The sequence below is a fragment of the Rissa tridactyla genome, chromosome 7 (assembly GCF_028500815.1).
Source record: "Rissa tridactyla isolate bRisTri1 chromosome 7, bRisTri1.patW.cur.20221130, whole genome shotgun sequence".
Classification (NCBI taxonomy): Eukaryota; Metazoa; Chordata; class Aves; order Charadriiformes; family Laridae; genus Rissa; species Rissa tridactyla.
This window is the reverse complement of record NC_071472.1, coordinates 39,442,309-39,503,256: the sequence shown is the minus strand read 5'-3', so window position 1 is coordinate 39,503,256 and position 60,948 is coordinate 39,442,309. Positions and strand designations below refer to the sequence as shown.

Sequence of the window (60,948 nt, the reverse complement as noted above, 5' to 3'; positions counted from 1 at the left end):
TAAAATGACACTTCAGGATTTTGTCTACACTTTTAAGTAGCTTTTTGAGGTCATATGTTTCGCTTCCCAGTCAGGATCCCACTTAAGACAGATCTTCCAGGCATGTTAATGTACACCAGGACAGAAGAGGTAGTGTCTGCATCCTCATTCAGGATACGGGACAAAGATACACAACGAGGCTGGAGAAGAGGACAAGTCATTCTCCATCAACTTCACTCTCACTTTGCTGGGGCTCTAGTTTTCTTCCAGAATATTCTTTCCATGCCTACCAGATGTAGACAAGTCTAAAGGATTGAAAACAAATGAATGAGAACAAATCAGCGGCTGTCTCTCAGCCAAAACCTCTCTACAGGAGGGAAACGGTATGGAACACAGACACGTGCCAAACCAAATGCCTCTGAAGAGAAATGTAATATATTTTTTTTTGTCTCTAGCATGCCATGCTCCAGCCATCCTCCCATGTACCCTCTTGCCCAGTTGCTTAGGATGTGAGTGATCCTGAACTTATGCCTCCAAACTGCTGCCTTCCTCAGAAATAGGAAAGACAGCAGGAGTAGGCATCATGTCTTTACAACTTTGCACAGCTGAAACTGAGACTCTGCGTCAGGTAAGGGCCTCTGCTCTGCGTGTGGGACACCATTCCGGAGTGTATGAGGCAGACAAGTCACTGCTAGAAGTGCTCACATGTGCATTGGCATAAATGGTGGTGAAATAGTTACTATGCTACTCCTGCTCAAGTCAGTATGGACAGGAGCTGCCTGTCCCAAGGGGTCCAAGTACCACAGACTGCTTTGATGAGAGTCTCACATATATAGTGCAATTTAAGCTTTTAGCTATTTTTTTGCACTTGTTTCAAGTATGAGATCATCTTTCTTAAATAGAGTCATCCCCAAATAGCACAATGCACTTCAGAAAAGGCTTATTAAAACTTTATACAATAGCATTATTATTTCCCTTTCCCTATTTCAAATACCTCCTGATGTAATCTATGGTCATGCTTTCCCTTCTCATCACCACGCTACATTCATGATTCACAGTCCTCCTGTGACCAACCAGTGCATGCATTTTCAACTTCTCAGTTATTTTCAACTAATGAGTATACAGTCTGCAGCAGAGCTTTGTATTATTAGTTAGATGTTAGCTGACAATATTTTGATTTTTGCCCCATTACTCTTACTCTTCAAACTCATCTGGTTATTGCAGTTTGAAATGCGATGCAATTAACGAACTAATTAGGGTTTGACTTTCCGCTTCAGTTAAAATACTGATATAAGCAATCAACTCTCAGTTTTTGGTGCATTTTACAATCAAGTTCAACCCTCTAACATATGCGTTCTTCAGAGTGCAAGGCTGGTTTCTCAGCTATCTGGAATGCCTGGTTATCATTTCTCTGACAGAAGCTAGCTCTTTTGCATTGATAAGTACAGGCAGTACCAAAACCAAAATGAATAGTGGAAGGAAACAAACACAGCAGAGAGATGATGTATTGTCATATGAGCTTTCCGAATGTGTACAAGCTGCTTTCTGTAATAATTAGTGTCTATGTTGCACATTTCTTAGTTTATGCCACTAGAACAGGTTCTGCTGAATTTCTTGACAGACAAAACAGAAGAAACATAAACTTAAAAATTACTTAAAGCTCTACCGCATTTGCATTGGTAGGTAGCTTATTCAAAATCCGAAGACCCAGCAGTACCATAAATGCATTCAACCAATGAAGTGGAGGCAGCATCCAGCTCCTGCCATATCTTTAGAGAAGTTTTCTACCCTCAGCAAAGCACGCAAGAGGAAGTGTTCATCTGAGAACTGAGATCCCAATTTTAATCTCTAATCTGATTATTATCTTCTATCTTGTAATGGGAAGTATGAAAAACTTGACAGCAGCATGTAAATGCCTGCATCACAAAAAATAGTGTCTACAAATATCCAGGCTAGATCTAGTGCTCATGATACGGACACACTAATTAGATAATAATACACTAATTCCGCATATAAACATCTGCAGAATATTTGGATGTCAAAGAGATAATAGAACAGATTTTACGTCCCGTAGTGACCTCTGGTGTTTAAAGTAGTTATAGCAACGATAAACATTCCTAGCAGAAAATGAATCAATTACTTTGGAATCGGCTACCTTTCCATGTCCACACATATTGCAGACTCTTCTTCAGGGGTTAAGAAGCAACACGTAGTTGTATTACTAAGTTTAATGCAAGTGTCTTACAGATCTGTCAGAGCTGTCTTGCAAACGCTTACAGAGCATGCCCCATTGTCATGGTATGGGGCAGAAGCTGGTTACAAAACACATCCTACAGCCTTGCTACTCTAATGGCAGGCTTCTGGGTCTGGACTGCAAGCAGATTTTGCTCCGGTCTTGCCAATTTCCTGACGCATGAGGCTCTCCGCTTTCTTGTGGGATACCCTACTATTCTTGGTCTTTCACAGGGACACCTGTAGCAAGCCAATGCAGCTTGAAAAAAACAGCCGTGAAATACTATGCAACTGCTAGTTTAACCCACAGATCTAAAGCTCTCCGTTGCTGTCTTCTGATCAGTTGCATCAAAATTATTGAGTAGACCTTAACAAAAATGAATGAATCAACTTCTACATCATTACTGTTTTAAGTTAACTGCTATGAACCACAGCCCACTTTCAGAGAGGCTACTGAATACACTCCTACCATGCAGAATGTTGCAAAACCTCCTACTTGTATTTAAAATTTAATTTTTGTTGCAGAAACTGATTGCTGAGAATTATGTTTTGTCCTGGAACCTTGTGTTTGGCACCTTTGCTACCTTGATGTCTGATTCAGCCCAAATCTCTGTTCGGTTCCTCCCCCTGTCCTAAGCATCCTCCTTGATTTTTATGTCTTGGTTTAGACCCTTGCTTTTCCAGTGTGCAGGGTATTCTGCCTTTTTCAGATGAACTTGATTCTATGTCTAATTCCTGTGAGAATATTGCCTCTGGCATTCCTAGAAATAACTGATGCTCCTGCAGTTCCTAACACTGTTCTCCGCTTCTTGAATTGATGTGGCATAGCAGACCTCTTTACATGGAATTAAGTTGCCTTTGTTCTGTACTGCATTCTAGGGAACTATCAGAAGGATCTTTTCAGAGTCATCATATCCTGCCAGCATAGGTTTGAGGAACATTATAACATCAGAGGGGAAGTGCTGTAGTAATACATCCTTATTCTAAGAACCGGCTTGGAGGACTGTTAAAAACTGAAATGTATTTCTTGCAGAGTTTAAGTACTACCATTTCACTTCACAGGCACAAATTTCACATACTTATGTACTAGCTGTGTAACATTCCAAATAATAGAGAACACATGAAAACGTGAGTTCTAGTGACTGAGGAATAACAGAAAACCAGCCTCACCTCACCTCCCTTTTCTTCGTATTTTGCCTCTTTGGTAAACACAAGAAGTGATTTTGTTTAGCGTTTGGTCACTAGCCCAGTGACTTGGGCGGGTGGGGAAGGAGCATTTAATTCTAATATTTTCCATTTAACTGCTTATAATACTTTCCCATGCTTCCCATGAAGCAAGTCCCAACTACGGCCGGCCTGGCATTGCTGCATGATTTGTTTTCCAAAACAGCAGCACTTATTTAAAAAATGGGCATTTTCTATTGAAAGACTGCTTTAACTACATCTGCTGCATTCTCTACCGGCAGACCAAAACCCCAGAAATAATAACTTAACAAGTGCTTAAAACTCCGAAGTTTTAGGCGAACCCAAACCTTTCTCACAGGCTTGGAAGTACTAAAAGAAAAAGCATCGGCACATCTCCGACCGACGCCACCGCAGACCCGACCGCCCTTAGCTCTCCGGGACCAGCCGAACGCCTCGCAGGGAGCTCGTTTCCCACAGCGAGGGAAAAGGAAGGCCGCGGTGCCCAGTCCCGGAAACGGCCCGAGCCCACCGCGAAACCGGGCGGGGGAGGCCGGGGCCCACGCAGCCCCTCCGCCCGCCGCGACCTCACCGCCCCTCACAGCGCAGGGGAGCCCTTTCCGCGCGCCCTTGCGACTGCGCGCCGAGGCCCCGCCCTCGCGGGGCCAGCAGCCAATGAGGGCCGCCGGCGCTCAGCCAATGGCGGGCGGGCTGGTGCAGCGGCTGGAGGAGGGTGAGGGGACCGGCTCGGGTGGTGGCTGGCGGTGGTCGGTGCCCGGGCCATGCACTCCCTCGCCCAGGAGATCCGCAGCTTCTCTAGGGCCAACCTGCGGAAGCAGCGCACCCGCGTGACGACGCTGACCGGACGGAGAATTATCGAGACGTGGCGCGGCGCCTGCCTGCAGGTGGTGGAGGACGAGGAGGTGGCTCCTGGCGGCGGCGGCGGCTACGTACCGGACCTCAGCGCCGACCTCCAGGTCGGCGTGGTGAAGCCCTGGTTGCTGCTGGGTGAGTGGGACCGGGGGCAGCGGCGAGAGGCCCCGGGGCGGTGGCGGCGCGCCTTGTCCTGCCTCGCCGGGACAGGGGTCCGGGGGGGGCCGCCGCTCGAAAGGCTGCGGTTCGTCCCGCGAAGCGAACCGGGGCGGGGGAGATGGAACACGACGGGTCCAGGAGCTTCCCGGAGCGGCGGTGCCGCCTTCCGGGAGCGGGAGTTTAGCGTGTCAACCGGCTGGCTTTGTCTGCAGGGTCGCAGGACGCGGCGCACGACCTGGAGACCATGAGGAAGCACAAGGTACCGTTAGGCGGAGATCAGCACGCGTCGCTCATCCACGGCGCTCGCTAGTGGATTTCTTTCTTTTTTTTTTTTCTAAGTTGAAAAATGCTGAAGTATTCTCAAGTAACTTTAAGAAAAATGGTATTGCGTTTTGCATGTTTAAGAGGCTGCTGCGTTTCCGGATGGATGGATGGATGCCTGTGAGCTTCGCGAGAAGCCGAAATGGTTTGCTGCCAGACTAATAATGATTGTTTAGAGCTCTTTAATGGTCAGATTCCCGCATTGCCACGCGCGTTTCAGTCTCAGGCACTAAGCAGCGTCAGGCCACCTTGCCTCATAGGGGTTGGTGAGACAGGAAAAACAAAGCAGCAGCTCCAAGTCTGTCCCGAACTTTGTTCTTTTTTACTCTTCTCTGTTAGAGTAATGGGGTGATAAGGCCTTCGGACAGTGGTGCTCTTGCAGGACAGGGAGTGCACCAGTCTGACACCTGGTGCCACCTAAATGTCACTTCACTGTAAGTTAAAATAACCTATAGCCTGGGCAGAGCAAAGGTGGCAGGAGGCCAGCGGTGGCCTCGCCTGACAAAGCGCAGGTGTAGTTCACTCTGATATCCTGCTCCAGTCTGTGGTAACTCAGTGGGAGGAACATTAAGCTGGTGGGTTAGGGCAGGCTTGAAATTTGGGGGACTGTTGGGTGGTCTGTGCTCTCATTCCTATTGCTTTCTCTTTTATTTTCCATCTGTGCGCTGATGACTCCCTTTTCTGTTGAAAATCCTTACTTTAGGCTGTGTTTGGTTGAGCACAGATCTTTTCATTTCCTCTCAAAGGAAGAAAGCTGAAATTTATCACAATGTATTTTAATATGCAGTAAAATTTTGCTCAGAGAAAAGCACACCATAGACAGCATATGTATGTAAACCTGAATGATGCAGTTGTGTAAGTTACAATCTGTGGATGCTTAAAGAATAATCCACCTTTGCTATTGCTGATTTTGCTTGCTGTCTTCAGAAAATGCCTTTTTCTCCCCCCCCCCCTTTTTTTCTTTAAATTAGGTTACTCATGTTCTAAATGTGGCATATGGAGTACAAAATGCCTTCCTCGATGACTTTACATACAAGACTATTTCTATTCTGGACCTCCCAGAAACTGATATTACCTCCTATTTCCCAGAATGTTTTGAGTTTATTGAGACAGCCAAGTTCCAGGTAGAGTATATCAATAATTAATGCTACTAGTTATCCTGTCTAGATTATTTATTACCCTATTTAAAATCTGAAGTAGCTGCTTTTGTCAAAAGAAAACATGATACCAAATAAATAGTTTTGCCGTTGACTTTTTTAATTTTCAGTAGAAAATCCAGGCAATTTCTAAGTGTTCCTAGAGACATGGCACTACTGTTAATCCCTATTCCCTCCAGTATTGTTTTTTCAGAATGACTGTCTTGCATGTTTTAGAGAAATGCTTCTTTAATGCATTTGGAACAGTTGTTGACTTTACCCGTCATAATCCCATCGTAAGTCCAAGTCGCTATATCTAACAGAGGGAAACTTTTTTACTTTCTATTATTTATCCATCCGGGATGTTGGTTTGGATTAGCAGAAAGGCTAACAGGGCTTTTACAGATCTGTGTGGTTTGTCATCAGTTGTCCATCATCCTTGTGCTTTTCCTTCATCACCCGTTGAAGACGCTGAGCTGTGAATCCACATACTGTTATGTACCAGGGCTGTCAGAGAATGTGTTAGTCTTGGAGTCAACCAGTGATTTTTAACTGCTAACCAAATCCCGAAAAAGACATGACATAGGAAATAGGGTGAAGGGACTCCTTTTGGGGTTGCTTGGCAGACCCATCTGTAGCCAAGACCATCCCTGACTCCTATTAGTTAAATTCAGGCTTACTGTGTAATTTAGGACCACCATTGCTTTGGTATCAAAACTATGACTTGAAGACCAAACCTTATTGCATGTTATTCCACCATATCTACCATATTCATTATTTATGTAGATTGGGATAAAAGAAGATAATTTTGCCACAGCTATCTGTGTGTCACACAGTGTTCTTTCCTTCTCTCATCTATCATTTACAAGCTATGTGATATGTGTTGTCACTTAATGACCTTTTCAAGGTTTCTAGTTACGGTTTCCACTTCATTTCCAAATGGGACTTGCCATACATAACTGCATAGCGTTGCTTCCAGCCTCTGGGGTTTATGTTCCAGTTACTATTTTGTGAGCTAAGGAGTTTTCCTGGAAAGTTTTATAGCAATATTAATAATTTTTCTAATGAGAGAGTTGGGTAAAAGAGCAGGTAATTGATGGAATAGACGTTCTCTGGGATCATGAAGCATGTGAGTACATGAACACAGATCTCTGGGTGGTTTGAATCACTGTATTTGCTTTGTCAAAGTAGTGTTAAAAGAGCCTATGATAAATTGTATCATGAAGTGCTCTGCTGTATAAGTAGTCACAAAGAGATACCACAGTTTCATCTCCTAACATGGGGGAGGGAGAGATGTTCGCTGGTGAGAGAGCATGATACATGAGAAATTTTTACTAGAACATGGTTAACTTGGTGAAGGAGTACGACAGCACTTAAATTTGAGAATGCAAGCAAAGCCTGCACTGTTCAGTATGTCACTGCCGGTGGGTACTTGTAACAGGATTCAATTTTCTAAAACTGTAGCTGCTCAAGTCTGTAGACACCATGATACAAATTCTGATACTGATCAGAGCTCACGTTTTCTTCTAGGCTCCATGTTAGCAGGCAGGTTTTCCATGACATGTTAGGTGACCCGTGTCAAATCATAGTGCTATGAATGAGGGATATTTTTTAATCTTTCTGTTTAATATCTAGTCGTAAAACCTCTAAAATCTTGTCTTTCCAGGCTCTGGGAGGAAATCTTAGTTTGTTCATTAACATCTTTCCTTACTGTTCCCTCTGTCCCTCCTAAAGAGTAAGCCCTGGCACCACTGCAAAGTAAAGTGGGTCTCTAAAGAACTACACTAGCCCATGGCTCTTCACCAAAAGCTTTAGGCTTTTTCATTTCTTTCCATAGTGAGATTTGTCTCCACTATGTATAACCGCTGTGGAAGGTGGTTTTGTTTCTCCCTGTATAAAAAAAAAAACAACTGAAAAAACCAAACAACTTGGTCTTGAATCTTAAGAGGTTCTTGCAAGACCATGGACCGTTTCTGGGTAGGCAAAGGTTAGGCTATGAGGATCATAGCAGGGATTTCTTAGTAATAAAAGATTAATTTCATACCTGCAATCTGTTTGGGTTTTTTTGTTTGTTTGGTTTTTTTTTAGTTTTAGTCGGTATTCGTATCTAATGCAAATTTAGTTAAGAATTGCATGGAAAATTCATCTTTGTATAAAGAAAAAACAGCGTTTAGCAAGGAAAGATAAATGTTCCCAGTACTAAATTGGGTTTAATTTTATTGCCCGTGTTCATTCATGTTCAGTGATTTTTCAGGTTTGTTCCATGGACATCACTGTATAATTTTTGGCAGTGTACAACAGAACAGTCATTAAAAAAAAACCACAAAAAAACCTTAAAAGAAATGTGAAGACGGAAAATAAAGCATGAACTTTACAACGAAAAAAAAGAAAGGTTCATTTTCAATGCTTATTTTTTACCCTCAGTGCCACCACTAGATAGCGATCTCAATTATGACACTTTATGTCTGGAAAAAAAACCAACCCATTCAATCAGTAAAAACTATTCTCGATCTACAATGGATAGTCTGCTTTGCGCTCTACTGTAGTCTGTGTGATTGAAATGTGCCCGTGGGAACGTGAGAAACGGAATGAAGATTACAGTTTCCAGCAGACGGTGAAAAGGGGATGTGATTTCCATGGCGCAAAAAAAAAAAAAAGCGGTATTGTGATTTGTAGTGCTGGGATGCAGGAGCTCAGGTTCTGTTCTTAGCTCTGCCATAATCTTGTGTTACCTTGAGCAAGTTGTTCATCTGGTGTCAGCTTGGCATTTCTTAAACAAGGATAATAACACTCAATTTCATACTTTTTTTTGGTCTTATTATTTAAACTGGAAGATTTTTGGAGCAGGATCCATTTTCTGCTCTGAATGTTTAATAATAATTGCAACTCCCAGGTCGGTAACATAAGTCATAACCTTCCTGCACAGGAACCCCAGTGGCTACAAGGCCTATTTTTCCTGTGTGTAAAATGCTCGTTGAGTAATTTGTGCTTGCTAAGGGCAGACGGAGCAGGCTGTTTGTATCTAGAATATATCTCTTTAGCCTCAAATATCTGAGCACGTTGTGTCATGTTTCAGTATCTTTATTCAGAATATGGAGACACTAGGGATTTGGGTTGGGTTTTTTTTGGTGAAAATTGCATTTGACCAACAGTTTGGACCAAGCTTTTTCCAGGTCATAGTTGGGCGTACAAACACAAAGCCTGGGCACTGCAAATGTTGCCTAAGCCACACTAGCCTGTCTAGTTGTCTTTTAAGTAAGATAAAAAAATTCTTTTTAAATATAATTCAGGATGAGCCTGAATTTAACCCCCAGGAGACTTATTTGTGAATTTATGGGAGGTTCAGTAGCGTGGGATTTTGCACCTTTGTCCCCCAGTTAAGGGACCTTAGTTGGTACCAGCTGTACCAACCGCTACAATTGTACCTACGGTGTGATGGGGAGGTAGAGATTTGTTGCAAATCACATGATATCTTTTCTGGTTTTCCTGTTCCTGTGCATTATCCTCCTTACCCAGAATCTTCACTGAAGAACTCCAGAGTAGGCAAGAAGCATGCGACTGAAGCTACAAGATGTTGTAAAATCTGCTTCTGTGCCTAGCTGTTTGCTGCCTTGCTATGTTTTTAACCTGGTAACAAGACACAGTCTGTATTGCAAATAAAATTTATTTTTCAATTGTCACCCAATTAGATCTGATACATCAGTATCCCAGATGTCTGTGACTGTGGTTTTTACATGAGGGGGAGCTGCTGCAAGGTCTTGGGGAAGGGGATGGAGGAACATGGGTTTTTTTAGTTCTAAGGTATGAATTACGTTTGAAGTATTTGATAGTAATAACGTGGCTTTGGTTAGAAAAATAATTTGGGGCTTTTATATATATATATCTCTGTGTTTGGAATTACTTATATGTGCAAATATTTACTTTGAGGTCAGCAAGGAGCTTTTAATCCTAATAGATTTTATGTATAGTTTATAATACTTATTGCAAACTACTTAATGAATATGCCAATTAATGTTTCATTTGTTTCTTGAAGGATGGTGTGGTACTGGTCCACTGTAATGCAGGAGTCTCTCGTGCAGCGGCAGTAGTCATTGGTTTTCTAATGAATTCAGAAAGACTGAGTTTTGCTAGAGCCTTTTCCATAGTGAAAAATGCAAGGCCTGCAGCTTGTCCAAATCCTGGCTTCATGGAGCAGCTTCACAAGTACCAAGAACAGAACATAAAGGCAAATGGAAGCATAAATGACCACGACTGATCAAAAGGGAGAAGTGAAACAATCTGTTTTGGCTATACAGTAACAGGTGTTGGAAGTACTTTAATCTCTCCTTTTGCAGTCCCCTTTCACATGTGTATTTTAAAGTTTTTTCTCTATGGGTTTTTTTTTTTTCCTGTGTCCCTCTTTCGACCCCCCCCCCTTTTATTTTTTTCAGCATATAGCGTATACAAAGGCCAGATGGTATTCCACAGAGTTCAGAGATGATTTTGCACAAGAACAAGCTCTTCCTAGAGCACTAATAAAAAGGATAAAGTTCAATTTTCCTTGATATATTAGAAAAAACACCAGAATGATGGCTTTTTATTGAACCATCAGAAAATGTAGGCAATAAAGGGAATAAAATAACCAAGGTAAGTTTCCACATTCACTTTAATACTAAACCAAATCTGTGCATTCTACTTAGTTATAAAATCTAGACAATAAAATGTTCATATAATAAACTACCTTCATATTGGTTTTTAAATTTATATTGCAACTAAAGAGGATTTTATTGAATTTTGTGGGCTAGCCAGCCATTAAATCTTTTTGGAAATTAAAACAGATGGTCTTTTGAGGATGCTCAGGATGCGTAGGATGCTTTAATGCTTCATGTTTTTCTACTGTTTCTCACCAAGTAATGATTTGAAGTGCATTAACATTTTCAAAGTGCTGGAACCAGGCTATTGGGGGGTTTTTTTGTAGATCATTTCGGTGGAAATACAAAAAATGTTTATAACAACCTCTCTCTGCCTCGCTGCTATTGCCTTTACTTTGCATTCGGTCCTCATTTGCTGTCCCCTCACTCCTTTCCACCTCCTGGGTAAAGAACAGACATCATGGGGTGGGTAACTTTGACCTTCCTGAGAGATCTCGGGCTGGAATTCACTGTCTTAAGATGGCCTGTTTAAAAAAAGAACAATCTGTAAAAGATTTTAATAGTATTTTTTTGTGGCCCTCATGCCGGTTCTAAATGGTTTGATGTATTAATACGCAATAAAATAAGAACACTACGCTTGGATAAATTTTGTGCTAATGAATTTTGGGCGTTGCGTTTCCGTTTCGCATGTGGGTGGGTGCCTCTGGTGTGCTGCCGGTCTTGGCAGCGGCTCCCCGGCGCCGTCCTGAGGAGATGGCTCCGCCACCTCAGCGGCCCGGGCGAGGCCCGGGCGAGGCCTGGGGGCGACACCGGGCCCCTCCCTGTAACACCGCCCGGCCGCGGCGCGAGGGCGGGGCGGAAGTGACGGCAGGAGGAAGTTCCGTCCCGTTTGAAAGCGCCCGGCGCAGCTGCTGCTGCCTTCTTCCCCGCCGCCCGGGACGAGATGGCCGCCTTCGCCGCGGAGCCACCGCCCGCAGGTGAGGGGGGCCGCGGGGCCGCCGCCTTAGCCCGCCCCCTTCGCTCCGCCTCTGCCGTTCGGGGCAGCTCCCGCCGGCCGTTGGGCGCACGCGGGGCGGTTGGGCGGCGCGAGGCGCCTCAGAGGTGGCGGTTGCCCGGCCGAGGCCGCCCGGTCTTCCCCCCGGCGCTGCCCGCGCTCCGCGATCTCGCTGAGGGAGTCCGGGTCCGCGGCTGGCCCCCTGCTCTGGGCGTGGTGGGGGGAACGTGCTGGTGGAATCCGGGCGCCGCCAGGCTGAAGTGGGATGATGCGAGACGGTCCTAGGATCAGCGGCTTCCTCTGGGGTAAAGCGAAAGGGGGCGTGGGGTTGAACTGAGCAGCCGGGCCGCCGTGCTATGAGTTCCGTCCCTGAAGCGCTTCGAAACCCAGGGGCGGCTCCGGGATGCGGCGGGGGCGGCTCAGGGATGCGGCGGGGGCGGCAGGGCCGCAGGGAAGCCGCGGTGTGGCCGGCATGAGCCCGCCGTGCTCTCCCGGAGCTCGTTCCCCGGGCAGGGCCGTGTAACCGGCCGGCAAGGGAGGAGAACCCGGCCTTGGCGCGATTGCGTTTGTATCAGAAACACCTTTGGACCAACCCAAACCCCATAATTACCCTCAAAACCAGAAATCCAGCCGTAACCAAGGCCGTGTATTTTAACAATGAAGTGTCGGTGTGGCAGTTCTTGTAGTTGTGAAAAAATGCAGGATGGTGATAGACCTTACTCACTGGAAAAATTGCTAGAACCATCTCAGTCACTTACTGTATACTGTTTTATGCTTCTTTAATAGAATGATCATTTAAGCTATGGAAAAGTCTCGACCACTTATCTGCCGTGTTTTTAAACTGTTTTTTTCATTAACACAGGAGCTGAGCCAATGACGCTTGGTTCCCCAACATCTCCAAAACCAGGGGCTAGTGCTCAGTTTCTTCCTGGATTCTTGATGGGCGATTTACCTGCACCAGTGACCCCACAACCACGTACTTTAAGCGGCCCTTCGGTTGGTGTGATGGAAATGAGGTCTCCACTACTTGCAGGTAAGAATTTGTCTGACTCTTACAAGCCGCTGAGGGAAATACTTATGAAATTGACAATAATCGTGTGAATTTCACCTGATTGATAGTTTTTTAAAAGGGTTTATTACAGCCTCAGGGTATGAACTCCAGAAAAGAGGGAACCAGTAAGATACTAACGCAGGCCTCCCAAAAGGGGTGGTTAAGTATGTCACTGGAACTGGAAACCTTGCTGGGAGGAGAGTGCTTTGTAGAATACACTGTAACAGTTCTTGGCTGTCTTTGGGCGTTTTTTGTTTCTTCTGCTTGTTTGGTTGTTTTTTTTTCGCCTTGGGGTAACCACACAGAATGTTCAGAGGTATGCCAAGGTCTTTCAGTCAGTTTAATTCTTGATACTTGCGTAAGGAAGCAGGTTCTGACACCTGTGCGATATTCTTACATAGAACATTCCAACCTGAAGAGTTTGGTAGGCCAGATGGTTTTGCAAACCCCCAGTGAAAGAATCAACAGTCTTTCCTGGCCAAATTTCCCGTTGAACTTTTGAGAACAAGTAGCAGCAGAGTAAAATTCCAAGACTTCTCAGGCTCTTCATTTGTTCCTTTTGATTGCAGGAGGATCTCCCCCACAACCGGTAGTCCCTACACATAAAGATAAAAGTGGTGCTCCACCAGTTAGAAGCCTGTATGACGAATTGTCTAGTCCTGGGCTTGGATCAACACCTCTAGGCTCAAGAATACCAGTAAGTGGCTTAGATACCAGCCTGCTCGTAGTAGAAGATGTGAGGTAGTTTACCGCTTCAGGGAGTTCTTTTAACTCAGTTGTATCAACTGCTGTGGCAGAACGCCTGGTGGGTACTTCAGCTCGTGCTGTTGCCTGGTCTGGTTGCTTGGTGTGCCTGTTCCTGGGTGGCCCAACTGCGAGCTGCAGTGGTGGAGCTGTCTCCTATTGGTTTTGCGTTTTGGTACGGTAGAGAATGACAAATGCAAATCCTGCCTCTGCTATGCTTTGTCCATGACAAATGCAGCCTTGTTGCAGCTTTTCACCTTCTTGTAAATGTATTGGGCTGCTGATTGCCAGAAGGGTCCAAATATTCTTGCCTGGTGCTTGAGTTCCCTGGAAATGATCTCTGCTGATCTGAGAAGTGTGCCTGTAAGAATGATTTCTGTTACACTCTCTGTGTTTTAATGCAGGCCAGCTTTTCTATAACACAGAGCCCCTTGGTTGGAAGTATGCCATCAACTCCTGGAACAGGTAGGTGTCCTGTCAAAATAGATAATCGGCTTTCTTACTGCTTTCCTCAATAGACAAAAATCATTGCTGCATCAGCTCCTTGCTAATTTATGAAGGAGTTGCATCTTTCTTCACTAGCTTTTCCAAAGGTATGTGGATGTGAAATACTTTTCCACTCTGAGACTGACTGAATTGCAATCGACTTTACTTACTCCTTATTCAAAATGTGGTGTTGAACTGAGCACAGAGGTGGTTGCACTTGAGTGAAGCCACTGAGACGGATGGGTCGTCTTCCATCTTCATAAAGTTTCCTGTCTTCTGTATGAACCTGTGGCTTCTTGCTAAGCTTAATTGTGCTGCCTTGTTCCTGTTTGGGTTCTGTGTTCAGCTGCCGGTGTCCGGGGCTGAAGGGGAAAGTTAGGGCGCGAGTCATAGGATTTCCTAGCGTGCTTGCAGATGGGAGGGTTGGATTGATTTACCGGTTGTCTGTGTCTGCAGCTGAATCTCCCCCCAGCTCTTCCATAAGCAAACGAAGTGCTTGATACTGACTTGATTCTTTCCATGTAGGCTCCTAAGCTTGTCTGTCTGGCAAAAGTAATTTGTTAAAAATGCCGTTTCAATTTAACAGCTTCAAGTGCGTTCAGTCCTGCAAGTGTTGGGCAGCCTAGGAAGACGACGCTTTCTCCTGCTCAGCTAGATCCTTTTTATACTCAGGGTGATTCCCTGACTTCAGAGGATCAGCTTGATGGCACGTGGGTAACTGTATTTGGGTAAGTGGATTTCCAAAGTATTAGAAGAATCAGGGGTGAAATCTTGGCAACGTGTGGAAAGAGGTACTTGGGCGTGCTGTTGTCTGGCATTCCTAGGTTCTGCCAGAAATACAGCTGTGGTTAAAGCCAGTAACTGCCCCTGTGTTAGTGAAGCACCTGAGCTTAAGCTGCCTGTTATTTTTTTCAAGTTAGAAAGGCAGCCTTCTAACCATTGAGGTGTGGTGAAGTAAAAGAGCCTAGCTGAGAATATTCCTCAAGTCACTGCTTCTAAAATGGCACGAACGCCCGTGCCTCTTTTGGATTTCTGAAAACCCTTCATAGGGTTCTATTGTAGCAGCAGACTCCATAAACTACTCATTGTAATTTTTTGCATATGTTTTTCCACGTTTCAGATTTCCTCAAGCATCAGCTTCCTATATTCTTCTACAATTTGCTCAGTATGGAAACATATTAAAGCATGTGGTATGTCTTAGCTTGAGATTAATTTCTGGAAAGGTTCTGGCTCGTTCTTTAAAAGGCTGAGTGTCACAACTGTCCCTTAATCTCGCCTAGATGTCCAACACAGGAAACTGGATGCATATTCGCTATCAGTCTAAGCTTCAAGCCCGGAAAGCCTTAAGCAAAGATGGAAGAATTTTTGGTGAATCTATCATGATTGGTGTCAAGCCGTGTATAGATAAAGTAAGTTAACTGTTGTTTTTATTTAAGTGGAAGGCACTCTGGCTTTGGGCTTCCTCTTTATTTGTCCCGACGTCTTCTAGTTTTTCCATTTTGAACTGCAAAGCCTAGGAAGTTAACTTCTACGGGCGGAGTCTCTTCTACCTTACACGAGTATTTTCTTAAGCGTTTGGCAAAATTTCCTGCGGAGAAGGGTCGTGATTGGAAACCTCTGTGCTGCTTGGAAGCTACCCTGCCCCCCCCAAACCATGTTCCTTTCTTTTAAATAGCGGTTGGAGTAGGGCTGGCTGTATTTCAAGCTAATTTGATCATGGGCTCTTAGTTTTTAGGCGTTGACAATGCTCTGCCCATGAATTCCTGCAACACTTTGCGTTGGTTACGGTACATGTGCGGGCTTCTGGTAGGGCTTCTAGTCTCTTCTTACCTTACTTGCTGTTTTGGTGTCCAGTTTGTATCAACGACTGAATTGTCCAAAAGCTGAAACTCGAGAAGCAACGATGCAAGACATGTAATTGTCAGGTCTCTGGCCTTTGTTGCTTTGAATTTTCTGTCTCTTGTGCGTAGTGTCCGCTTTCAAATATCAATGAATAAGCCCATAATCCTTAACCTCTATTTTTGGAGGCAAGGGAGAATTCTGGAGGCTAATGCGTGTGAGGGTTTGGCGTTAGTCTCTAAAGCTCATCCTTGCAATTGGCAGCTAGATAGGATGGCTTTGACGCGAGTGCTCGGGCTTCTGATTTAAAAGGAGCAGTTAGTTCCACGGGTCAGCTCCCCTTGTGTTGAGCAGAGTGAGCTGCCACCCCCACTGGACACTACTCCTATCCTGTGTTTTGGATAGCCACCTCCTGCCAGATGTGCTGCTGAATTTCTGTTGTCTTGAGGCTGGTTGAAGGCTCTGCTCCACTGAGTTTAAACGTGGCAAATTGGGTCTCCCCAGGCTGGTTGTCATTCCCCACCTTGTTTTCTTCTGGGTTCTTGGGGAACTTGTGGTTCCCATCAAGCCACTTGCTGCCTCTTCCATTTGACGTGCATTCCCTTCTAAACACAAGCTTACAGAAACGCAGCCTTCTGACTCCTCTTCTAGCATTTGGTAAGGGGACGGCGTGAAACTCCTTGGCAAACTGAATCTGAGCCAAAAGCTCAGATAATAAGGGTTGAAATACTGCTCTTTAGTATCTGTTTACATTATGTCATCCCTCTTTTTAAGACTGTGATGGAAAACTTTGAAAGAAGCTCTACATCCTCAATGTCTTCAGTTTTTACTCCAGCAACAAAATCTGCTGGCACACCAGTACAGCCTGCAAATTATACTACAAGGATTTCTACAATGAGACCTCTTGCCACAGCATATAAAGCTTCCACTAGTGACTACCAGGTAATTTAAGGGGAGCAGCAGCGTGTGTTTCTTTGTGCTGTCTCCTCTTAGTTGTATGAGGCTGTACGCACGTTAACTTCAATGTGAGCTTAGCCTTGACCTTTTCCTCCTGTCATTTCTTTAAAGATGTGTTTCAAGTACAAACTCACTCTGTCCAGTCTCAAAAATAATAATAACAATAGTAATAATGATGATAACGATAATAATGATGATAGTAGTAATCTAGTGAAGAAATTAATGACTTGACATGTTTCCAGAGGTTTTGAAAATCTTTCAAAGATATTTTGTCAAAATACAGTAACACTCTGGGAAAGAAACAAAGACTGTGTATTTTAAAATATTTTAAAAAGAATTAACTGTGTGATCACTGATTCTGTTTTCTCTCTTCCTCTTTCCTGCTGCCTTCTAGGTGGTTTCTGACAAACAAACTCCTAGGAAAGGTGAAAGTATTGTATCTAAAGCAATGGAATATGTGTTTGGCTGGTAATATACAGGAGGAAGTAACACACGAGGTTGGTCAGGGTTTGAAGTAGGCTACTGGCATCTGTGGTTAGTTGTATAACTACTGGTGGCAGTATTTTAACTTCCATCTCACCTGTTATGCCTTCAGTTAATTCAGCAGACATGTAGCTTGCACTTTAAAGGACGGTAATGTAGACATGATTTTAAAAACTGAGTAATTGTAAATAAAGTGCTTTTTCCCATTTGCTCTCTGATTGCATGATTGTAGAAAGCACATCAGCACTGACTATTTTTTTCCCTCTGTAATTACTTTCTGTAAATTACTTCCCAGTAAGTTGGAAATGTTTAAAATGGCAGCTTTGTTTCCTGATGCCTTTAAGCTTCCTGTTTGGTTGTCGGGTTGTGTGGTGGTTTTTTTTTTGGTTTTCTGGTTTGGTTTTTTTGTTTTTTTTTTGTTTGTTTTTTTTTGAAAGGTGGTGGACTCCTTGGAGGAAGAACACTGTGCACAGCTGACTGCCCAGGACAGGGACTGTTCTTAGTATTTGCAATGTTAATGGTTTTTTTAGCATTTATTGCTGTTTTATAATTACGTCTGGCATCATGTTCTAAATGTCACAGCAACCTTTTAATTCTTTGTTTTATAGATAAAGCTAATTAAAGTTAAGTTTTTCTTAGTTTTTTTTTTAAATGGGTGCGAGTTCTGTTAAGAGTACTGCAAATAGTTTTTCCTCAGTGTTAAGTATGATGCTGCCTAATGTTTATTAAAGTGTGATCAACAGAGCAGATGCTGCTGACTTTTACTGAAGCATTTTACTGTAGCATTCTAAGCTGTGAAAAGTTGACTTGCAATAGATGAATAGAAAAATGCAATGTGTCAATGACCAAAGCTGCTTTCATTTCAGGACTCTTCTAAGAAATTTTCTCTAAGCTTGTCGTGGTTTAGCCCCAGCTGGCAACAAGCCCCACGCAGCCGCTTGCTCACCCTCCCCTCAGTGGGATGGGGGAGAGAACTGAAAGACTAAAAGCGAGAAAACTCGTGAGTTGAGATAAAGAGAGTTTAATGAGTAAAGCAAAAGGTGTGTGCAGAAGCAAAGCAAAACAAGGAATTAATTCACTGCTCCCAATGGCAGGCAGGCGTTCAGCCATCCCCAGGAAAGCAGGGCTCCATCACGTATAGCTTGAAGACGAACGCCATAACTTTGAACATCCCCCTCCTTTCTCCTCCTTCCCCCAGCTTTATGTACTGAGCATGATATCGTAGGGCACGGAATGTCCCTTTAGTCAGCTGGGGTCAGCTGTCCCAGCTGTGTCCCCTCCCAGCTTTTTGCGCACCCCCAGCCTACTCGCTGCTGGGGTTGTGTGAGCAGCAGAAGAGGCCTTGACTGTGCAACACTGCTCAGCAGTAAATAAAACATCCCTGTACTGTCAGCAGTGTTTCCAGCACAAATCCAAAACACAGCCCTATGCTAGCTACTCTGAAGAAAATTAACTCTGACCCAGTGTTATAGTTTGAGAAAACCCATAACAAATTCTTGTTGTGTAGACAATTATTCTATCACCTGTTGACCTCTCCCACCTGGGAAGGGGAATTGGGGAAACAACACAAGGGTTGAAATATAAATAGATTTAATAGGATAAGACTAAATACTTACCAATAATACTGCAGGACCAGTATTATACTCAGTGAATTCTATCAGTAGGAAGCTGTGCACTCCCAGCAAGGGACAGCAAAGGTGGGACACTGCGAGTGCTGCGGCTTTGGGAGGAAGGGAAGGGTTCAAGGCTCCAGCATCCGGGCAAGGAGTTATCTGTAAAGCCGCCATCAAGGGAGAGAGAGAACTACACAGCAAACTTTCCAATTTGTATTGAACGTGACGTTCATGGTATGAAATAATCCTGCTGGCCAGCCTAGGTCAAGTGCCCGGGTCTCGCCGCTCCTCATCCCTGCACCTGGCAAGGCTCAAAAACACCGAGGCATTGAATCCCACGTAGCCTAGCTGGCTTAAAGTATTTTCACGAATTCAGACACCAGAGTCTTCAAAAAGTGCAATTTTCCCAAGCATGATAAGAGAAATTATGCCGTGTTGCTCAAACCAGGACACCCAGCCAAAACTAGCACAAAGGTATTGTCTGAATGATGATTTTTTTATTTTTTGTTATAAAAATTGAACTTCCCTCCCCTTGAGGTTTTCTTTTGGAGGTGAGCGTCTCAAGTAATTATGTGTTGTGGAAGCTCCTGGTCTTTGAGACAGAGGTCTCTCTTGTCTGGGAAGAGAGCAATTAATTTGCCGTCACTCGGGAAGCCACATGCAACTATTCCTTTTGTGATTTTGTGGCTGTGTTAGTGTGGATCCACATCAGCATTTCAGTGTGGGTCCGTAGTATGTTTGCCAGTCGTACCTATCTCTATGCTTTGCTTCATACTGCAGTGTGGTTTCAAGGTTTTTCAACTGTACTTCTCTGGTGAAATGACGTTGGAAGGTTAGTCCAGGAGCATGCCTAATGTCCCTCGGATGCTAATGTTGTCCCTAAATGAGGGCTCTTCACCCACTGTGCGAGAGCCAATACACACATGGAGTTGAGATATTTGTTTTTATTTCGGTTCTGCAGAATCAGGTGCCGCGCATTTATCAACAGCCGGCACAGCTCATGTTGCCAACTGCCCAATCTTTCTACTGATGAAACACAGCTAGTTGGTCAATAATGATTCACTCACCGCTCCGGACTGTACAGATGCAGCTCAGCTCATGTTTAGACCATTGAGGGATGTTACCTAATTAGCATGCTCATTATTCTCAACGGGGGGTGTGTTCTAGCATTACCGTTGCCCCAGGTTAGTCTGGGATACACTCTGGTCTCGACTTTGGTCCAGAAGTTCCATTTTTTGCTGTCTTCTAAGGCAGCAGCTGCAGCAGAACAAACACATGTGACATGTCGTTTGGTTTCACACCCTCTTCGAGGTCAGGCACCTTCTGTGGCGTCTGGGCCACGTGCCAGCCAAAACCTCTTGACCAAGAGGCTTTGCTCTGTGGAGGTCACTGATGGGTGCCCAGGTCACAGGACAAAGCTGGGGCTCGTCCTGAGTAAAGTCCCCAGAGCATCTGGGGAGAAGCTAGGTTTCTGCCTCGGGGCACTTTGGGCTTCACCGATGGGCGTCCAGAAGAAGCCTCTGCGCGGGCAGATACCACGGTTTCTGAGGTGATTTTCCCGCATGTGCTGACCGAGGCTTCTGGAGCGCCGGTCGCCCCTCGCTCGTCGGCTCCCCCCGGCCCGACACCCGAACGCGGTCTCCCAGCGCGCTCCCGGCTGCTTCTCGGGGAAAGCCCTTGGCCGTGCAGACGCCTCCGGGCCGAGCACAGGCGTCCGCCGGCCCGGCCCGGCTCGGCCGTTTTCGCCGCGGAGCCGCCGCCCGCAGCTGAGCGCGGCCGCGGGGCCGCCGCCCCTTCCCGGCCTCGCGCCCCCTGCGCCCCTGCCCCGCGCCCCCGCGCCCCGCGCGCGCCGCTCCCGCCCGCCGCTGGGCTCGCGCGGCGCCGTTGGGCGGCGCGAGGCGCCTCAGAGGTGGCGGTTGCCCGGCCGAGGTCGCCCGGCTCTTCCCCCCGGCGCTGCCCGCGCTCCGCTGGCCGCTTTTTTTATTAGAGGGTTTTGGCATTAGCGCAGGAGACGCGGTGATGGCTTCCGGCGCCCCGGCCTCTCCAAAAGCAGCAGACGCGGCTCGGTTTCTGCCCGAGTTCCTGACGGGCGGTTTACCCGATGGGGCGGGACGGCCGATACCCGATTTGCGTGGCCACACAGTCTGCGTGTGGGAATTTTGGGCACTACTTGCAGGTCAGAGTTGGTTATGTGCTGAAAACTTGTCCGGAGAGTCAAAATCTGGTCTGTCTTACTGCTGCTCTACATGACTGTTGCAAAGACTTGAATTCGGCTTGAGTTCTTGTAGTTTTGTAACTTGCTATAAATGAGCTCAACTCGTTGAACGAATGGGGAGCTAAAGTGTACCCAATAGAGTCTGGCTAAGTTCTTCCAAGTAAACTTGAGTTTAATACATTTGAGTTTGAAATGTATTTGAAATGAGTTTGAAACACGGCGGGTTTGGTACCAGGAAAGGCTGTTGGACAGGGAAGATGATAGGAACCTCTCCTAATATAAAATCAATTCATACAGCTCGTGACAAGTCAATTGCACATGCAGCCATCAATGTTTTCTCTCTGTTTAAAACAGAGATGTCTGCTGGTAACCTACAAGCTGCTCATGCAAGCTGCTGGTTTCTTTGCAATGAATTCTAAGAAGTCACGTACAGATTGCCAGAGTCGTAACAACTGGATGGAGAAAAACTACAAAGCACTTATTCCTTAGTATCTAGTGGTTGTATTTCCAGGATATATGTCTGCTGTAATTGGGCTGGAGTAGTGACTTTTCATAGCTGTGGATGCTCAGCTCTTTCAAACCACTGACTTTGTCTGGCTAGAAATAGTCCTTTCCTATGCTTCTGCGGTGGTGGTACTATATGTCTATGTTCTTCTCTGAGCAGTATGAGTGAGTAGTTGACAGCTTGACGGATTAACTTCACGTCATGGGTGGTCTTGGCTTTTGTATCAGATCAGTTGGCATTATCGAAATATCTGATGGTGTTAGCGTGCTAGTCATTTTGGAGGAGAAACTGAGGATTAAAGAACGTGCAGGATAATTGTCGATATTCTTGTCTTTCAATTTCAAGCAGAATTGGACTCGATGATCCCTATGGGTCCCTTCCAACTTGAGATATTCTAGGACTGGTGGTCTGCTGGTCTCCTGCTTTTTGATCTTGTCCGCCCTGCCACCCCCCTGCGCCCCCAATACAAGCCGCTGAGGGAAATACTTATGAAATTGACAATAATCGTGTGAATTTCACCTGATTGATAGTTTTTTAAAAGGGTTTATCACAGCCTCAGGGTATGAACTCCAGAAAAGAGGGAACCAGTAAGATACTAACGCAGGCCTCCCAAAAGGGGTGGTTAAGTATGTCACTGGAACTGGAAACCTTGCTGGGAGGAGAGTGCTTTGTAGAATACACTGTAACAGTTCTTGGCTGTCTTTGGGCGTTTTTTGTTTCTTCTGCTTGTTTGGTTGTTTTTTTTTCGCCTTGGGGTAACCACACAGAATGTTCAGAGGTATGCCAAGGTCTTTCAGTCAGTTTAATTCTTGATACTTGCGTAAGGAAGCAGGTTCTGACACCTGTGCGATATTCTTACATAGAACATTCCAACCTGAAGAGTTTGGTAGGCCAGATGGTTTTGCAAACCCCCAGTGAAAGAATCAACAGTCTTTCCTGGCCAAATTTCCCGTTGAACTTTTGAGAACAAGTAGCAGCAGAGTAAAATTCCAAGACTTCTCAGGCTCTTCATTTGTTCCTTTTGATTACAGGAGGATCTCCCCCACAACCAGTAGTCCCTACACATAAAGATAAAAGTGGTGCTCCACCAGTTAGAAGCCTGTATGACGAATTGTCTAGTCCTGGGCTTGGATCAACACCTCTAGGCTCAAGAATACCAGTAAGTGGCTTAGATACCAGCCTGCTCGTAGTAGAAGATGTGAGGTAGTTTACCGCTTCAGGGAGTTCTTTTAACTCAGTTGTATCAACTGCTGTGGCAGAACGCCTGGTGGGTACTTCAGCTCGTGCTGTTGCCTGGTCTGGTTGCTTGGTGTGCCTGTTCCTGGGTGGCCCAACTGCGAGCTGCAGTGGTGGAGCTGTCTCCTATTGGTTTTGCGTTTTGGTACGGTAGAGAATGACAAATGCAAATCCTGCCTCTGCTATGCTTTGTCCATGACAAATGCAGCCTTGTTGCAGCTTTTCACCTTCTTGTAAATGTATTGGGCTGCTGATTGCCAGAAGGGTCCAAATATTCTTGCCTGGTGCTTGAGTTCCCTGGAAATGATCTCTGCTGATCTGAGAAGTGTGCCTGTAAGAATGATTTCTGTTACACTCTCTGTGTTTTAATGCAGGCCAGCTTTTCTATAACACAGAGCCCCTTGGTTGGAAGTATGCCATCAACTCCTGGAACAGGTAGGTGTCCTGTCAAAATAGATAATCGGCTTTCTTACTGCTTTCCTCAATAGACAAAAATCATTGCTGCATCAGCTCCTTGCTAATTTATGAAGGAGTTGCATCTTTCTTCACTAGCTTTTCCAAAGGTATGTGGATGTGAAATACTTTTCCACTCTGAGACTGACTGAATTGCAATCGACTTTACTTACTCCTTATTCAAAATGTGGTGTTGAACTGAGCACAGAGGTGGTTGCACTTGAGTGAAGCCACTGAGACGGATGGGTCGTCTTCCATCTTCATAAAGTTTCCTGTCTTCTGTATGAACCTGTGGCTTCTTGCTAAGCTTAATTGTGCTGCCTTGTTCCTGTTTGGGTTCTGTGTTCAGCTGCCGGTGTCCGGGGCTGAAGGGGAAAGTTAGGGCGCGAGTCATAGGATTTCCTAGCGTGCTTGCAGATGGGAGGGTTGGATTGATTTACCGGTTGTCTGTGTCTGCAGCTGAATCTCCCCCCAGCTCTTCCATAAGCAAACGAAGTGCTTGATACTGACTTGATTCTTTCCATGTAGGCTCCTAAGCTTGTCTGTCTGGCAAAAGTAATTTGTTAAAAATGCCGTTTCAATTTAACAGCTTCAAGTGCGTTCAGTCCTGCAAGTGTTGGGCAGCCTAGGAAGACGACGCTTTCTCCTGCTCAGCTAGATCCTTTTTATACTCAGGGTGATTCCCTGACTTCAGAGGATCAGCTTGATGGCACGTGGGTAACTGTATTTGGGTAAGTGGATTTCCAAAGTATTAGAAGAATCAGGGGTGAAATCTTGGCAACGTGTGGAAAGAGGTACTTGGGCGTGCTGTTGTCTGGCATTCCTAGGTTCTGCCAGAAATACAGCTGTGGTTAAAGCCAGTAACTGCCCCTGTGTTAGTGAAGCACCTGAGCTTAAGCTGCCTGTTATTTTTTTCAAGTTAGAAAGGCAGCCTTCTAACCATTGAGGTGTGGTGAAGTAAAAGAGCCTAGCTGAGAATATTCCTCAAGTCACTGCTTCTAAAATGGCACGAACGCCCGTGCCTCTTTTGGATTTCTGAAAACCCTTCATAGGGTTCTATTGTAGCAGCAGACTCCATAAACTACTCATTGTAATTTTTTGCATATGTTTTTCCACGTTTCAGATTTCCTCAAGCATCAGCTTCCTATATTCTTCTACAATTTGCTCAGTATGGAAACATATTAAAGCATGTGGTATGTCTTAGCTTGAGATTAATTTCTGGAAAGGTTCTGGCTCGTTCTTCAAAAGGCTGAGTGTCACAACTGTCCCTTAATCTCGCCTAGATGTCCAACACAGGAAACTGGATGCATATTCGCTATCAGTCTAAGCTTCAAGCCCGGAAAGCCTTAAGCAAAGATGGAAGAATTTTTGGTGAATCTATCATGATTGGTGTCAAGCCGTGTATAGATAAAGTAAGTTAACTGTTGTTTTTATTTAAGTGGAAGGCACTCTGGCTTTGGGCTTCCTCTTTATTTGTCCCGACGTCTTCTAGTTTTTCCATTTTGAACTGCAAAGCCTAGGAAGTTAATTTCTACGGGCGGAGTCTCTTCTACCTTACACGAGTATTTTCTTAAGCGTTTGGCAAAATTTCCTGCGGAGAAGGGTCATGATTGGAAACCTCTGTGCTGCTTGGAAGCTACCCTGCCCCCCCCAAACCATGTTCCTTTCTTTTAAATAGCGGTTGGAGTAGGGCTGGCTGTATTTCAAGCTAATTTGATCATGGGCTCTTAGTTTTTAGGCGTTGACAATGCTCTGCCCATGAATTCCTGCAACACTTTGCGTTGGTTACGGTACATGTGCGGGCTTCTGGTAGGGCTTCTAGTCTCTTCTTACCTTAGTTGCTGTTTTGGTGTCCAGTTTGTATCAATGACTGAATTGTCCAAAAGCTGAAACTCGAGAAGCAACGATGCAAGACATGTAATTGTCAGGTCTCTGGCCTTTGTTGCTTTGAATTTTCTGTCTCTTGTGCGTAGTGTCCGCTTTCAAATATCAATGAATAAGCCCATAATCCTTAACCTCTATTTTTGGAGGCAAGGGAGAATTCTGGAGGCTAATGCGTGTGAGGGTTTGGCGTTAGTCTCTAAAGCTCGTCCTTGCAATTGGCAGCTAGATAGGATGGCTTTGACGCGAGTGCTCGGGCTTCTGATTTAAAAGGAGCAGTTAGTTCCACGGGTCAGCTCCCCTTGTGTTGAGCAGAGTGAGCTGCCGCCTCCACTGGACACTACTCCTATCCTGTGTTTTGGATAGCCACCTCCTGCCAGATGTGCTGCTGAATTTCTGTTGTCTTGAGGCTGGTTGAAGGCTCTGCTCCACTCAGTTTAAACGTGGCAAATTGGGTCTCCCCAGGCTGGTTGTCATTCCCCACCTTGTTTTCTTCTGGGTTCTTGGGGAACTTGTGGTTCCCATCAAGCCACTTGCTGCCTCTTCCATTTGACGTGCATTCCCTTCTAAACACAAGCTTACAGAAACGCAGCCTTCTGACTCCTCTTCTAGCATTTGGTAAGGGGACGGCGTGAAACTCCTTGGCAAACTGAATCTGAGCCAAAAGCTGTAAGTTGGTAAGGGATTGGAGACGCTCCTGTAGGGATCGGGTCAAATATTTTGAAAAGTATTTAGAAAGAGGTTGTTATGCTACGTATGTTCAGCTGGGCCTGAAAAAAAGTACCTCTTGAGGTTTGTTGCAAGTCTGACAAGTGTTTTATTTTCTCTACTGTTTCAAACCCGGCTGCCACTTAGTACGTACAGGGAAGAGATTTCAAGCTTTCACCGCTTGGCAACGGCACAATCCAACATACCAATGCTTGTGGTGGGGGAAATGCTTGGTGGTGCTCTGTACTGACAGGCAATTTACCCGTGGTCTTTGCTGACTTTGAGATGTGAAGATATGTTATCAAACGATCCTAGGTAATAGTTCTAGATAATAAGGGTTGAAATACTGCTTTTGAGTATCTGTTTACATTATATCATCCCTCTTTTTAAGACTGTGATGACAAACTTTGACAGAAGCTCTACATCCTCCATGTCTTCAGCTTTAATTCCACCTACAAAATGCGTCTCCAGCCCACCAGTACAGCCTGCAAATTATACGACGAGGTTTCCCACAATGAGACCTCTTGCACCACCATATAAAGCCTTCGCTAGTGACTACCAGGTAATTTAAGGGGAACAGCAGCGTGTGTTTCTTTGTGCTGCCTCCTCTTAGTTGTATGAGGCTGTACGCACGTTAACTTCAATGTGAGCTTAGCCTTGACCTTTTCCTCCTGTCATTTCTTTAAAGATGTGTTTCAAGTACAAACTCACTCTGTTCAGTCTCAAAAATAATAATAACAATAGTAATAATGATGATAACGATAATAATGATGATAGTAGTAATCTAATGAAGAAATTAATGACTTGACATGTTTCCAGAGGTTTTGAAAATCTTTCAAAGATATTTTGTCAAAATACAGTAACACTCTGGGAAAGAAACAAAGACTGTGTATTTTAAAAAGAATTAACTGTGTGATCACTGATTCTGTTTTCTCTCTTCCTCTTTCCCGCTGCCTTCTAGGTGTTTTTGAATGGAGAAACTCCTAGGAAAGGTGAAAGTATTGCATCTTAAATAATGGAATATGTGTTTGGCTGGTAATATACAGGAGGAAGTAATACACAAAGTTGGTCAGGGTTTGAAGTAGGCTACTGGCATCTGTGGTTAGTTGTATAACTACTGGTGGCAGTATTTTAACTTCCATCTCACCTGTTATGCCTTCAGTTAATTCAGCAGACATGTAGCTTGCACTTTAAAGGACGGTAATGTAGACATGATTTTAAAAACTGAGTACGTGTAAAGAGAAGTGCTTTTTCCCCATTTGTGCTCTATTGTGTGATTGTAGAAAGCATATCAGCACTGACTATTTTTTTCCCTCTGTAATTACTTTCTGTAAATTACTTCCCAGTAAGTTGGAAATGTTTAAAAAGGCAGCTTTGTTTCCCGATGCCTTTGAACTTATTTTTTGTTTGGTTGTGTTTTTTTTTTTTTTGAAAGGTGGTGGACTCCTTGGAGGAAGAACACTGTGCACAGCTGACTGCCCAGGACAGGGACTGTTCTTAGTATTTGCAATGTTAATGGTTTTTTTAGCATTTATTGCTGCTTTATAATTACTTCTGGCATCATGTTCTAAATGTCACAGCGACGTTTTAAGTCGTTGTTTTATAGATAAAGATATATAAAGTTAAGTTTTTACTTATATTGTTTTTTAAATGGCTCTGAGTCTAATGCATATAAACTGTGTTTCTGTCAACTAAGTTGTATTTTCTGCTTTTTGGGAAGTAAAACTCGAGGGATGGGTCCAGCCAGCATGGGCTTAGGAAAGGAAGGTCATGCTTAACCAACCTGATCTCTTTCTATGACCATGTGACCCGCCTTCTGGACGCGGGAAGGCTGTGGACATTGTCTATCTGGACTTTGGTAAGGCCTTTGACACCATCCCCCACAGCATTCTCCTGGAGAAGCTGGCGAATCATGGCATAGACAGGTGTACTCTTCACTGGGTTAAAAACTGGCTGGATGGCCGTGCCAGAGAGTTGTGATTAATGGGGTGAAATCCTCTTGGTGTCCAGTCACCAGTGGTGTCCCTCAGGGCTCAGTTTTGGGGCCAGTTTTGTTTAATATCTTTATCAATGATCTGGATGAGGGAATTGAGTGCACCCTCAGTAAGTTTGCAGATGACACCAAACTAGGTGGGAGTGTTGATCTGCTGGAGGGTAGGAAGGCTCTACAGAGGGACCTGGACAGGCTGGATCGATGGGCCAAGGCCAACTGTATGAGGTTTAATAAGGCCAAGTGCCGGGTCCTGCATTTTGGTCACAACAACCCCAAGCAACGCTACAGGCTCAGGGAAGAGTGGCTGGAAAGCTGCCCAGCAGAAAAGGACCTGGGGGTGCTGGTGGACGGCCAGCTTAACATGAGCCAGCAGTGTGCCCAGGTGGCCAAGAAGGCCAACAGCATTCTGGCTTGTATCAGGAATAGTGTGGCCAGCAGGAGCAGGGAAGTGACCGTGCCTCTGTACTCGGCACTGGTGAGGCCTCACCTCGAGTACTGTGTTCAGTTCTGGGCCCCTCTGTACAAGAGGGACATTGAAGTGCTGGAGCGTGTCCAGAGGAGAGCTACCAGGCTGGTGAGGGGTCTGGAGACCAGGTCATATGAGGCTGAGGGAGCTGGGCATGTTTAGCTTGGAGAAGCGGGGGCTGAGGGGAGACCTCATGGCCCTCTACAACTACCTGAAAGGAGGTTGTAGAGAGGTGGGGGTTGGCCTCTTCTCCCAGGTGAATAATGACAGGACCAGAGGAAACAGTCTGAAGTTGTGGCAGGGGAGGTTTACATTAGATATTAGGAAGAATTACTTTACTGAAAGAGTGGTCAGGCACTGGACCAGCCTGCCCAGGGAGGTGATTGAGTCACCATCCCCAGAGGTATTTAAGAAACGTCTAGATTTGGCACTTCAGGGCATGCTCTAGTGGCAGAGATTGTAGGGGGTTTTTTTGTGTGTGTGGTTGGACTCAATGATCTCAAAGGTCCTTTCCAACCATGAAGATTCTATGATTCTATGTTGAAATCAAGAGCATGTCTGAGAAGCTGTAAATCCTTATGTCCTATATAATGTCATCAAACACCTTGATTCTTCTTTAAGTTCTTCTGTTTTGTAAGTGAACTTTCAGCTTAAATAGTTTATTGCTGGTATAAGCAGATGAAATTAAAGTGACCCCAAAGTTCTGGTCTTTGTAGATGAAGTGCTGGGTTTTGTTCATTGGAGTCCTTTGTGTGTGAAGATGGAGACTCTCTTCCGAATAGAAACAGCATGAAAGTAAGGAATTTCTCTGAACAGTCATTGTTTTATTTTGCTCAATTTTTTATCGCATCAGATTTCGGTATAGTTTACTGCAGAAAACAGTTTATGAACATAAGAATGTAGGGATGAACTGAATTTTCCGTATGAAAAACTGAGAACTTTTCAATGATATTTTTTCCCCTTCTATTCCGTATGTCAGCACCTAATTAATTAGCATCTTGTTTAGCTGCCTTTGGAGCTCTGTGTGTTCTGTGAGAATCTGTCCCTTGTTGCAGAATTAAGTTCCAAAAAAAGCTGTTTTCTTTTTCAAGGATCTTTCCTGCCCCCTGGTGTCAAGAAGGTAATCTTGACTACATGAACAACGATAACCTGGTAAATGGATGCCTGTGGAAATCTTGGAATTTATAGTTCTGTGGTGTGGATTATCCAGTTATTAATAATAGACTATTTCTTTTGAAACCTGTAGTCCAAAATTGTTTTCAGATACAGTGCTGTAGCTGAATATTTTTATTGGAACCCAGACTGGGGGAGCTTTTTTGGGTGCGAGTATGTTAACTGGTCGTTGCTCTTTTGCCAAAACTCACGTTTCCTCCTGGCAACCAAATATGCAGCTGGCTTGAAAGAATCATAGTTGCAACACTGTCTGTCATGACACAAAGCACCATAAAACGGATTTATTAAGCTGTTTAGATCTGTTAATATATTAATAACGTACACTATGAATTCAACTAGTGACGGTTTCCGGTCTCCTGCTCAGAAATTTCAGCAATCCAGACTGCAACAGAAGTTAGACCTTGTTCCATAAAGTCATAAAGCTGTAATGAAAATTCCTCTTTATTTAAAAAAAAAAAAAAAGGTTTTTTGACATTGGTCGGAAGCTGATTTTCTGAAATGGAAATGTTTCTTGCTCAAAGCAGCTGCCTTTTAAGAAGCTCCCGGCAGAGCGGGTCCTCAGAGATGAAGCACTGGGCAGTAGAAGTCATGAGCAATGAGACTTTGCGCTCTCTCTGCACTTCTTTGCTGGCCTTTGGGTTCTCGGTTGTTACAGTCAAGATCTCATAAAACCGTGTTCCTCCACGCATTCAGCACGGCCAGCTGCTTTTTAGTATCCTGATGGATTGTGGCACCGGGGATTTGATTTTCCCCCCAACCCTCAAGAGTAAAACCATTTGGGAGGGATCTCTTATCTCACTGATTTTTCTATGCTAAATGAAACTTTAAAAAAAAAAAAAGCTAAAATTGTATAATTTACAAACTGACTTGCATTGTTTGAACTGCCACTGCCAAATGGCTGTGGCATACATTTTATGAGGCGTACTGAAGCAGTTAGGTATTTGTTGTACTTGTTTAAAATGAGGGGCGACTGAATGTAAAGGGCTATTTTCCCCTGCTATTTTAACGGGGAGCTCTAAAGTTCTGCATTTCTGCCTGGCTTTCAGTGGCGTGTTTTTTCCGGCAGCCCGGGGAGTTGCCTGAGAGCGGATGGAAGGGAAAAATTATTCCCTGCGTGGAAAAGAATTTTTTTTTTTTGAGGTTGAATTCCCCAGGAAAGTGGGGAGCCCCAAGGTTTTTAGGGTTATGAAAGCACTGTCAAGGGACAGCAAGGACAAGCCACAGCTTTGCCTCCTGGCACCTTTGGTGTGGGAGCAGTCACTGGATGTTTGATGTTTTTGCCCCAGCCCTGGGACAGTAAAATAAGGTGTTTTTGAGGATGAAGGTGCCAGGAAAGTAGTGAACATAGTGAAACGCTTAGGTGTCAGTTCTAAAGGTTTAAAAAGAGAGGTGACTGAATGTTACCGGGTTTTCCCCGATATTATGACAGAGTGCACTGAGATACTTTATTTCTCTTTGGCTTTCAGTGGTGCCTTTCCCTGGCAGCCCAGTAGCATCTCTCTTGGGCAGTGCCGCTGGCCAGATGCCCCTCCTCTTTGTGTAACACCCAAAAAACCCTGCAGTCATATTGTAACTGTGTATTTTGGAGATGGGTAATTTAATGGTATCAGTTCACAGCTGTGCAAGTTAAATTAGTGCCAGAGGAAAGTCAAATACTTTTAGAGTATAAATATTTTTAATGAGTGTATGTAAACGTAGGCACACCTTTTCAACATGAAGCGAATCACTGGGCGTTGTTCTTTATTGGTCCTTTTGCTCCTCATGCTTTTACCCGTCCTCCTCGGCTGCATCGACCCAGCGAGTGAGGTGAGTGGCAGCGGTGACGGCAGCAGCGCAAGGGCCGTGGCTGTGGCGGCAAGTCCGTCAGCATCGATTCTGGTTATGGCCCAGCCCGGCCCTGCCGCCCCGCACACAGGGTGATGGATCTCCCTGCGGCCGCGCTGGGAGGAAGGGGCCAGGCATTTCCCAGTGCTGGCCAGAGGGTTCGCCCTTATGCTAAGAACACGTTCAAAATGGCATCGGTTAGCCTTAATACTGACTTTAAGAGTTGAGCTGGCGCTGGCTTTAGAGGGCTGTGCTGCATTTGGAGCTGAGGCGTTTCCCTAGAATCCTCCTGTAGCTCAGCTCCTGTCCCATCCCTCAGTCTGAGGGAATTCCTCTACTCTGCTCTTCTGCGCTACTTTTTTGGCACGCTGAACTCTGACTGGGGATTTTTGTCTTCCAGGTGCCTCGTTGTAGGTGTCTCGTGCTGCTCGAGAGAAGCCCCAGCCCAGCTCGCAGCCGGTGGCAGTGCCCCCTGAGGGGAAGGGGCCCGCCCTGGGTCTGGGCGTTGTGTTCCTTTTTTGGGGGGGAATAAAAAAAGGGGACCTGCGTGTGTGTGTGTCTGGGGGGCGATGGTGTCATTGGGGACACCGCGACGCCGCCGGGGCACGGATGCCGCGGGTCGGCGGCGGAGCAGGTGAGTGGGGGATGTGGGGGTCACGTGGAAGTGCCCCCAGAAGAGGCGCGTGCGCTGTGGCCCCGCCTCCCGCCCGCCCTGGCCACGCCCTCGGTCCGCCTCGGTCCCCGCCCGCGGCGGCGCCGCGCGCTGGTTCCGCGGCTCGTGTGCATCCGCGGCTTCGCGGAGCCCGGTCCGGCGAGGTCCCGAGAAAGCGGCGGCCGGAGGGCGAACCAGGACGGCCGGGACTCCGGCGAGCCCTGCGCCACCTGCAGCGCGATCGGTGCCGCCCGCCCGGCCTCGAGAGTGGCCGTCGGCGCTCCAGTATCGGCTCTCACGCGTTACCGCGGCCCTGTCAGTGCCCGGCAGTTTTCCGGCTGTACGTCTCCATGGCCCCGCGGTCCTCCAGGACCCGGGAAGTGCCCCCTCAATCCTCCGACGTGCGTCTCTATGGCACTTTAGTCTTCCAGGGGTCCCCTCAGTCCTCCGACGCGCATCTCCATGGCACTGTAGTCCTCCAGGATCCCGGAAGTGCTCGTCAGTCTTCTGGAAATCGTATGTTCCCAGCGCTCTCACAAACCATAAAACACGATTAACAGTTAACCACAAAAATATCTAAAGATCGCAAAAATAAAGCGACCCCTGCAGAACTCTCTTTTCCACAGCAACAACTGGACAGAAATCAAACCAAAGCGGCAAGAGAATCACCAGAGGTGGGTCCCAAACGGAAATACAAAGGGGTGGTGCCTCGCCTGCCGGGAAATCCCAGCAGGAGAAAAGGGCCCGCGGCTGCAGGGGATTGTGGGCAGGGCTGTGGGCAGGGCCCGGGTGCACGGTTACGGTTTAATAGTGTGCTTTATTTTAGGAGCACTGCATTTTCCTATAATTCCTGACTGTATTGAAGAGGCAACTGTGGCTTTTTTTCATCAGTTTTGCAGTGTGCTGTGTGAGTTGCTGCTGTTGTTTCTCTTAATCGGGTTGATGATGAGAAAATACCTTGTAGGGCTTAGGGTGAGCGTTTTGCATGCATCTGGGTATATGGCGCTTTAGCATTTCTCAAGAAAGCGGCAGGGATGTAAGGCATAGGGCCGTTCGGGGTATGGCATGGCCCATCGCCTTTCCCCATTGCCCGCAGAGTGCCACGGTGTCCCTAGAGTTTTTGCAGCTTGCAGCAGGCCCCTTGTAGATTGTGTCAGGGCATTACTTATTTTGTGGTTCTGTAGCAGAGCCCAGAGTCTGTGGGAAGAGAGAAGATAGGAGGTGACTGCGGAACACGGGGCACGGCTCAGAAGAGCAGCTCCTGAGGAGTGGCTGATGCAGGGGCGTCAGGGTTGCAAATACAGGATGGGAGCTGTCAGGAAGAAGTGGGGATCCTTCCCTGACAGTTGCGGAGAAGAGAAGGGGTTTCTAAAGTTTTGGCACTGGGGGTTGGCTAGGAAAGGGCGGCGGGTTCATCACCCATTGTCATATGGATTTTGCCTTTGGATTTGGGTGTTGACAGGGTCTGGTCTGTTCCAGCCTCTTGCATTTGAGGTGAGCTGGACAGTACGGAGGAGGAGCATGGGACTGGTGATTTCACGGAAATGCAATGGTAATTTTGTGTTTGTTGGTATCTTAGGTGCTGTAAAGAATTGTTGCTGCAGCCTCTGACTCTGGAATCGGCATGAAGCAGGTGAGCAGATTGCCGTGGCACCTCTGAGGATGAGGGTGTTGTGGAAGAGGTTGGCATCTACCGTCAGGGTGGTAGCTGCTGGAGCTGTGGTTTCTTTTTGTTTTGCAGATGAAGAGGAACCTGATGACTTCAGGAACACATCAGTTATCAGTTTGTTGTGTTTTTTTGTCAAGGATGGATTCAGAGACCTGGCCCTCTGAAAGCTAAGTAGAGAGACAGGCACTGGAGGTGGACCAAGGTTGACGGTTTCAGGGAGGAGTTTTCAAGTCAGGGTAGAGCAGAGGGCTGTGCGGGAGCAGTCTTCTCTGAGTAGGTAACGGGAGCGGGTTCCTCTTCAGCACAAAGCTAGCGTGTGCTGGGCAGGGCAGTTCTGGCCTCTGTCTGCTGTCGTGTAGTTTGTGTGCTCTGTCTTCTGTGTCTTGGACTTTCCTTAGGTTTTGATGTCCTTGTTGCTCTTTGCACTCAAGGAGCACAACATGTGCCTCGGGCAGCCCCTGTAGGGTCTCAAATGCCCGTGCTAATTGGCAGAGCGCCCAATGGGCACTTCTTTTCTTGCATAACAATTTTAAAGTGCTGATCGGGCTTGCCTCTCATAAGTTTCTGGACAGTCCTCTTCTGCAGCATCGTTCGCAGCTGCACGAGCAGCTCTGTTCTCTGAGCTCTAGCAGCTCTAGCCACCTACTTTTACGCACTGGGATTTCTTCCCTGCATCCTTACGTTCTCAGGTCTTGAAGCCAGGCTTCCTGCACGTATGTCATCTCCATTTTGACAGGAACTTCTTGGAATGGGCTGTTGCATTTGACTGTTTTGTGGCTTGGCCGTAGAACCTGCTCATGTCAGTGCTGCAGCCCTGTCGGTCTTCTTGCCCGACAGCGTCTCTTGTCTGAAAGTTGTTCTTCTTGTGGAGAGTTTTCTCTCATTTTGGAGTCATGTTGTCTCTAGTGCTGTGTGGTGTTGGGCTGCACGTGGGTGTGTTTGGTGTGGAGCTGCCCTGCCTGGGGGGGCAGAGTCAGGGGTAGGGGGAACACCAATAAGAGTCTATGGGTAATACGTTGATCTGCCAAGACTGCCAGCAGATCCAGAGAGGTGATTCTGCCCCTCTACTCTGCTCTCGTGAGACCCCACCTGGAGTACTGTGTCCAGCTCTGGAGTCCTCAGCACAAGAAAGACATGGACCTGTTGGAGCGGGCCCAGAGGAGGGACACGAAGATGATGAGAGGGCTGGAGCACCTCTCCTATGAGGACAGGCTGAGAGAGGTGGGGTTGTTCAGCCTGGAGAAGAGAAGGCTCCCGGAAGACCTTTTAGTGGCCTTCCAGTACCTGAAGGGGGCCTACAGGAAAGCTGGGGAGGGACTGGCTGCAAGGGCATGTCCATGACAGGACAAGGGGCAATGGTTTTAAACTAGAGCAGGGTAGGTTTAGATTAGACACTAGGATGAAGTTCTTCACACTGAGGGTGGTGAAACACTGGCACAGGGTGCCCAGAGAGGTGGTGGAGGCCCCATCCCTGGAGACATTCAAGGCCAGGCTTGATGAGGCTCTGAGCAACCTGATCTAGTTGAAGATGTCCCTGCTCACTGCAGAGGGGGTGGACTAGATGACCTTTAAAGGTCCCTTCCAGCCCAAAACATTCTGTGATTCTATGGTAAAGATCTGTGAACCACTATAATCCTAACATTTCTGCAGCTTTACCTGATAAAGAAGTTCCAGTAGAAAAAAATGCTGTGGTAATTCATAAAGGTAACTTTCTACTATCATTATATTTTCTATTGCTGAAAAGATGTATGTCATTTAGAAATGCTGCTCTCAAAAAAGAAAGGTAGCTTCAGATTTTTTTTATTTTCATCGTTTCTTTAGATATTTCTATAAAGAGAGTTCATTATCATTTTCCTTTCATGAACAGAATTCAAAATGCTGATGCTACCAACTTTCAGCTTTTTAGAAATAAACAATTCATGTTCATACAATGCAGTCCTTGGTGTAGAAAGTGCAAACATCTATAGATATGTGGTGGCTTGTTGTTTGAAAGGATATTTTAAAAAATTTATTAGGGAGATGCACTGAATTCTCTCAGGACCAAGTTTGACCCATGGAAAAATGTCACAACAGAAAATAAATACTTCCTGGTTATGGTGTGCTTTTACCACTGTAAGCACTAAACTCAGCTCACTTTAGATGGGAAATATCAGCCTGATGTCGTACAAACTTTCCGTTAGGACAGAACAGTTGAAGAAACTCTTAAACAACTTCTTACAGGTCGGTTAGCACACAGAGCAAGCATGACAAATGCAAAGGGAATATGTCCAAACCCATCTATGCCACAAAAAGCTTTTGCTACTTCATAGCCATCTATTTTCAGCTCAAGTTAGGATATACGTATGTCTGTGCGCAGATTTTTGCATGTATGTCAGTCCTGGAGGGTGAAAGAAGGCTTGGATTTTATTCAGGTGAAAGGCAAAATGAACGTCTATGGAAAATGTTAAAACCATGAGGTTTGCGCTTGCCTAAGAGAAGCCAGCGACTCAGCACTAACAAAGCCAACACAAAAGAGCACCCCTCTATAATCAGAATTTAGCACAGGCAATGCAGTGTGCAAGGAACTGCAGCTGTTTTTCTAAGTTTTAATCTCCATCCCTGAGCTACTGTTGTATAAAAAGACAATAAAAATGACCTTCCCTAGTTTCTGCTTCTCAGTATTGAAGGTAAAAAATGACAAAGCAAACAAAACAAGTGGTTAGAAATCCTACTGTCGAGTCCGATCGAGCTATGGCATTTGATACCTTTACTGGAATCTGATTCAGAAAATACAGCTGCAGAGAACTAGGAAGCATGAACAGTTAGGAGATACCATATAGTATTAGGAAGGAAAAAGTAGGTTTCTTAAAATTTTTATCTTTTCTTGGGTGGGGCATAAGCAATACTTCTGTAGTCACATATTGCTGAGATAGGTGATGATGAAGGTTAGGCTACTACTGCCAGTAGAAATCACAAGGATTAAGGCTTGAAGGACTGTGGACTGCGGCAATATGATCAGTGCCTAGTGGATGGTGATAAAATGCTGCAAATTACTCTGTATGAGATTTCGAATGGCATTCTCCAAGTACTCAAAAGTTCAGACCTGGCAGTCGAGTGCGTGTAGCAGATGTGTGACGGCTCCTGTGATTGGAGACCAGTATGGGGATAAACAGCCTGACATAAGATGAGCAGCAGTGGATTCAAACAGCATTCATGGCAGGTATTTATACAGTAACATATATGTGGGATGAGCAATTTACTGAAGAGTCAGAGCTCGAGCTCTGACACTGAGACATCAGTCACGTGAGATTTGTACTGAGAGGTGTTTGCTTTCTGCCTACAGCTAGAAGTCTGTGAATGACTTGAGAGATTTGCATGTAAACCTGCTCTACAGCCCAAATGTGAGTCATGTGCTTTTCTTTTCTGCTTTGTCATGAAAAGTATATTTAAAATTTACTTGTATATACTTCATAAAAAGTATATTTTTATATTCTTTATATATGCTTATGTACATAAAAGTATATTTAAATATCAGCTAGGGTACCTAGGTAACTACCGTTGTCTTTGTTCTACAAAACATCATGAGAAATTCTTCCGTCAAATCTGCTGTTCCTCTAAATATTCCATCTCCAAGATGTACCATTTCAAACCTCAGTTATTCTTCCAAGACTGTAATGTACTCAGACAGTGTAACGCCTCACGGTTGGTGGACGCTGTATCTGAATGGAAAGGAAAATTCAAGCTGTCTCGTCTCTCTACATCCCTGTAAAAAAACTGTGGTACCAGCGTGCTGAAAATTTGCTAGGATGAAATTTAATTTTTCCTTTTGTTCAGGCCTATTTCTGCTTAGAACTGATAAAGTGTTATTTTTCCATTCTGTTACTGCAATTCTTAAATTTTCTCTTTAAATCATTGATTTTGTATTTTATATTTTTATTTCTTATTTTTTCTGTGTACACATTAGAGTGTTTGAAGCACAAGGCATTCTCTCAATGTGTTCAGCTGTGGAAAACAGAAGCTATTGCATTACTAGATTTGCTGTAAAGAACACCGACATCCATGCTGGAGCGAAGATAATAAAAATAAGTTATTGTAAAAGATACGGTAGATTTCATTGACTTAAAACCTAGTAATTGGCATTCTTATATAATGGTAATTAAAAAGCACTATAAAGAATAAGATTGGATTCAAAGACCACAAACAAGGCTAACTGTGTGAGGAAAAAAAATGTCCTGCAAAGGAAATATACCACATAAATGTAAAGAACAGAAAATTTCGTTATTTAGTATACAATCCTGGAGAACACACAGCATAAGCAGAGCTTTTTGAAAGCTACAGCAATTTGAAACTACACCCTGGAGAAATCCCAGCGATTAAGAAAATCTATACGCAGGTCCAAGATACGAGATTGAAAAGTGTATTTATACCTTCTGCTTTTCCCACTTGTTCAACAAGGAAAGTCAAAAGCATGGAAAACTATGTGGCTTACTTGATATGAAGATTTATGTACATCTTCTTGATCTTAGCACACTTCTTTTTCACTGTCCCGATTCCTCTGCATTGTCACACTATTAATGAATATGTAACTTTGAGCTCTGCAGCTTTTCTGCCATCTTCAGAGGTCTTTGAAGTGAGCCCTTCTGGGCATTCCCAAAGGACTTGGGCACTCCCAAGTCCTTTTCATATCCGTACGTGAAGATACTTTATCTCCCTTTTGTTGTTGTTCTAATCTGGTCTGTTATTCACACAGAACCTTTGTCTGCTCTTGTGCCCAAGAGGTGGCAGATGAATGTAATTTTTCTGCAGCCCCCACTTTCACCCATCCCTACTATCTCTTTAAGACTTTAAGGATTTTTTACTTAATTCTCTTTTCATGTATTGTGGATCATTATCTTGACTTCATCCCATTAATTGCCACCATACATCTTTATTGAACTGAAAATGAAACGTATCTGAAAATGAAACGTAGAAAAACATTGTGGGCCTGTTCACAAACATACTCAGTTAAATGTAAACTTTCCGTTTCATTTTCATTCATTTGGATTTAGAATTATAGGCGATCGCTTCCCTTTGAAATAGCTTTTCAACTAAAAAAAGGAGTTAGGCTTCCTGAAAAGGTTATAATATTATTTTCTGGATCAGTCCTGAAGTTCTTTGTTCCAGTAAATCCCTGGATGCTGAATAACTAAAGGAGCTTTTGATTAGTTCTCTGAAACCAATGGTATTAAATCAATTGCTACAAGAATAAATTTAGGCTGAGCGTTAATAATATGGGAAGCCGGATGGCATAATGAGGGAGCACCGACCTGGGATTTGGGAGGTCTGGACTGCATTCTTGGCTCAGCCAAGAACTTGCTGGGCGACCTCAGGAAAGTCATTTTAGTTACTTTTGCCTTTGTAAGAAGTTCCATGTGTAAAGTGCTTTGAACTCTTCTGATGTCAAGTGTTATAACACCACCGTATATTTTGTAACCATGTAGGTGAAATCTAGGAAATGTCAAGCAGGATGAAAGTGGTGAGGGCCTGTGGTTAAGGAACCTTTTATGGAAACTGCTCGAGACTCCTGTCAAATCTGTATGTCTGTAACAATCTCATACGAGAATTGGAAGGAATATGAAGAGGCCCAGAGGTTTTTTGTCTGTCTTACAAACAGACCCTTATGCTGACAAGAGTGGTTTAATAATGATATATTGTACAACGTAAGATAAAACTAGATGTGTCAAGTGCGATTCAGCAGGAGTTTATCCTGGTTATTGTAGTAGACAGCCTTTTCATTAAGGCACAAAATGAGACACGAGGAAGGAATATAGAGAGGATCAATGATGATGGAGAGTGATGAGCTACTGTTTTAGATAGCAATTTTATGGAAAGGTACCTCTGAGAAAGCTAACCTCCTTCATACCATTATTTTTTTTTTTCTGGATCAGAGTTCAGCTGTCAGTAGGAAGATCAGCTGCACATTATCAGTAGCAAAAAGGCAAGATTTGGGGCTGCAGCATGGGAAGAAATCACCAGAGAGAACCAAGCAAGGTTCAATTTTTGAAATTGGCTGGACTTCGTCTCCATTGGGAAGCGAAGAGTGAGGTGAATCAAATGGAGCCATTAAAGGTTATCTTTGAGAAACTGTGAAGGATTTATGAACTCCCAGACCCTGGCAAAGGGCAAATGCAATCCTTATCTTTAAAAAGGGAAAAAAAGGAGGATCACGGAAATTAAAGACCAGTTAGCTTACTACTGAAGAAACAATCAAATCATTTGTAAGGAAAACAAAACAAAACACAACACAAGAAAGTGTGAAACATCAAAGATCCATCAAAAGCAAATTATCTTAGTTTCAAACCGACTTTTTTCTATGAAAGAGCAGAGTGGCTGTAGTAGAACTAGTCAGTGTTGTGTGCATTGACCTTTGTAAGCATAACATGGCAGCTTCAAAACTAAACTGGGAAAATTGTGTCTGTAATTAAACTGCCCTAAGGTTGGTACGAGACTGTCGGGAAAGCCATGTTCACGGAGAGGTTATTAATGATTCACTGCCAAACTATCAAGCAGCGTCCCGTGTACTCTGGTTGCAGCAGTAATCAACGTTTTCATCAATTACTTGGATGATGAAACAAAGGCTATGCTTATTAAATATGCAGGCAATACTACCACAGGCAGCTTCAGGCTTGTTGCAAAAATAAGAAAAAATTCAAAGAACTTGATAATTTAGAGAAATGGGCTGAAAAAGAGAGTGGAGTTGAATAAGGACAAATATGAGGTGCTGAACTTGTGCAATGATAACCAGCTGGGTCAGTTCAGAATCAGCTAGGTGGCAGAGCTGCAGGGCAAGACCTGGGGTCTTACTCAGTATCACTGGTGGAAACACTTAAACACTGTCAAGCTGTTGTGCAAAATACAAGCACCCCCTGGATGCACAAGAAGAAACACGCCCTGCAGGATAAGCGAAGGCAGCCTGGTGAAATCATATGTCCATTTTCAACACTGTGCTTCACGGAGGATGAGACTGGAGAACGGCAAGTGTAAGGCAATAGGAATGACTGTGTTAGTGAAGATTTAATGAACTGGTGTTATCTAAAGAGAAAAGAAGACGGAGATGCTACATCATAATTGCCTTCAAATTCATAAGAGATTGCTGCAAAGACAGGGAATAATTTTTCTCTGTGCCCAAGTGAATGAGACATGAAGTAATGAGCTAAACCTGAAGAAACCGAGTTAGACATTAAGAAAAAGTTTCTAACAGTACAGGTAGTTCAGTGTGTGAATAGATTTCCCGCTCTCCCCAGACAATCTCCATAATTAGAAATTTTTAAGAACAGGTTAGACTAAAGCCTGCGTGATTGCTGTACCGTTGACTCAGCCCTAAAGCAGCCACACTGTCTACAGTCCTGCTGCTCTTTGGGGAGGGCAGCCCAGAAGTCGGAACAGTCACCTGGGACGTAGCATTTTTGACTTTCATTCCAGTCATTTCTTATTTTTTTTTTTCTGGTGCATGTTCTGTCTTCTGCTTCTGTTGCTGCCTCATTGTAATTTATGTACAGGTAGTCTATGATAGTTTCATTTGAAGGGGAATGTGAATAAAAATGGTAAGAAAAATATATTAGTGTTTATAAAGTACTTTATGAGCTTCGGCTGAAAGGCAGTATATAAACACAAACATTATTATGGGAAATCAATGAATAATGTAATAAACAAGATTGAATAAAAAATGAAACAAAACCCCAAAAAGTGCTACACTCTGCACATAAAGCCCATAAAAGATATATTAACCTTAAATAATAACAGACCATTTTCAGCAGATTTTTTTTATATTTTTGTTATATATTAATTCTTTTTCATTTGCCAAAGTTCAAACAATTAATCACAGACCTATGTAATCAAAAGTAAAGTTTATTTCTTATTACCTATTCATAACGCAATCCTAGCATGTGAGACGATTACATACTATATATAAACACATACCTGCTATGTAATCATTTAAAATGCTGCGAACAGTGTGTAGGGAGTTCAAAATGAACAGCGTATGCACACCACAAAACATTAATAACATTCCAGAGTGTGTCAGAAAGTCTCATCTGCCCCTGGAATGAATTTGACTTGTTCATTAGTGAGCTGAATAAAACTGATTACAGTGAACTATTTTATTTTACATCATATAAGGGATAATCTTACCCTCAAGATATTGGGTTTTCTCCTTGAAGAAAAAACCCCACGTTTTGAAGAAGACCATGTTTCTAAACCAGCTGCAACCAACCAATCACACTTGAATCCCGTGGTACTATTTTTTGTTTGTTTTACTTAATCAGTTCGTTTTAAGATGACCTATTCCACTTCACAGTGAATAAATACAAATTTATTTATTCATATTTCTGAAATTGATATTGAATTTATGAAATAAGAGTTGTTTCTCCAGTGCATGTCCAGCGCTCTTTGGAGAGTTAAAGAAGCAATAAAGTTGCAGAAGAGTTAATGGAAGAATTTTTCATAGTTGGGAAATGAACGAATAGTTCAGGCAACAGGGTTTGAAAGAAAAAGTAAAGGATCGTAACTTAAAATGAGAAAATTAATTAATCAGAAAGAAGGTAGACTGACAGTCAACGTTTCTTTGTTTGTTAATATTTTTACAGGATATCTATATAAATCCATAATAACACAAATAAAAATGTGTGAAGATCCTGTTCTTTTCCTTTCGTAGTTAGGTTATTCAAATTTGCACTTTGTCTAACACTAATCCCAGTTGAAGACTGAAGACGGTTTCCAGATGCAGCAGCAACTTAGGAAGAGGACATCAGGAGGAGGTCATAGAGGTAGTTCATGAAATGAATTAATGAGAGTTAATAATGTATTCTACATTTACAAGTCTTTTCATCTAAGTCTCTTGGAGCAATTTATAAACATTACTCCACTGCTGCAATAGAAGAAAGTTATTGCATAGAATTCTCAGGAGTACGTAAGTCCTACTGATGTGATGTAGTAACCAGGCATCTAATGACCAAGTCACCTTAGAAAAGAAGACTTCAACACATGAATTTTAATGAATTTGTAAGCATTTAGATGCTTTCAATACCTCTCAATTATTTTTACTTTATTAAAGAAGATACAAGCACAGGGAGCGTGCTTCTTTTCTCTTACCCAGCTGGGAGTTGTTGGCACCGACAAAGCTTAAATCTGTGATGTGACAAATGTCTTCATAAAATAATGAGCAGGAAATGGAGACACCTTGTACCTGCAGCATCTTACAGGATTTGCATAGTCAGAATCAGGCCCAGAAATATGACATAGAGGAAGTCACATAATTGTGACAGAGAATCGGGACTATAACCATGTCTATACTTTTACTATAAAACTATCCTCCTGCAGTGACAGATTAATAAACTCCAGGGTAGGGCTTGGAGAAAAACAGCAAACCAATTAACTTTTAAGGATAAATGAAGAAACCAAATACAAAACTTGGGCTATCTAGGCTTTTTCATGCAGAGAAACAACGCTACTTGGAATGCTTGACCATGTAAAAAGCCAAAAAGACTGAAGCAAAAGTAACAGGTATTGTCAAGAAATAATAATGTTTGCAACAGTATTGTAAAAGGAACTGAAAAAAGGAGAAAAAGGCATAATTATTTACTTCGGTTTCTAACCTTAACTCTGATACAAGTAAATTACAAAACATAGGAGAAATTGCATTAGCTTGGTGGAGAGAGGATCACACAAACTATTTTCCTTTCCTTTCTTTTCTTGTTTCTTAGACTGGAGAGCTGTCAGAACTGTCAAGAGATGGTCTTTTGCCCCCTTGCACAGGAAGAAACAGGTCGGTTGTATCTGTTCTTCAAAAGAAGTTTAAAGATTTTCTTTTAAATTAAAATTCATCTATACACCTGGTGCCTGTGGCCTAACACAAATGCAGTGCCCCCAGTGAATGCCAGAGGAGGGCAACCTAGAAAAGAAGAGCGGTCTGTTGATACGTGGTGAGGGTGAAAAAGGAGTAAGTGAAAGGGTTGGTAGGCAGCTGTGGAGCATGGTTGTTTCGCTATGTGTGGAAACACTGACCAAACACAAACTGGTTACAAAGCTGTCAGGACTAGGTTCAAAAGCCAAGCCAAGAGGGGCTGGCAGAGCAAAGGAGAGCAAGGCACCTCACAACACAAGCTCCATAGCATTTTAAATTTTTTTACTCGTAAACCCTCCAAATTGAAGCCTGGATCTTGTTAACGTTTGTGTCTCCATATATGCCTTCGGACAATGACAGAAATACATACTTTGCACATAAAATGCGATGGAAGTTTTATGATCTTAGATCTGAGTGGTCATTTTATCATGAGTCCTAAATCAACAGCTGTTATAACTATCATCTGAAAGATGGGTTTCTTCAACAAACATCATATCACTTAAGGAATGAAAAGGAGAATTGTCTCCTGAATGAAGCAGGATGACGACTGAAGAGGCTGTTTCTTGGGACTGCACAGAACCCTGTACTGGATCACTGCTTTTTGATTAAAATTTCTTTGAAGTACCATAATCTCTTCTCAATGAGTGAATGCAGTGAATTGCGGGAGCACACTTGGGTTCTCAGCTGATGGAACTAGGCAGAGGGGGTCCATGCTGTCTGGGGAAGCTTCCCAAATGTCTGGGTTACTACAAGTGAAATATAATAAAACTTCTTGGCAGTATTTGGTGTTGGGCACTGATGTAGGGTACAGCTTCTCAGAACTGATGGTTTTATGGTTCCAAATAGTTCACTGGAATCCAATTTGGCTGGTTCAACGGATCTTGGCTCAGGACTTTACTGTGTTACATCATGTTTGTACCAGTTTTTGCTTTTTGGCATCGAGCTGTAGTTTCTGCCCTCTATCCGATATAGGATAGCAGGAAATTGTGAAGATTTAAGTAGTAATGAGTCAGCATCATTGTCTGGAAGCTTGAAAGTTGCTGACACCTGCCTCAGACACCTTCAAGAGAGTGACTGGTTATCGGACGTCTTCAGATTTAGGCATAACAGCAGATTCAGGCTGTTATTTGTCCTGTAGGTTAGAGTGGAGATGGCCCATGCACTGTTCAGGAAGAAAGGGAGGGCAAAGGCTTTGGGGCTTCAGCACTTCCTGATTTGTCTGGCTGTGAGTCTGAAGACTTCATCCCGATTCTGACATAGGTGTTGGTGAATTTCTTTATGATCCCCTGTGATAAGCTATAAATGAGCATAAAATCATCTTGATCTGGGTGTGTTTTTACTGTCAAGTGAAAGGATCGGAATTAAATGTTTTAGCTGACCTCTTCTCGGCTTGATTTATGCAGAGAACACAACAAAAATTGATTGAATACAACAGTGTTAATCTATTATTCTGATGTTAGAACCTAATCCAAGACCCACAATTACCTTTCAATCAGTATCAGTGAAAAATGGGGGAGTATTGCTATTCTCCTGTTGCACCACATCCTAATGCAGTTTTCCCAGTAACAGGAAAAGAGATTTGGAGAGCAGAATAGACAGCTGAGAAGTAAAGTATCATCCGTGGGCTGGAGGGAGCAAATAGGCTTTACCTTCTAGTTCATCCTTCAGGCTCCTTCCCTACCAGTGCAACTGGAGAGCTCTCATTAGCGTGACACTGACTAGTGCGCATCTGAAAGATGATTATAACCTTTTCTTTTTCTTTTCTTTTCTTTTGAATCACTCTAAGGAAATAAAAATCCCTCTAGTTTTTCACCTCAACGTGTTTACCAGTAGATGGTGCTAGCAATTGCTCCATTCATGATGGTGCCATATGGTACTGAGGGCTGAAAAAAGCAATGTTTTATGACAGCAGCAAGAATTACGTCTCTTTGTGAATCTATATTCTGTCAAAAAATTTATGTTAGGCCTCGCTGAAGTGCTGTCATTTTCATTTAAGCTAAAGGTCCTGTGCAGCAGTCAGCTCCACAAATGGTCTCACCTTGTCAACAGCAATTTCACAGGAGGGCGAGATTAGCAGAGAAGCAGCTGAAACAAAAGATACTTGTTAAACGCAGCAAGGGTCAACTACAGAAAGTTAGCGCTAGGCGCTTCGAAAGCAAGGCTTCAAGGTGCACAAAAGAAGTGCAAACTCTTATTAAGAGTGACTGCTGCCTGCGCTAACTCGCGTGCTTTGTAGACCAGGAGTTTGGCAACGGTGCTTGGCAGCTCCCACGCTGTTCTTCAGTAGAGGTGGAGCACAGATGAGGGAGATATACTTAAATCAGTTATAGGGCAGGAGCCTGCTGATCGTCATGCTTCCTATTAATAGACGGCACATTTGGGAGGAGAGTTAAGAAGCCTAAAATCTCTCCCATAAATCAGTAGACTTAAAACTCGTTGCTGAGGCAGGACCTATCTGTGGTGCGCTAGGTAGGTGCTCAGCCAGGTCTTGATCAGTTCTCCTCAATTTTAAGGTCCTAAAACAAACAAAGGAACCAAAGCCCACAGCCACCCTTTCACCAAAAATCGCAGAGACGCATTATTTCACTTACTATTTGTGTAGGTGGAAGAAGGCAGAATAACGTACAGCCCGGGGGAAACCTACAGGTCCGGTTCTGAGGGCTGAGCACCCAACAGACTGCAGGGACGGGGAGAGGGAGGGCTGAGGAGATGATGAACTAAGACAGATTTTTATCCTAATATCGGGTCTGATTTTTAAGAAATAGGCATTTAGCACTACTCTGTGTTCCCTAACCTGGGGTTCTAATTCCGGTGTACACTGGAATAATGTCTGGGCATATAAGTTTCACAAACATAGCGAGGGAACCGGCTCTCGCTTGAGACCTTCTGAGCAAAGCAGAAAGGGTAGGAAAAAATCTTATTACCATTTTTCTGATGAAGTTTCAAAACAGACAGTTTGAGAGTGAAGTGGGGAGGAAGTTTTCCTAGACCTCAGTTTTAGCATCTAAATCTAAATTATCCATTTTCCTTTTCCTTCTGTAAGGTAATCAGAGCTCTATTCTCCAACTGATCAGAGAATTTTCAACAACTGTCTCTTCATGAAAACCAGAAAATGTAGTATCTGTAGTTAGCTGCCTTGATTTTTCAAACTCCATAGCATTCAGGAGTTCTCTCGCATTTATGGCATTACTAGCTCCTCAGCACTACATCGAGCCTCTTATTTAAGTTTCTGAAGTGTGATGTTAGAGTCCTAGTTTAGACACAAATTTTCACTTTGAAAATCGTGGTCAGCGACTGTATAGACTTAAAAAAAAATAATTTAACCTGGCAAGGGAGTTGTCCTCCTAAGTTTTAACCCTGGCAACTTTTTTATTTCTCTTTCCTCCCTCCCAGGGAAAGGATTCATTAAAGATACAAAGCAATATCAAACTGTCAGATCAGATGCATGATAAGAATAATTAATGGTGTCGGACAAAGCGATAAACCCTACCCTGAAAAGACAAAAATTTTATTATTTTATTTTATTTGAAGTTGCCTCCTTCCTTCATCTTTCCAGTTCCCATAGGACTGTGTAATGTGGTTTAGATGAAATCAGTTACTTCAGGGCAAGAAAACAGTGCCAGTGATTCGGTCTTCCTCTGACCAGAAACATTTTGGACCCTGTGAAGGAATCGTTGCTAGTTCATGGCTTTCCTTTGGCCCGCATGTTTGCTTTCCCATTTTGAAAAAGTACTCGCTTGAGATGTGTTGAACTGATTGTGGCCCTGCCATGCTGTATCGGGAAGGTCACGCTGCGTTGCATTCCTGCAACACACCGTGATGAAGGCAATCAAAAGCGAGGGGCTCATCTCTACAGTACATTTGACAGGTGCAACAGCAAATGTGGACATTATGTTTTCCTGAAGGACTGCTGAGAAAGCAGATCGTGTTTCCAGTGCCTACCTGAAAGCCATATTATCAGCCTTTCATCTTTAATTAGCAGGTATTCACATGGAGAATCAGGATATAGACTTTCCTTAGTTGTTGATTATATGAATTTAGATTTTTTTTTTAATCAAATCTTAATTGTTTTCGAAATCCTTGTTCACCAGGTTTCTTAGACAGGCAAAGGGGAGGAGGTTTGATTCTTCTGGAGCCAGAAAAAGATCCCATTTAAGGGTCAGATGGCACACTATCAGCTCCTGTAATTGTAAGTGCAGGTACCACTGGACCCTTATTATTGTTCGGCTTCTTGCTGTTCTTGTCAACTTTCAATCAAATAGTGTAAATAAAGTGTAAATAACTTACACATAGAAAAGTTATCACAAAGAAACCTGAATAATAATATATATCAGAATAATTACTTACCAGAATAATTACTCGAGGAGTCAAGGTACCAAGCTCCATGTGGGGAATATTACATTTGAAGCAGTCTCAATCTGCTGAATAGTTTCATCCACACAACCCAAATGTGCCTTGCAGACAGCCTGGGTGCAATCATGAAGATTCAAATGGAGAAGACAGACACAGGTTAAGGCCTGATAAATGAAGAAACATACAATCTGTAGGGGAAAAATCCAGTAGAAAATACTTCATGTAGCCTACTGAAGCTTATTAAGCCTTTAATAATTATACCGTGGACCCTTACAGAATCATAGCATGGTTGAGGCTGGAAAAGACCTCTGGAGCTCATCTTGTCTAACCCCCCTGGTCAAGAAGGGCCACCTAGAGCTGGCCACCCAGGACAATGCCCAGATGGCTTTTAAGTATCTCCAAGGATGGAAACTTCACAACCATTATACTGCGGTGAAACTTTTAGAACAAGGTATCAGTCATGAACTGAAGAAATGCTTGCTTTTTGCTGACATGGGAGATGCTGACGAAGTCTAGCTGGTAGTGGGCAAGGGCATGGCCTGAGAATAGCGCTCTGGCATGGTAATACGACAAAGGCACAGTGCCTTTGTGTATTCAGGTTCTGTTTGAAATTACTTTCAAAACTTGTTTAGAGGAATATGCAATTGTTTAGAGGAATAAAATAAAGAAATCACAATGATGCTATTGATCTCCTTCAGGCAGCAGAACATTTTGTCTTGCATCTCTGAGGGAAAATTGGAAAGTTTAAGAACTTAATTTTCAAATTAATAGTTTGAATTTTTCTTTTGGCATGCACACTAATATATGCACCGTGTGTATGCCAAGTGAAGTATTCTGCACGTCAGAATATCAGCGCTGATCTTGGGAAAGAGGACTCCTTTTCAGAGTAGGGCTCTAGGGAGTTAGTTGTCATTTGAAAATTCCCTGTATTTCAGCAGTGTTGGGTATGATACGGAAGGCCAACGATGACAGAGGCAATGCTACAGAGTGGGATTAGTCATCTGTCTGGACCGTAGGAGCCACACTCTTGGAAGAAGCAGCACTGTCCATTCAGTGAAGTATGACTGACAAAAATTCTTGACCTTGGGAAAGATCCAAAGTGAGTTACATAAAGGAGATGCCATTGGCATCGCTTCCTTTCTTACATGACCTAACTGCACAGAAGAGGCTGACCTGTGGTTAGGCAAAACTGGAAAACAGTTGTTGAATGGTGTCTGATGTTGTTTAGTATGTGCTGAATTTGTTTAGTGTTTCTGTTGGGTAGTAGCTGTACAAAGCAGGGCACGTGAGCCAAAAGGAACATTTTCTGATGCCTGATGCAGGGACAATAAGGAAGTCAGAGAAAGTCCACTCTCTCTTAAAAATCTTAGTTCATGCACTATCCTTTCAAAATCCATGGAACACGATTGTTCTGTGGCCTTCGCCTGTGATGAATAGCAGATACGGGAACGAGATGGTACTACGGAACAGGTAAGTGGCCTACTCGCTACCCGGGCCAACATTTCATCAAATTTTGGTGGAATGCTGTCCTTTGCGCGAACTTTGCTCATTACAATGTACCAAAACACACCTCCATCCTGGAGGCTACCCACCCCCAAGGTGTGACCACTCCTTGAGTACACCAATCCTAATAAAAGTATTTATGACTAAAGTCACTCAAACTCCACTTTGAAGATAAAAAAACAGTATAAAAATAGCCGGGGGGGAGGATATCAGGGAAGACACCATCGCGAACAAGTCAGGAGAACTCCATCACTGACTTCCGGGATCAGTCGACGGGCTGAGCCTTTCTTCCCCCCCATAGGGATGCCTTTGGGTAAGACTCAGGTTATACCGAGTGTTTCCTCGGGGAACTTAGAAATTTCTCTCCTACATTTATAGCCAGGCTGTATTGTTTGTAACTTTGTCGTGCATTTTGTATATTTAACAATACTTTAATTTGCACGTGCTTTGCAGACGGTGTATTTATCACCGGCAATCCCAAGAATCTATATATCCGTTGTTTAAATAAACTGCACTGTTTAAGTAGCTAGTCATTTTGGTTTGTCACTGAACGTGACCAAAGACTCGAGAGTGGCCGTGCTAGTTCATGAGCACAACTAGACTGAAGGTGCAGTCCACGATTAGTGTATCCAAATTGTAATAGTTTAATACATATTAAACGCCATTGGACTGAGAGTGGTGAATTGAGCATCACTCAGAATTTAAACCCAGCCACGCCTGGCCTCCCACCTCGGTGAGGAGTGTTAGAACACAAGCGGGTTTATTTTCTGCCAAAACTGCTTTGTCCCCTTTCACGCAACACAATTAAATGTTTTTTTTTTGGGGGGGTGAACATAGCAACTTGAGTTGATCTCATTTATTCTATTCAAAAATTGAAGTACTTTAATTACTACACTGCCTTCCTCCTTAGGTCATTTTAAGAGATGTACCTTCAATTTGTATAGTCTGTCCTCAGATTGTACATATTTTTAATCTGAGGTTCCAGTTTATTTACATCTCTATCACTTTACACTGCTACCGGATGCTCTTGGACAACTAAGGTGCGAGCATAGAATTCAGCAGAAAGATTTCAATTTCCTTACCCTTAGAAACAGGGTTCGAGGTACCAGGGAGACATATTCTTCCTCATTCTTTCAGACTTTAAGTCTTTAATACTTGGTACTTTATTCGAGACACCAGTGTAGCAGACGAGCAATGTTATTGTAAACTCTTTTAATACAGTGCTTATGTTCCCTCCTTGGTGTCTGCAGTTTCTGTTATAGGTCAATTTGTGGCCATAATCATACAACATACAACAAAACGGTTGTCCACTGAAAGAAAATAAAATCCTTGGCTTGATTCAGAGCAGGGCTTGAGTACCTCTCTTAGGGTCATAAGCTGTAGGCACCCCTGTCTGACAGGACTTTGTTTTGCCCTTTCTGCATTCCGGGGTGGGGGAGGCGATGTACCAGAGAGGCGTTCAGAACGATGGGCTGAGGCACCCCCACCTTGTAGTGACACTGTGACACTTGTGCCCAAGCCGAGTGCAAGGGGCTACAGCTCTCAAGCACAGTAACCAGTTCACTCACCTGGCAGCTGAGCTCAGCCGGCATCTGCTCCGCTTGTCCTGGCGAACGCATTGAACTTTGTGCAAGCAGATATAGTGGAAAGTAAACCATGAAAGGAGGTACTTCTTTACACTATTCTCAGTGGTGTGCTAAGAATACGCGTTCGTAGCAAGTTTACCCATTGCTACAAAAGAGGTTAAGAGCCCTTCAGTCTAGTTTCTTCATCACCCGCATCCCATAACGCCTGGAAATTTAGCCAAGTCGTTTCACATCTTGTAGGAGATGAGACTGAAGATTTATAGCGTGAGCTATCAAGTGATGAAAGCGGTGGTAGTGGTTCCTCCTCCTGCTATTTTGTGAAATCTAATCTTACATTTCAGTCTTTGAGAGCAGTCTGGTTTGTTCCAGACCAACTGAAATATTTTGTGTGCAAACAACCTTTTTGCTTAAACAGGGAAAATGGATCAAATATATTTGTTTCAGATTGAACTGTTTTAATTTTTGTTTCAGTTTTTGAAATAAATTGTGGTATTGAGGACAAAATATTAAGCAGTGCAGTAAAGAAGGTTATACACTGTAGTTACAATTCATGCCTGATATGCAGGAATTGCTATCAAATACTAGTACGACAAATGAAGTACTAGTGACTGTGCACCTTTCGAGCGACTTCCTGAGCCATTCATTCCATATACTGTGGAGTTCACGTATGGGTTTCCTAATATATGTGGATCTGGCTTGGTTCTTTTTCCCATATTTTTTAGGTGCATGATGAAATTAGTGATCTAACAAAAGAGCATGAGAATGTACTTTTGAGTATCAGAAAATACAGCCTCAGTAACAAGCCCTTCTGGGACTATTTATTTATGTATAGTTAAGGTTTGCAGCCTGTGTGTGTTTTGTGGTGATTGCTTATAGAGAAAAAATATATTTTTATACATAACACAGTAGTGCACAGTTTGTCCAAGTAGATATAGTAGAAAGTAAACCACAAAAGGAAGTACTTCTTTACACTATTCTCAGTGGTGTGCTAGGAATATATTGTTTCCTAAATTATGCCTGGGTGTTGTGGTTTTGGCCAAATTGGCCAATGACCAGCGACAGATACTCCCCCCCAGCCTCTCCTGCACGGAGAGGAGGAGGAGAGAGACAGAGATTTATGAGTTTAGAAGGAACTAAACTACTTCAATGAAATATTAATAATAAAAAAGAAAATAATGAAATAGATACAGTATATACAAAACCGTATTAAGCTCCCAGGATGATGTCACTGGCAGGCACTGGGGAAGTCCCAGGCTGGACTCAGCGACGGGTGGGAGCCGGGTTCCAGTGTTGGAGTCAGGAACACACGGATCGGGATCAAAGGCAGATGAACAGACAGGGTCCTCCTCGGACGTCGGCCATTGAAGGAAGAGAGCTGACCCTTTGATCCCTCAGCTTTTATACTGAGCATGGGGCAGATGGGATGGAATACCCTGTTCGCCAATTTTGGGCCACCTGTCCTGTCCGCTCCTCCCTGCAGGCGGGACCCCTCTACGCTTTTCCGCTTCTGACCCTCTAATGGGGCAAATAATGAAATTAGCTGACCTTGGTTGTTATAGCAATAAGTATAAGCAAGAGCCTCTCTGCGTACCATTCCTTGGCACAAACTGTCCTATCACTCTAAATGAACCGTTTCAGACACAACATGCTGTCAATTTCAGAGAGTTAGAAGAGGCCTAGCTAAGAAGTAAAATTACTGAGCAGAAAGTTGGTTCTGTTTTACCTCAAACCAGGATGCTGGGCCTCTCCGATAGGTACATTATCTGATATGTCATATAGAACTTTACTGGCTGTGCAAAAACTCAGGACGCATCATTACAAATGCAGCGTCAGTGAACTTTTTAAAAAGCAACAGGTTTATGTTGCATTATTTTCAATTTATTTTTATTTTTCAGTATAAACAATAGTAAAGCAAATGTTTTCTAGAACATCACTTCTCTTTTGTTAGCTTCCCCTTTCAGACAAACAACCAAGCCAACATCATGCGAACAGGAGCAAATAAATAAAATTAACAAAAATACTTTCTTGTACACACACTAGTTAGCTATGCACAATACCTTTGGCATATTTTGGCAGAAGGAAAGTAGATGATACATTTGCCTGCAGATTTTATTTTCCTCAGACTGAATGTTTGGGGTTTTTTTCATTTAAGGCAAGTGAGTTCCGAAAAATGTTTTATTTCTGTTCTTTTCCCCAGTATCGATTTAAGAAAAGAAAGCCTTGTTACAAAATAAGGCAAATGGCTGTTAAAAAAAGTATCCCAACATGCTGCCAAAGAACTAAAATGTATTATCAAGTGATAAATGCCGGAGATTTGTTTTATCTCCTTCTGCCTCCTTCATCACGGTTAACTACTTATGAAGCACGCCAGATTGACAGCCCTGGAGGTAAAACGTAAAACTGCAGGGGCCAAAACAGTATTAGGTACCTGCCTGTTAAGATGCTTCAGCTAGCACAGGAGTGATGGCTTTGGAAGGATGTCATCTCAAATCATTAATCAGACCTACTCAGCCCATCACTTGCCTTCTGAGTTGTCCAACAAAGACACCTTTCTATCAGTCACCACATCTGCTAGCATCAAAGAAGGTTTTGTGATGTGAATATACTTTTACTTACAACTGAGTGGAGGTAAACTCTTTCTGTTCCTGCTTTTATTTTTCTATTTTGACACAGAATTAGAACATCAATAATTACAAAAATACCCATGGCTGTCTATAGCTCTCTAGCTCCCTCTCAGAACACGACCATAGGACATCAGAAAGATAAAATTAAAAATTTTTAGATGTGGTATTTCTGTATCCTACCAGAATATAATGAAAAGATTATTTCTGACGAACATTACTTTATTGTACTTTATACTGAGTGTGCCCATGTGCATATGATATTAAAACTGATAACAATATGAATTCCAATCTTTCCTCTGAGTACACAGTTGCACTTGTAGTTATTACTAATTAAGTGGTTTGTTAGCTTACAGAAGCCCTTAAAAATACCTCCTCTCTGCTGGCAGAGCCAGGTAAATTGGGTATGACTGTGATTCATAGGAGCCTTTCCCACACACCAGCGTGCATTCAGCCTCCTGCAGTCAAGAGTGCCCCTCTCCTGGGTAAATGATTCCTCCTGCATGTGCCGACACCTCTGCCAGACCCTGTCAGTGCCACAGAATCGCTTTGGTTAGAAGAGACCTTTAAGATCGAGTCCAACGTTTAGCCTAGCACTGCCAAGTTACCACTAAACCATGTCCCTGAGCACTACATCTACACATCTTTTAAACGCCTCCAGGGGTGGTGACTCAACCACTTCCCTGGGCAGCCTCTTCCAATGCTCGACAACACTCAGTGAAGAAACTTTTCCTAATATTCAATCTAAACCCCCCCTGGCACAATTTGAGGCTATTTCCTCTTGTCCTATTGCTTGTTACTTGGGAGAAGAGACCAACCCCCAGCTCTCTATAACCTCCTTTCAGGTGGTTGTAGAGAGCGATAAGGTCTCTCCTCAGCCTCCTTTTCTCCAGGCTGAACAACCCCAGCTCCCTCAGCCGCTCCTTATGAGACTTGTTCTCCAGACCCCTCATCAGCTTCATTGCCCTTCTCCGAACATGCTGCAGTACCTCCAGTGTGTCACATATACCGACCACCAAACAAAGAGTACATGCAATGTACTGGAAGTTTTCCAATCATCCTTCTCTTCACTTTGGTTCGCTTCCGCCAGCGGTCTCTCTCCTATCAGATATGGGCTGTTGGGCAACACAAGTATGTTGTTTCAACGGGTCTGCCATGAGAGGTACAATGCGTGGCACTGATTTTTAGAAGCGACAACCACACTTAATTTCAAAGAAGGTCTATGGGTGCTACAGAAAATCAGACCCTGCGCAAGGTCAGAAGAGAAAGCAAAGTGATGCCCATTTGTACTTTTCACTTCTTGAGTATTTGCATGGATTCTATGACTTGGGTCAATGCAACCTTTCCTACCATCTTTTTTGTTTTTTTTTTTCTTCCAATTTTAAACCAGCCTCTTTACAACAGTGGGCTTTTTCCTTAGAAAATAACTGTCTTTGTTCCACACATGTGTTTGCACAGCCATCACTGCTGCACTGGAGCAGATATGAAATTGTTCATAGTTCAGTGAAAAGCTATTTTAAAATCCGTCCTGGTTCCACAGATGCTATAAACATCCATTTTGATCAGTTAAGAAACATGGCTGCTTTTGCTAAAAGCAGTGTCTGGGATGATTTTGTTTTGATTGTTCGACATTGTTGGTGTTGAAAATAGGTATGTCAGCATTCAAAAGATGGTTGTAAGGCACTCAAATTTTTTTAATAGCAAGCAAAATTCTCATTAACAGGCAATTTTAAAAAGCAATAACATTCATTTTTTGGACTATTAAGCATATAGAGTGTTTGTAATTAGAGCAAAGAATGAACTAATGGAAAATAAAATTCTGTCATGCACTAGTGCCAAAGGATTGCAACATAATATATGTGAGGCTGATTACAATTCAGCCTTTCATCAGGATTATACATGATCAAAGCTTCTGGAGTGAGAACTATGTAACTTAAACGATTGAAAGCAATTTTAATGTTTAACTTTGTCTTCTCCCTTTTTCCTTTAAATCAAAGCTTGTTTCTTATTAACGATGTGTTAAACTAAAAAAAACCAAACCAGTTAGTCTATATACCTTCCTAATTACAGGCAGACTGGTGTCACATCCATTCAGGTTTGTTTGCCTTAGGCACATGTTGCTGGTAGGATTAACCGTATCAGCCTAAAAATATCTGCCCGTGTTGATGTCTAAGTAAAAGATCAGCGCCAGCTCATGGAAAGGCAAAATGCCATTCTCCGAAGCACGGAGGACAGGACTTCTCGCTCCCCCACAGGCGGCTGTACTTCCACCGAGAAGGAGGGCTGAGGGAGGGCTGTCTGTGGGGACTTGACTTTCCACGCTCACCTTCCGCTAACCCTGATTTCTCCGAGAAAGCGATAATTCACTCTAGAAGGCCTGGTCTGTGGTTACCCATCGCTATCAGCACATCTCACGCTGTCAGACACTTCCTGTAGGACTCGTTCAGATGTTAGCTTAATGATTTTAAGTCAATAAAATTTCTTCTGAATTTTTATGTCCATGGGCACAATGCCAATGTCAAACAAAATTCTGTACTTCTGCAAAAACTATTAATGAGATAATGAGATAATACCAAACCTCCTATTTAATCAATTGTTAGTCGGTATCAAAAAAAGACCCAGGAAATCAAGAGCGGTCTTTTGGTTTTGATACAGAACTCATGAAAACATAATCTCACTCTCTTGCTTTCCCTGGGACCTAGTAAAAATTTGCTATCACTGTAGCAACGTTCAGTATCTAGTAACTTTCTGGAGGGCTGGGTACAGGACGTTGGTTAATGCTCTGAACATAAACAAGGGGCTTCACAAGGGTCAGAAAATATTCCTTTCTGTGACTACTTTCACAATCGCATTGATTAATTTTTCCAACAAACTAAACTTGCATTTCACTTACTGCTGCTTTAACTCCTCCCAATGCCCGCGGAGCAGAAATTCCAACTCATCTGTGCAATCCCTGTCTCTCAGTTTATTATTGCAGGCCCAGATGTGCAGACATTCTTACAGACTCTGCAGGTGCGGTGCCAAGATCTCGCCGCCTAGCAGCCTGCCCTCCACAGAGACCACTGATCGGAGAAGGATCGCTGCTCCACCTGACACCGTACTTACGGCTTGGCTATGGAGAATTAACGTGGTGGCAGTTTACTGCCTCTCCTCAATGTCACTACTCTTGCACATACGTGCTCGCACAATTGGCAGATGTGTCCAAGGAAAGACACAGAATCAAACTCAGTAGGAAATCTGCTTGCAAGTGGTATTAATAGAAAAACCACATACAGGAATAATTTAAGTACCTTTACTTACTTTAGGAGACAATACTGCTGTCAGAAAAAAATTCAAAAGCAAAAGAAATGGTATTGTTAGGGACATGAGAAAGTAGTGTCCTCTTCTCTCCTTTCCCCCCCCCTCCAATTTCTTCCACCATTTTGATGGGGGAAAATACAAAGTATTTTGGCCATAATACCAATTAATCAGGTTGTCTGCCCTTTCAGAAATAGAAAAATAAATTTTTTATTTTTCTCATAAGAAAATTAGTTTTTGCTGGTGGCCCCCAAGTCTTCCTAAAAATAAATTTCTTATACATGATTAGCCAAAATTTAAAAAGAAAAGGACTATTCTGTTCTAGAACTGTTATCAAATATCTTGTCTCAAAAATCTATCATCATCAGAGTGCTTATCTGCCTGTTAACAAGAAATTATGCTTAAACTTATGGAGTAAAGAGAGAAGTTCTCTAAATAATCACTTCAAAGGAGCTGGCTGATGTCAAAAGACACACAATTTGCACAGCACTTAACCCGTGTCTTTTCCTGGCTTCTAGATCTCTTTCTTTGGAAATCATTATGGAAACGGTTGAACTAGCAACATTTGACTTCGGTAGGTTGCGAAATACCTCCACAGCACATTCAAACTGTGCAGAAGCATCCAGCTTATTGATACGCATGGGTTAGAAACTTTGTCCTATTCCCCTGCTGTTTTTCAGTGAGACTGCCCTCGAGGCAATTTACAACGTCTGCTCTCAACACATGAAATCCTTCTCTCCCTGAAAAGTCAGTTTGTCATTTGGTTTAATGGAGCCAAGCTACCAGACCTGTTCAGTGGAGTCAGGCACAGCTTGGACAGGCAGCAGTGTAAAAATCAAGGAGTTAACAAACTTTTAGTATGAGAAGAATGAGAGAATCAGACACAGAAATTAATGTCACAATTTAAAAAAAAAAATCATAAAAAACCTGGTCCTCAGTGGAGTTGCAGCCACACAGAATTTATGGCTAAATCAAGCCATAAACCCCAAAGTAACATTAATCAGCCTGCCAGCCCTTGCAACATACACTTACTTCTAAAAACTGCATTTAAAATCGTCCTCATTTCTTTTTCTGAAGACCCCCAGGATCCTGATTTGCTGTTCAGTGAATGTTTCTATACAACAAACAATTTTTCTAGCCTAAGACAGGCAACACTATTGAGCAGCCTTTTTTCAGTTTCTTGTACAACAGCAATGAATCTTTAGCTAAGAGTGCTGGTATCACTTCTTTGCTTTTTACTTTCTTTAAGCAATTTGTTATGTTAGTTAGTGCTCAGGCCCACCTCTCTAGCTCGTCCAGGTCCCTCTGGATGACATCCCGTCCCTCTGGCATGTCGACTGCACCACTCAGCTTGGTGTCATCGGCAAACTTGCTGAGAGAGCACTTGATCCCACCGTCTGTGTCATTGACGAAGATATTGAACAGCACAGGTCCCAGCACGGATCCCTGAGGGACAGCACTTGTCACCCCTCTCCATCTGGACATCGAGCCATTGACCGCAACCCTCTGGATGCGACCATCCAGCCAATATGTATTTTTTTTAAACTAGTTACTATTAGTTACCATGAACAGGATGGAAAGAAACTGAACTTAGGAGGGGAAGGATTTTTTAAAGGGAGATCAGCTCTTAGCAGCTCTTTCATGAACCAGCACCAGAACCGTGTTCCTTAGCAGATATTCCCGTTGAGACATAGTCACAATCATTTTAGGAGGGAAAACATCACACACTAAATACGACTAATTATTTGGATCATTTTCTGCTTTGGACAGATTGTGACAATCTTAACACTGGCACTAGTTGTTAGGGCAGTCTGATTTTTGACCCAGGTCTGATTATGTTGCAGCACACACAACTGGTCTTCCAGTGGAAGATTCCCCCATGAAAAGCTTCTAGACATGGTAAATAAAGCCACCTGTTGTGGAAGCTGCATTTTTAAATTATATGCCCTGTTAGCCATTGTTTTGCACACGGAGCTATTCACGACTAAAGATACAACTGTACACCTTTCAAAAAGGAGTTCCGCTCTCCTGATTTTACACATTTCTGGGCCAGATATCAGTTGTCTACCATAACCTTTATTCTTCTTACATTTGCTTGTATCAGACTGATTTTGGTGTTTTCCCTTTCCATTGACCTCTCTTGTTTCTTTCCACTTCCTACTTTCTCTTGATCTCTACTAGAAATAGAAATGCTATAAATGCTTTATGAAAAGTTTAGTTAATGCAACTGGCTAATATTTGAAAATTGAAATATATTATACATTTTATGCATAGTAATTAAAATATCTCATATTAAAGAGACCTCATCAGCCTCTAGCTCAATGTAAGCATCTTCTCTGTAGAGATGAGTAAGAAGCACTTAAAGGAAGTCAAGGGGGAATTTCCATGGTAAGAACATACATGATTTTTTCCAGACCTCTCAATAAGTGTTGAAAAACACTTTTTCCCCACTGATAACGGAATTTGAAGACCCCATTTGTTTAGCTAAATTGTTGTTGAGTCAGCAAGTGATTAAATCGCTGTTTCCAGGACGATTCTCCTTCTCCATGCACTCTCTTTGGTCACAAGGAGTGTTAGTTCTGGTTAGAAAAGAGGGGAGTGAACAGAAATTTATACTGCAAATTAGGATACGGAAGGAACACTATGTGCTGTTTCATCAACCACTTAATCACTTATGGGGTCCATATAGGTTACTTTAATAGGGTTTGATATCTGTACTCTTTTTATTCTTATAAGAACAGACATAACAGACCAGACACTGAAGTCGCCTTCAGGAAATTGGGGCACCATCTGGATTCACGCCAGCTAAGATTCTGCTCAGCTGTCTCACTTTCTGTCTAAGACTCAGAAAAGTTAAAAAAAAATAGTTTATTGCATGGTTTATTATTTGTGGAACAATGATGCCGTATTTTCTATGCCAGTATCGTGCCCTGTTAGGTCTACTGCAAGGCTTCATGGGTCTTGGTGATTTTGGGGATTATGAAGTCTGCCGGTCGTGCGATTTGCAAACATGATGTTAAATCTATGGAACAGGAGTGTGGATAACACTTACATATAAATATACATACATTTAAATAATATCTTTACTAATGTAGAAGGCAATGCTGGATCTTGTATTGCAAACTAATTTTCAGCAGTTTGGTATGACTGAAGCATTTGCTTTGATGACTTTAAAATATCAAGTATTTATCAGAGCTTGTTCTGATGGTCAGTTACCTTTCTTGTTAAAAAAATTGCACTTGCTATCTACACTTACTTTATTTAAACTTTCACTTTATGTCATATCTATTAATGAAAATACAATTTTATGTAGAAAATTAGAAACTGGAAAAGTGAAAAGAAATAATGAAGAAGTGGAATGGAAGAGACCTGAGGCGAGGCTTAGAATTTCTGAATCTCAGAAATGGCAAGAATCAAATCAGCACTTTTCATGTGAACTGCCTAAGTTCAAACACTTCTAAATTTTTTGAGCAGATGAATTAAAAAGGCATAAATTTCTATCTTTAAAGTGGATTGTTTGATATTGTAGCTACCCGCACTGACTTCTATTTGAACATGAATATTATTTCAGGATGAAATACACATTTTTTGTTGTAGTCTAAAAAATTTGTTTCCAACTGATCATTTCAGAGAGGGCAGATAAAAAAAAAATCAAAGTCTTGATAGAAAATAGAACCAAGTGTCCCGATTTAGTCAGATATAAAGAAGTGATTGAAATGCAAACACAGAAAAACAGCTAAATTATTTGCCAGCTCCGTTTTTTTATTTCTTCTCATATTCTTTTTCTGTGTAATTTTGCCTTCTTTTTTTTTTTTCTAAAGGCTTAAACCTGCTACTTTTAAAATGGCACATTACCCCCAAGATCAAATGAGATCCTGAGGGAAATCTTTAAAAAGAAGGAAAATAGGGATATTGATACTTCTTACCATTTGGCAACTAACTCAAAATGTCTAAATTTGAATAATAGTTTTCCTCAGTTTACCACATGACTAATAGAGAGAGGACATTCCAGTAGGCAATTTAAAATGCTAACCTAAGTTCTTGCTATGAATAGTCTTTTGGAGGTCCTACATTTTTTGTCTGGACTGCATAAAGAACTTACAGGGGTTAAGATAATTATTTAAATTTAGGTGATATTAATAGCCCTGAAAAGTATCGGTAGGCTCCTAAATGAATAAATACCAGCAGATTCTCAACAGTACACCATTGTGACATACAGACACTCAATCTAGAACTACTAAGAATTTATTATGCTGTTTCTTGACAAATAAACG

At 43.2% G+C, this 60,948-nt stretch overlaps 2 protein-coding genes and 1 long non-coding RNA gene across 10 annotated transcripts; all 3 read left to right on the top strand.

Moving 5' to 3' along the window:
- The first annotated feature begins 4,105 nt into the window (after positions 1-4,105).
- DUSP19 (dual specificity phosphatase 19) lies at positions 4,106-11,142 on the top strand. Its single transcript, XM_054210023.1, has 4 exons — positions 4,106-4,401; positions 4,638-4,684; positions 5,718-5,870; positions 9,916-11,142. Exons 1-4 carry the CDS (start codon positions 4,176-4,178, stop codon positions 10,135-10,137), a joined length of 648 nt encoding a protein of 215 aa, XP_054065998.1. The 5' UTR covers positions 4,106-4,175; the 3' UTR covers positions 10,138-11,142.
- A 243-nt stretch (positions 11,143-11,385) lies between these two features.
- NUP35 (nucleoporin 35) lies at positions 11,386-27,256 on the top strand. 5 transcript variants are annotated; one of them, XM_054209713.1, is made up of 10 exons: positions 11,386-11,490; positions 12,370-12,540; positions 22,432-22,559; positions 23,011-23,071; positions 23,679-23,820; positions 24,213-24,282; positions 24,373-24,501; positions 26,070-26,240; positions 26,640-26,670; positions 27,114-27,256. In XM_054209713.1, exons 1-10 carry the CDS (start codon positions 11,457-11,459, stop codon positions 27,224-27,226), a joined length of 1,050 nt encoding a protein of 349 aa, XP_054065688.1. In that variant the 5' UTR covers positions 11,386-11,456; the 3' UTR covers positions 27,227-27,256. The 5 variants fall into 5 exon arrangements, with proteins under 5 accessions (XP_054065688.1, XP_054065690.1, XP_054065687.1 ...); XM_054209712.1 differs by lacking the exon at positions 11,386-11,490 and adding an exon at positions 11,676-11,812; XM_054209715.1 differs by lacking the exons at positions 22,432-22,559; positions 23,011-23,071; positions 23,679-23,820; ... (3 more) ...; positions 26,640-26,670; positions 27,114-27,256 and adding exons at positions 13,128-13,255; positions 13,707-13,767; positions 14,375-14,516; ... (2 more) ...; positions 16,402-16,569; positions 16,979-17,705.
- A 5,052-nt stretch (positions 27,257-32,308) lies between these two features.
- Positions 32,309-50,000, top strand: LOC128912692 (uncharacterized). Of its 4 annotated transcripts, XR_008467725.1 has the most exons (7): positions 32,309-32,460; positions 32,613-32,693; positions 33,366-33,419; positions 33,528-36,654; positions 36,778-36,835; positions 42,127-42,238; positions 43,175-50,000. It is a non-coding gene; the product is annotated as an uncharacterized LOC128912692 (long non-coding RNA). The 4 variants fall into 4 exon arrangements; XR_008467727.1 differs by lacking the exon at positions 42,127-42,238; XR_008467724.1 differs by having other exon boundaries at positions 33,528-36,835.
- The last annotated feature ends 10,948 nt before the right edge of the window (positions 50,001-60,948 follow it).

Bases quoted from the DNA above. Each gene is read 5' to 3' on its own strand.
- DUSP19 (XM_054210023.1), top strand. From the start codon at position 4,176: ATGCACTCCCTCGCCCAGGAGATCCGCAGCTTCTCTAGGGCCAACCTG. The intron at 4,402-4,637 runs GTGAGTGGGACC...CTTTGTCTGCAG, and splicing joins GAAGCCCTGGTTGCTGCTGG to GGTCGCAGGACGCGGCGCAC. The intron at 5,871-9,915 runs GTAGAGTATATC...TGTTTCTTGAAG, and splicing joins TTGAGACAGCCAAGTTCCAG to GATGGTGTGGTACTGGTCCA.
- NUP35 (XM_054209712.1), top strand. From the start codon at position 11,773: ATGATGCGAGACGGTCCTAGGATCAGCGGCTTCCTCTGGG. The intron at 22,560-23,010 runs GTAAGTGGCTTA...GTTTTAATGCAG, and splicing joins CTCTAGGCTCAAGAATACCA to GCCAGCTTTTCTATAACACA. The intron at 24,502-26,069 runs GTAAGTTAACTG...CCTCTTTTTAAG, and splicing joins TCAAGCCGTGTATAGATAAA to ACTGTGATGACAAACTTTGA.